Source organism: Diceros bicornis, chromosome 4 (assembly GCF_020826845.1).
Source record: "Diceros bicornis minor isolate mBicDic1 chromosome 4, mDicBic1.mat.cur, whole genome shotgun sequence".
In the NCBI taxonomy this organism is placed as follows: Eukaryota; Metazoa; Chordata; class Mammalia; order Perissodactyla; family Rhinocerotidae; genus Diceros; species Diceros bicornis.
Window position 1 is genome coordinate 22,731,554 of NC_080743.1, and position 68,234 is coordinate 22,799,787.

A 68,234-nucleotide genomic window follows, 5' to 3' on the forward strand; every position below is an offset into this window, starting at 1 on the left:
ACAGGGCACATCCAGGTGCTTTGCCAATCAAATGGACAGAAGGTCAGATTGAAGTCTTCTGAAAGTTACGAAACCAAACTACGGCACATGCTTGACAAAAAGGCCACTCACCTAGCCCATGTGGACAAATGAGTCTGAGGCCCCCATTGCAGCCACATAGAACATGACTACCATGGGTTTAGCCTGAAAATTTCTAAGTAGTCCCTCACTGAGATTTTAATTTCCCCTTTGGGTGAACTCAATGGAATGTACCACAGAATATAGTTGGCAACTGCATAGGGATGTGTGATGTTACGTCAGAGAAAAGAGGTAAATGTTATCATGGAGACAAGACACAAAGTAGAGAACAGCAAAGGAAAACATTCTTATGTACTCTGGGTTATAGGGCAGCTTGTTGCAAAATTGATAGGGATTGTCATATATGATGAAATAAACCAAAATTTTGCTTTCTGTTATCATTACTGCACAATAACCTTAGTTTTTGCAGTTTCTGATAGGTAAATTAAGTGAGTGAGTAAATCTGGTGAATATATCCTAGACGGTAATCTAAGACTTTCAAATGAAGGTCTACATCCTACCTAGGTTTTCTCGTCTGGAACCACAGCATTATTCTGCTTCCTCTGTGAATGTCGTCTCTGCCTTTACTTAACTGAGCCTGAACTCTTACTGGAAGACTCCCTTTCCTCTAGAAGAGGCTGCTCCTTCTGCCAGTACCCAAGTGCCAGGGGTTGGTGGGGAGAAGTATTCTGCAAGCTCCCATTTGCAACTTCCAGCAAGACCATTACTCCTAGTCTCATGTTCGTTTTTTTTTTAAAGCCTCCATCCTGTGCCATTGATCTGTGCCATCCTTCATCCCTTCTCTTCACTGTTGTCTGCCAATCTCACCCAACACAGGCTCCTGAATCATAATACCCCTGCTCTCTTACCTTCTAAAATCATGCTGCTTGGTATCAGAATCTATATGAATGAAGCAATTAATATCTTAGCCTCAAAACTCCTTGATCTTCATCCCATCTCCACTAAACTTTAGCAAACTGTTGGATTGGATCAAGAAAGGCCTTTTTATAAGTAAAGTGAGAGAATATTGGCAATTCCACAAAGTTTGACCTAATACTTCCAAGGCCACAATCTAGACATAGTAATGACCTAGAACTGCTCCACTTATGAAATCTTAAAATCTAGTATCTTATTCTGACCACAACCTCTTCTGAGTTCTTCACTTACTACACCCACTGAACTGGCTTTGTAATTTCATGATGACCTCGGATCATTTGATTGCCTTTTTTTACTCAGTCCATTATTTCCTTCTCCATACAGCCCCTACATGTCTTGGTGTGTCACTTCAAGTCCTCCTTTGACAACCCCTTCAACTGCCTCATCTACTAATCTTCTTATCACACCTGCTCTGAAAATCCCTAGCTTGCATTAAGTATACTGTTTGTGTGCTTGAGGTATTCGTTTATTCATTCAATATTTTTTAGGTACCCACATTGTATCCCAAGCACGGTGTCAGATGCCAAAGATACAATGGGTAAACAAGGCAGGTATGATTTCTGCTCTTAAGGAGTTTATAGCCAGCCAACATATAAATAAGCAAGCAGGCAATTAACAATGCACAGTATGTAGGCGCTATTTTAGGGGAAGTATCTATTTTAAGAATCCATGGTTTGATATCTAATCCACATGTGGTGACTGCCAGAGGAAGTGATGCTTGCACTTTCATGATATCTGGCTATAAGTATAAAATAAAGAGGGAAAACCAAGGGCCGGCCCCGTGGCTTAGCGGTTAAGTGCGCGCGCTCCGCTGCTGGCGGCCCGGGTTCGGATCCCGGGCACGCACCGACGCACCGCTTCTCTGGCCGTGCTGAGGCCATGTCCCATATACAGCAACTAGAAGGATGTGCAGCTATGACATACAACTATCTAATGGGGCTTTGGGGGGGAAAAAAAAAGGGAAAACCAAGAGAAAATAAGGAAGCAAAATGACTCTAATCAAATCTGCATTTCTCTAAACATTCCTACATCTTGCATGTTGGACAAAATCTACCGCCAGATGCACTCTGGAGTGACTCTAGGGATCTAATTCTTTGCACTCACTTGATGATAATCTGGTGATATCAACACCAGCAAAAGAATAAGAGAGTGGGGCCGGCCCGATGGAGAAAGCAGTTAAGTGCATGTGCTCCCCTGTGGCAGCCCGGGGTTCGCCGGTTCGGATCCCGGGCGCGCACAGACGCACCGCTTGGCAAGCCATGCTGAGGCAGCGTCCCATATAAAGTGGAGGTAGATGGGCCAGTCTTCCTTAGCAAAAAAGGAGGATTGGCAGATGTTAGCTCAGGGCTGATCTTTCTCCCCGCCCCCCCCTCAAAAAAAAAAAAAAAAGAATGAGAGAGAGAATATAAGAACTATGTTTTTTATATTATCCTTCAAAAAACGACCTGACATATGGCCTCAATGGATTCTACTCACCCTTAAATAATTCTACACGGTTTCAGACTTTTGAAGAAATACCAAAATCATTCCAAAGAACATGCTTTCCAAGCATGTTTGTGAGAGTGATTCATTAAAACTAAGAGAAGACAAATCAACAAAACAGTGTTCAAGGAGGCTTACAGTAAAATTCCACAGAGACAGTCAAAGATGACAATCTAGGTAAGAACTAAATAATTAGGACAGGAAATTTATTGAACTAGAAAGCCTAAGCAATGCATAGTTAATGTAATTGAGAAAAATCTATTTCACCCAGTTCCTAGCACCCAATTCAAAAAGAGAAACACGTTAAATGGTTCTTCTTCACCTATTTTAACTGTCACTAGAGATAAATCTTTTTTCTAAATTTCAAAAATAATTCCAAATCCATTAGGAAAAAACCAAAACAAAACAAAAAAAAACATGTGATGAGCTGCAGAATGGACAGCATAGTTCAGACTGCGGAGAGCATACCAAGCTCATGCAAGATTCAGGCAGGCACAGGACTGCAGCTAATCCTACTCATAGGGCGTGGCTGTGGGACCCAGGGCAGCACTTTAAGGGTCTAGGCAACCAGTCTATTTAGAGCAAGGCCTTAGTATCTGGGAGTTGGAAAATAGAATACTACCATTACCACCATAACCCCATCTACTAGGCAGTGAGGGAGAGCTGTAAGGGGAGGGAGAAGTGAGCAGAATTTCACAGCATTGGCCAAGAAGAGAATCATGTTATTAGGGTTACATTATTACCATCATTATTTGTTATATTATCAAATAATGATAATAGCTACCATACACTGGATTTTTACTAAGTGCCAGGCACTAAGTGCTTGGCATACTCACATTTAGGTCCTCTCCTAATAGTTGAGGGGCCTGGAGCAAAAGTACCAATGGAGATCCATATACCATATGTCTAAACATGCAAACATTATGAATCAGGCTAACAAACTGTTAAAATGTGTTTATCTCCTGTCTTGACAAAATATACCTTCTTAATGACTTGGAAGTTCAGGTTTAAATTTAAAATTCTTGGACCCCTCTCAATGTCATGCTTGAACAAGGCAGCTCAGGAACAGATGGGCCACGGAGCACACTTTTTTCTTCTTACCCTTCCCAACTCCAGTCCTCACCGTGAAGGGCCTCATGTTCACAGGTGTGGCCCCTTCAGCCCACACACCACATCCACAGCTGCCCTTTGTCCATGTCTCCAGCCTGGAAGTGCCCACACCTCTGATGCAATCTGCACTAAGGAGAACTAACCCCAACACCCAAGTCAGTTCTGACCCATGCAGACCATGGAAGGAGGATCAGTTACTTATCCAGGAATTTCAGGTTTCAAGTATGTGAAATGTGTTCTAGAAGAGGGGAGAGGTGAGGGGTCACTCACTGGATGGGTACAACCCCTTGGCCCTGTGGACTCCTCACCCCATAGAAAGAGGATAGGGCCAGCTGCATAATTCGGGGGATCCAGTGCAAAATGAAAATGCAGGACCCCTTGTTAAAGCAGCAGCAAAAACTAATGTTATTAAAGCTACTAAAATATAAAGCTTTTTCCTTTCTTCCATAGTCTATCGCAGCTTGCCATGGTGTTTCTTATTTATTATTTAAAGTTGTTCTAAGCACAGAAAAATTACAATTTTAAAATACTCATATGAATTTTACCATTCATCTTTATATTGTACTATACCAGTTCTAAATGCAAATATAATAATTTAACTTGTGTGTGAAATACACAATTTGTATTTTGTAGCTCGTACATGCGTATGTATTTTGTTTTTGCTAGAACAGTGAAAACACCACACAAAACTGTTTCAAGCATTTTTATTTCACATCTTGCTATATGCCCTCTACCTTAGGCTCACTGCTGAGTAAGGAAGGACTGAAAGGAAAAGGAACTATGGGTTGCCCTATTTCCCCCTTTCCTTCAATGTTGTCATTTTCAACATAAGTAGTTGGCTAACGAAGGGAAATAACATGAATAAGAAAGGATCCAATACAGTTTTTTGGTCGTTTGTGTTTCTTAGAACGTCACCGCCTTCTTTCTGCATTCAAGCAAAGTTCTGGGTCAGAGTGAAAGCACAGCCTCTCAGGACCATCAGGACACCGTTTACTCAGTCGTAGATGTAACATGTTTACCTTGTGCTCACTTTGAATCTCACTGAATTCCAACGCGTTGTGTGTCCACCTGAATTCTGTGCCCATGGGACACCATGCCGTGTAGCAAGGAACAGTGGACACACATGTTGCATGTATCTCCTCTACTTAAATGCATGATCCACTGACCCATCAGACTTCACTTACAAAACCTAACTTCAAAGACATAATTATCAAGAATTTCAAGACGTCTACAGCAGAGCATTAAATCAAGCACAGGACCTCTCTGATTTCTGGGCTATAAGTGACTACGCAGGTCTCACTCCTGTGAAGCCAGCCCTGAGAGAGAGAAAGGCAGCAAAGGGCCAGACCAGGGCCCTCTAAAGGGGAGGGATGTCATATCAAAAGGCTGTATGGCTGAGTAACTAAGGCTCAGACTTACATAATCTGCCTGCAATCTCAGTTAGGAAGTGACTTAAGTATTATTTACACTGGAGTGAGTCAAAATCTGGAGAGCAATCTCTTGAATCAGTTTACTATACTCCCTCTTGAAAGAGAAGCCCAGTTGCATGAACTGGGCCAACACTGTACAAGCCTCAGATTCTTAGGTGTTCTTTTCCCCATAGCCAGGAAGTACTTCCAGGTTGATTCTTTGGCAGGCTGGCTCCAGAATCTATTATACTAATGCTATTCATGAAACATTACCTTGATGAAGAGAGAAGAGGCAAGCAACTGTCCTTACTACTAGTAATTAGAATACATAGAATAATAAGAATAAAAGGAATACTTATTATTTCATGGTAATAATAAGAATAGCTAATATTTACTTAGCACTTACCATGTGACAGGTACTGCTCTAAGAGCTTCTGCTGTATTATCTCACGTTTTCTTCACAGACACTCCGTCAGGTTGGTAATATTAGGCACGGTTTACAAGTAAGAAAGCTGAGGCAGAGTGGTCCAACAAATTAAGTAAGTTCACACAACTGAATAATGACAAAATCAGCATTGTGAACTCAGGCAGTTCTGCTCCTTTGAACCATCTCTCTCTATACACAGATCCACTCCTATATGAGTGAGGTCTAGGGGCAGGCAGGTGGAACTAAGCCAACCAACCAAAACAAGATGGTCAGTAAACATAGAATAATCGTACAGGGAACTTGAATAGCATTTTAGATTATCCGTCATAACTAACTAAAATCTCACATTAGCTAGTTTTTCTTGCATTTTATGTTTTAGAAAAGAATTTTTAAATTCTCCTGTTATAAACCTAATTTTTTTTATCACATAGCCAATGTTCCATATGCAAGAAACGCTTTATATTTAACTCAATGTCCCATGTACCTGCCATATCTACACTTATGGTACATCCAGGAACCAGGAAAGAAGAAACCCTGCTGACTCACAGAAGAGCTGTAACAGGGACTGTTCTCAATATAGCTATTAAGTTGAGAAGTGAGTGTCAATAAAATTTGCTAACTTAACCTACGGAGTTAACTGCCTAGCTTGCTTTTTCGTTTTTTCTGTTTTAATGCTGAATAGCCCATGGATCAAATTTGCTAATACATAGTCTCTCCTTATTCAGGGTTGTGCTTTCCATGATACAGTTACCTGTGGTCAACTACGTCCAAAAATATTAAATGGAAAATTCCAGAAATAAACAGTTCATAAGATTTAAATTGCTTGTTGTTTTGAGTAGCATGATGAAATCTCATGCCTTCTCACTCTGTCCTGCCCAGGTCGTGAATCATCCCTTTGCCCAGCATATCCATGCTGTATACCCCACTTGCCTGTTAATCACTTAGTAGCCATCTAGTTTCATTGTCACGGTATCGCAGTGCTTGTGTTTAAGTAACCCTTGTTCTACTTATTACTGGCCTCAAAGCACAAGAGTAGTGATGCTGGCAACTCGGAAATACAAAGAGACGCCGGAAAGAGCTACCTTTAACTGAAAAAGTGAAAGTTCTCAACTTAATAAGGAAAGAAAAAATTGTATGCTGAGGTTGCTAAGATCTATGGTAACTTTTATCACAGTATATTGTTATAGTTGTTCTATTTTATTATTAGTTATTATTGTTAATCTATTACTATGCCTAATTTATAAATTAAACTTTATCATAAGTATGTATGTATAGGAAAAAATATAGTATATATAGAGTTCGGTACTATCCATGTTTTCATTCATCGACTGGGGATCTTGAAATGTATCCCTTGTGGATAACAGCGGTTAGGTTATAAAATAACCTAGATGTCTAGTTAGTTCGTTTTGCTGCTCTGTTTTACTACCGTATAGGATTAGATCTATGTGGAAACTCATGTATCAAACATGCATACATGGGGGCCAACCTGGTGGCGTAGTGGTTAAGTTCCTGTGCTCTGCTTTGGGGGCCCAGGGTTCGCGGGTTCGGATCCTGGATGCAGACCTATGCACTGCTCATTAAGCCATGCTGTGGCGGCGACCCACATACAAAATAGAGGAGGACTGGCACAGATGTTAGCTCAGGGCCAATCCTTCTCACCAAAATAAAAAAAACCCTGAAATTTAGGAAAAAAAACCAAAAAATTCATACCTGATAGTGAATCAGCAGTCCTGAGTAACAAGCAGTGACAAAGGTCACCAAGAATGGCAAACGGAAGATCCTAAGCACTAGGATTGACTGGTTCATTCAATTTCCTCATCTGGGAATGACAGTATCTTCTAGCTCTAATTTTCTGTATACTGTGAGCAATTCCATTGATTGGTAACAACAATAAAATCCATGTTACTAAATTAAATATATAGACAACACTAATTTTACTTTGCATACTAACAAAGATATCTTTAAATGTTAATACTGATAAAATGCAAGGAGATGTATACTCTCATACACTATCTCATGGACTATAAATGGCCACTGTCTTTCAAGAAAGCAACTGGCAATGTCAAGTCCATAAACATCTTCACCCCTTGACACATTAGTTTATATCCAGATATCCATCACGAGGAAGTAACTAAAACTGCCAACAAGGAGGTTCACAGCAGCATTATACCCAAATTGGAAACAATCTCAATGTTTAACAATAATAGTAAATTACCATGTATCCATGTGACAAAATTCTATTCAATCATTTAAAATGGGATTTATGAAATATTTTATTGACATAAAAATGTTTTAAAAATATACATATACTCCCTAGTTATAGAACGTTGGGCAAGTTATTTATCTCTCTGTTCTGCAGCTTCTTTATCTGAAATGTGGGACTAACAGTCCTGCATCATAGGACAGATGTGAATATTAATTGAATGAATATAAGCAGAGTGGTTAGAACAGTGTCTGGCAGAAAGGAATCACTAAGTCAATATTAATTATCTCATCACTTTCATCATCTTCATCCTCATTCCAAAACACTCTTTTCATAGAATGTTTATAATATGTCCAGTTTTTAAATTGAATACATATGTTTACAAATTGAATACATATATACTCTTAACGGTTTAAGAAAAAAAATGTATGTATCTATCTATCTATATGTATTATGTATATATAAAACAATAGGTAACTAAAATTTCCTTCTTTGGAGATATAATGTACAGCATGGTAACTATAGTTAATAATACTATATTGCATATTTGAAAGTTGCTAAGATAGTAAATCTTAAAATTTCTCATCACAAGAAAAAAAGACTTGTAACTATGTATGGTGATATAAGTTAACTAGACTTATTGTGATGATCATTCTCAATGTATACAAATACAGAATCATTATATTGCAAACCTGAAACTAATATAATATGTCAATTATACTTCAATAAAATTTAAATTAAATAAAAAAATTTTAAAGCCCATCCTAAAAAAAAACTTCCTCCTTTAAACCTTGTAATATTTTCAAATTTTTTTATGATAAACATGTAGTATTTATAATCAGAAAAAAGATTTTTACATGTAAAAAGAAAAGCTACACAGTACAAAAGCCAAAACATGTTGAGAAACAGAAAACAGAAAGGTGATGAAAGAAATTCAAAATGGCAACAAAGAACGGGCACTGGGAAGGTAAAAAAGAACCAGAAATGAGGAAAATGGAGAATATACGGCTCTGCAGCATAAGAACAACATGTCAGCAGTGCCTTCAGGGGCCACTGTCCCATGCTAGAGACACGTGGGACACCACACACCTCTACAGACATGAGCAAATTTCCAAGAACATTGTATTGGTCCCCAGAGGAGATTCCAAAAGTTGATGTACAGAATGGTGATCCAGAGTTTGCAGCTAAACTAATTCTAACATGAAATAGAAGATGCCACAGAGCAGCAAGCCCAAGAAACACTCAGAGAAGATGCCAAGTAAATGAGCTTTCTCTACTTTCTTTCTGCAAAGCTGATTACCATATGAATTTACTTGGAATTTATTACTAAAAAATTTGAAAATCTAGCATTTCCCCTTTGTGAAAACATTTATGTGCCTCAATAAAAATTCGTCCCTTTGGATAAAGACTTGGATTATACGATCCTGGTGCCTACTGGAGGGCATTCATAAAGACTCATGCTACCTGCACTCACTCTTAGGTCCCATTACATTACCCAAGTTATTGTCAGTACTCCTAGTCAATATATTGGCTAGGATGGGCATGAAAATACTTAAAACTAAGTTTTCAAACTAAATGAGTTAGGTTTCAGTTACCTGGAAAGTTCAGTGACATCATTTATTCCTGATTGATGCCAGACAATCAAGACTACCATACACCCATGCAAATAATAAAGAGGAATATCAGATTGGCTGAGACTGGTTCTCCCAGAACAGCCCATATAGCAGCCTAATGCATCTACCAACCAAGGTGTTTTCACCTGAGACCATCTCAGACTTCAGGAAATCATCCCCTAGATAGTTTCAGAATCTGATCCAGATGGAAAAAGCTGCCCACAAACTGATTCTGTATTGGTTCTTGGATAATCTGCAGTAGCACTGGTTCCAAGTTCTCTCAGGGACTTACTTCCTGAAGGAGAAACAATTCAGTTGCCTCCGGTAAATCTTTGGACCAAATGGAGAGTGCCTTTGGCTACTCTAGTTTCATTATCATTCAAATGGATAGTTGCTGCTTTGGAAACAGTACAACCATGTGTTCAGAAAATGAAAGAGAAATGCTTCAACGTAGACACGACAAGCCATATTCCTTAAAATTACTGTACCACTAGAATAGTCCAGGTCAATGAGATTGCAGGTCATATAATAATAACAAGCACAGAAAGTGTATTGATACCACCACAGGACCACTCTAGGAGTTATCATGGTCAATGCCCAACTGTTTAATCAAGAGCAACTGGGAAAAAGATAATGAGAGTGAGGCCTGAGGAAACAGGTCACTGGTATAGAAATGGGGATTTCTAAGAGCCAGTAATTCGTCTTTGGGCTGTGAGATTATAAAATGATATGACAGTAAAGGAAGTTGAGATGTCTATTTCTTTACATATGTGACAAACTATCCTAGAGAAAATAGTGAATAATATTTCTCTGTAAAATTTCCTCCAAAAGAAAATTCCAAAACTTTTGAAAACATTGTATTTTATGTTTTAAACACTTAGGATGATCTTGCAAACATTTCCTTGAAACTCCTTCTGCTAAAAGTTAAAACCAGTGCTAATTTTCCCAGCCTCAGAAGAAATAGAGAACAGTCATTCCTGGTTAATGTGTCCTGTGCTTCTGAGACTTGAGTGTGCATACAAATCACTTGAGAATTAGTTAAAATGCAGATTCTGGTTCAGTAGGTGCAGGGGCCCAAGATTCTTCACTTTTTTCTTTTTTTTTTCCTTTTTTTTTTTCTTTTTTTTTGTGAGGAAGATCAGCCCTGAGCTAGCATCTGCCAATCCTCCTCTTTTTGCTGAGGAAGACTGGCCATGGGCTAACATTCATGCCCATCTTCCTCCACTTCATATGGGACGCCGCCACAGCATGGCTTGACAAGTGGTGCGTTGGTGCGCTCCCGGGGTTCCCAACCGGCGAACCCCATGCCGCCGCAGCAGAGAGTGCGCACTTAAGTGCTTGTGCCACCGGTCCAGCCCCCACTTTTTTTTTTCCTGATCAGAAATGTTTAAATTTTCATTGAGGTAACGTTGGTTTATAACATTATATAAATTTCAGGTGTACATCGTTATATGTCGATTTCTGTGTAGACTATATCGTATTCACACCTAAAGACTCATCACCATCCATTACCATACACATGTGCCCTATCACCCCTTTCGCCCTCGTCTCTCCGCCCTTCCTTCCTGGTAACACCAATCTAATCTCTGTATCTATGCGTGTGTTTGTTGTTGTTGCTATTTTGTCTTCTACTTATGAGTGAAATCAAGATTGTTCACCTCTAACAACCTCCAGATGATGCCAGAAGACCTCACCTTTAGTGTCAAGGATTGAGACAGCCCCTACTTCCCATATCTTTGCTATGTGACCCTGCCCTCCTTGCTATCGTTGATTCACCCAGGGTGGACACCTGACTCAGGCAGATCAGCGTCATCTCCTGGATACAACTGATTCATTAAGGGAGGGCAACTGACTCAGAACAAACTTATCAGAGTTCTTCTCCAGGACTTTTTGAACCAGAACCAGGGAAGATGATCAATGTCTCTCCGGCAGCAAAGCTATGTGTTGTGAGGCTCAGGACTTGTCTCTGTCCATTTTTCCTACTGAAAGGGGGAAGCTGGTATGATATGATGAGGCTAACAGGCCAAGAGACAGGCAAAAACCTGGCTACGTTCACATCCCTAGTTTTCCCAGTTCCCACCGAACCTCTGTTGTAAGGGACTACCTCCCCTTTGCAGTGCTGTGTGAGATATGCCCAATATGCTTCCAATATATAAGCATAAATATATATATATTTAAATAACTTACATGTGTTGGTTTTCTGTCAAGTGCAACCAAAAACAGCTGCCTAAAATACTCATACAATTAATATTTCCAAAAATGACTTCATCTTACATCTTTTTTTTGAGCTGAATAAACCATTCATTGTCACCTTTATACACAGTACCTATTTCCTAAATTTTATTTTCTTACCTATTGGTCTGAATCTAGCACCATCTAGCACCTGGAACATAATATTTGTTGCCTTTGATGCATTTATGCACTGAGCACAATTTGTGTGATATGACAGGCAGCGTGCAGGAGGCTGGGACTACATGGTCGCTGCTCTTCCAGTGCCTTACGGTTCAATCAGGGAGACAGACAAAGTAATTTAATGTGATGTGATAAGATGTCACACAATTACAGGAGCACAAAGGAGAAAGCATCATGGAGGAGGCAGCACCTCATCTAAGTCTTGAGGGAAATTCCAGTCAGAAAGAGCCAAATAGGCAAAGGCATAGAAATGAGAGATGAATGTTCCATTTGGAAAAGTGTAAACGTTTCTGTATGTCCAGAGAAGGAAGAGGAAAGGGCAGAAGGCTGAGGAGTAGGGAGGTTACAAGGAAGTACTAAGCTACAAATCAAGACAGGCCTTGAATAAAATGCCAGAGTCTTGGACTTTATCCTGGGAGGAAGCAGGATAGAGACAAGGAGTTCTGTTAGGTCAGAGATTACAATCTTTGAGTCAGTGCATTGTGCTAGTGTTCAAGGTTCAAGGTTATATTTATGTTCAAGTGCTAATATTGTTCAAGGTTATGAGGAGACAAAATAAAATCTCTAGGGTCAACTGATTTTGACTTGTTCATTACTTGTTACAAATATCCCACCTTTCTTACATTTTCTTTTATACATAGATAATTTTGGAATTTTATAACTTTATAATTTTAAATGTGTCTCTATGGACAGCATACCATTGCATCTTTTCAAAATCTAAGCTGAGCGTCCCTGTCTTACTAAAAGTGAGTTTAACACATTCACATAGGTTTATTTGTTAGAAACTATTTCTGCCATTTTATTTCATATTTTCTGTTTCACATATCTCCTTTTTGTTTCTTCTGTTCCCCTCATTTCCTAACTTCCGTAGATAGACTGGATTTTACTCCGCCCATTTGAAAATCACACATTATGATTTAAGTCTTCTGGTGGTTATCTCAACTTAAGACCCACTCGTATTTTTTATTCATGTATTTATTTCCTATAGTAATAGAAGTCAAAAGTTTATCAATATTATAGTCCCCTTATCCCCTTCACTTCCAACAGAAATGCCTTAGCAGGCTATTGTCTCTCTCTGGACTCCAACACCCATCTCCTTCATGTTGGTATTTTCTAAAGTTTAAATTACGAATTGATAGATTTTTGTTGTTGTTGTTGTTCATTGCTTGTTTAGATAAGAAATTTTACTAAATTATTTATTAACATTTAGTTCTCATATCTTACTGATTCTTCTTTATTTACTTTGTTTCTTGCTGGAGAATTTCCTCCAAGAGTTTTTTTAGAGTATGTATTAGGTGATCTGAGGTTTAGCATTCCTACTATTATTTTTACTGACTCTAATATGTAAGCGATAATTTAATGTATTAGGTTCAATTTTTTTTCTTTCAATCCTTTGAAAATAGTATTCCATTGCTTCTTGCACCTAGGGTTGCCGTTGAGAAGTCTGGGCTAGATGTGTAGTTGGTCATCATCAGCACAAATGAAGAGGACAAATGAAGCCAATTGTGGGGGTGATATCACCACTGGAACATGGAGAGGGAGAAGAGAAGAGAGCCAAGAATGAACTCCTGAGAAAATCCAACATTTAAGGGGGGATAAAGAAAGAGGCATTGTGGAGCCAGCCCTGATGGCCTAGTGGTTAAAGTTTGGCATTCACTGCTTTGGTGGCCTGGGTTTGCATCCTGGTCATGGACCCACACTGTCTGTCTGTCAGCGGCCATGCTGTGGCAGCAACTCACATAGAAGAACTAGACAACCTACAACTAACAGAAACAACTATGTACTGGTGCTTTGAGGAGGGAAGAAAGGAGGCAGTTTCAAAAAAGAAGGAATGATGAACCACAAGTATTACAGAGAGGTCAAGTAAGATTAAGTACTCCAAGTTGTTCCCTACATGAAACAATACATCCAAATTACTGAGTTTTCTTTTTTAAGATGAGAAAGGTTTCTATCACTTTCCAATGCTGGTGTGAGGGAGTAGAGAGGAGGAGGAAGCCAGCAGAGAGGGAGAAACAGAAAAGAGAAGGGACAAATGATGCATCATTAAGGTATCGAAGGAGACTGGAGGATAAAGAGCACTAGTGCGAGGAGATTAACCTTTAAAAGGTTAAAAAAGGTCATTAGCAGTGTTCTCTGAGGCTTGAGGAAAGGGACAGTCCAGATAATGACATATTTGTAGATGTGAAGGCTGGCCTTGGACAGATTTCATGTCCAGTAGCTTCTGTTTTCTTTGTGAAGTAGGAGTCAAGGACTTTTGCTGACAAATAAGGAGTTAGGTGAGTTAACAGAGGACCAGTGTTATTAGATGCCCCTTTAGATTAGACCAAAGGACAAAAACATCTTCCCAGAGCAAACTATAGGTTCTTACACATGCCGTTGAAGCATTATATTTCTTTTCCACAACTCTTGAAGGAAATTGCAGCAACATTTCTTCCCATAAGACTATTTTGGTTTGTGTTTCTGGTGAGAGAAGCTTTAAACAGGAAAACTTAGTTTTTGTTTTTGGCTCTGTTTCTTGTCATATGGACAAGGTCAGCCTTCATAGGAGAGAATGGAAGTGACTCTGAGAGAAGTAGAAACAAAGGAAGGCGGGAGAATGTTTAAGTCCCTGGTTTTGGCTGCTCCTGGAAACTAGTTACCTCTTCACTTTCCCACATTCCTTGTTAGTCCTTTTTTGGATTCCCTGAGTCAATAACTTCCACTTAATTCCCTAAGCCAATTTGAGATAAATTTCCATTTGTTGGAACTGAAAGTTCACACTAGTGAATGATTAATGCAAATGAACAGGAAAGATAGAAGCGTTAGAGGAGTTCAGAGGAGAGAGACTTCTTCAGACTAGAAGGTCAAGGGAGATTTTATGGCCTTACCTGAGGTGGGACAAAGACCAGATCAAGTTTGCAGAGCTAGGTAAGCAACCATCATCACAAATTGGAAAGGCAACTGAATACTAAAAGCAAATAAATTCAAAATGAATTTGAACTCTACAAATAAAAGTGAATGTGGAAGACAGAATAATGGCCACTCAGAGATGTCCATGTCCTAATCCCCACAACTCTGAATGTGTTACACTACATGGCAAAAGGGACTTGGCAGTTATGATTAAACTAAGGATCTTAAGATGGTGGGGTTATCCTGGATTTCCAAGTGGGTCCAGTGTAATCACAGGGGTCTTTATAAGGGAAATAGGTGGGCTGGACAGCTAGAGAAAGAGAAGTGATGATGGAAACAGATGTCAGAAACAGAAAGAGAGAAGAGACAGAGAGAGACAGAGAAACAGAGACGGAGAGAGAGAGATATGAAGATGCCATACTTTCGGCTTTGAAGATGGAGGAGAGGCCAGGAACCAAGGGGTATATGTGGCCTCTAGAAGCTGGAAAAGGTAAGGAAACAGATTCTCCCCTACAGCCTCCGAAGAAAGCCTCGCTACCAACACCTTAGTCCAGTGAGACCCATTTTGGACTTCTGACCTCCAGAATCATAAGATAATGAATTTGTGTGGTTTTAAGTTACTAAGCTTGTGGTAATTTGTTACAACAGAGAGATGAAGCTAATACGGGGGACAGAAATGTTTTACTTTTAAGATACGTCTCCTTCCTCATCATATTTAATCATGATTTTTGGATGTTCAGACTTTGAGACCTGGGCCACGATGCTACACATATCCAGTGGCAAGGATTTCCACCTACAGCTTTGAACACAGAGCCTGATTTACCAAAAGACATTAATAAATATATTTTGGATAAGTAAATGTTGCCATATTCTAGTCTGATTACTCCTAGATCTCTGTTTCTAGGAACCCTCCCCAAGTAGCAAGATATACACACACATTTATTTATCTGTGTGTGTCTGTGTGTGTGTATGTGTGTGTGGTTCTTTACAGGTCTTTTCTATCTAGATGTGCCTTTGACACCTCAAACTCAATTTGTCCAAAACTGAATTACTGAATTTGTTTCTGCCTCCCACTCCCTAACCCATTCTCGTATTTTCTTACTTGAGTGAGTGGGAGTAGGGAGTCCCAACTCTCCACCCAGATAGCCAAGCCAGAACACTGGGAGTCATCTGATTTTCTCTGTCTCTTCACCCTCAGTCACCAAGTTCTAGAGAATGTTTTCTGTAATTATCTCACAAATTCATATCCCTCCTCTCCATCCCCAAGATGCCACCTTAGTTTGGCCATGATACTCTATTGTCTGCATTAGAGCAACACCTCATCACTAGTTGCCCTCCAGGCAGCACCAGCAGCAGGACCCCCAGCTCCTGCGTGGTCCACCCTCTGTCTGCTGTCAGAGTTCTATCCATCTGTACACTCTAACCAGGTCACAGCTTTCCTTAAAAGCTTTTCAAGGTTCTTCCTCAACTCCATAGTTGACTTCATAAATTCTAATCCTGGTTGCATAGCATTTCAGATCTTTCCTATAAGCTCCTGAGGACTACAACTGGGTCATGGTCACTACTGCAATCCTGACACCTGGCATAGTGTCAGGCATATAGAAATTACTAAAGAATTTTTTAAAAATAAACTTCTCTGTCTTTTCAGCCTCCTCCTCAGGCCATTCCTCACCTTATCATTCACAATCTGACAACACCAATCTTATCATTGTTCCCCAAGCGGTCGATGCTATTTCACCTGCATGGCTGCAATACTGTTCCCTCTGTCAGGAATGCCTGCCCCTCATTGTTAGAAGGAAAACATAGTCATTTGTTAAAATCCTGTTGAAGTGTTGCATACTCTTGAAGTTTTCTCTAACCACCGACCCCATCAGCCACAAACTGTCTACTCTGCACTTGTTCTGAGCCTCACTTTCCTCATCTGTAAAATGAAAACATTTCTTAAGCACTTACTATATGTCAGGTGTCTCCTGGGCACTGGAGATCAGCAGTGAATAAAAAAGACAAAATCTCTACCTTATATTCCACCACTACCACTGCCGATGCTGGCTAGATTGAAAAAGAATTCACTGTGTTCCAGGCACTATTTTAAGCACTTTAGAATATGAACTCATTTAATCCTCACAATAACCCTGTGTGGTAAGGACCATTATTCCTCCTATTTAACAGATCAGGAAACTGAGGCACAAAGATTTAGCAACTTGTTTAAGATCACACAACTGGTAAAAGTGATCATTCCGGGATTAAAATTCAGGCAGTCTGATTCTAGAACCTGCACTCTCAACCACAATGTCATATATATTTCTGTTACACATTGCACTGCACTAAATTGCAATCATTGATCTCCATATCTGTCTCCCATGCTTATCTGTGACTTCATTAAATCAAAGGACTATATTTAATTTGCTTTTGTATCCCTAAGCCCTTGCACAGTGCCTGGTTTATAGTCAGTAGGGACTCAACAAGTACTTGAACTATTGGCAACCCCAGCTTCAGTCAAGCTACGTTAATAAGGGCAAGAACACTGCAGTAAGTGCTAAACGTATTAACTTAAACATGTGCGGTAAGAGAAAAATGTTAAACCTTCATCCTTTTAAGTTCCTGATATTTTTTACTACAGAAAAATATACAGAACATAAAAGTACTATTTTAACCACTTTTAGATGGACATTTCAGTCGCATTATTAAGTACATTCACATTGTTGTGCAACTAACACCACCATTCATATCCAGCACTTTTTCATCTTCCCAAACTGAAACTCCATACCCATTAAACAACAATTCCTCATTCCCCCTCCTGCAGAGCTTCTGGCAACCACCATTTGACTTCCTGTCTCTATGAATTTGACTACTCTATGTACCTCATGTAAGTGGACTCATACAATATTTGTCCTTTTGTGACTGGCTTATTTCGCTGAGCATAATTGTTTCAAAGTTCATCTATGTTGTTGCATGTGTCAGAATTTCTTTCCTTTTTAAAGCTGAGTAACATCATTCCATTGTACGTATATACTGCATTTTGTTTCTCTGTTCATTCATTAGCGGACACTGGGGTTGCTTCCATTTTTGGCTGCTGTGAATAATGCTGCTATGAACATGAGTGTACATATACTGTTCAAGTCTCTGCTTTCAATTCTTTTAAGTATACACCCAGAAGTGAAATTGCTGGATCACATGATAATTCTATGCTTAATTTTTTGAGGAGCCACCCTCCTGTTTGCAACAGCAGCTACATCATTTTATTCCCACCAGCAACGCACGAGGTTCCAATTTCTCCGCATCCTCACCAATAGTTATTTTCTATTTTTTTTTTGATAATAGCTATCCCAGTGGGTGTGAACTGATAGCTCATTGCGAAGTTCTTGAGTTTTTTGTCCAGTGTGTATCTTTCCAGTCACTCTAAATCCTCTCTAAATCTCATACTACTCACAAGTCCCCAACTGAAACAAAATGTCCTTGAAATCATATGAATGAGGAACACTTCCTACTGGATAATAGTCTCTTCATTTATGCATAGTGATAGGGAGGTGCTGAAATAGCCGACATTTTGTGGTTAATATATACAAAAATTCACAGTTTTTCTTACTGTGTTAAACCTAAATTAGTCTCTGTCCTCTCTTTAATCGTATAGTTCATTTCGACCCTGTTCTGTCACTACCTTCAGTCTGTTTATCCAGCTCTCTGGGCAACCCTATCCAAGAGTCACCAGTGTGTTAATGAAGAAGCATGTTACTTGTCAACTGCCTTTTTCAAACTCTAGGGGCAAATTTTAAAACATTTTGTATTATGCTATTGTCATTATAACCTTATGAAGTTACAGATATATTTCCTCTAATCACTGTCCCCCCAAAATTTACTCTTAAAAAGGAATGGAACAGATTTTTATTGACTCCTATTTGAGAGGCACTTTGCCTAAAAGAAAATTAAAATTGATCTGCTTTTTGACAGCCTCCTAAGTAAAAATATCTCACGTATGCAGGAAACAGTTAAATTTTTGCCCTCTACCTAGAGGGAAAAGCCAATGCACAAAACCATATATTTCACTAAAAAAGAACCTCAATAATAACTTTGAACTTGATTAATTTGAAGCACATTTATGGAGAAAGAAGAAAAACCAACCAATAATTAGTCGGGCAAATAGTTCACTGAAAGAGGAACCTCCCCTCCCAGCCATCCTTACCCCAGGTGGCAAGGATCATCCAGGAACAAGAGAAGCATCTGAGCAGGTTTTACAAGAATTTTTAGAAAGCCATAATAAGAAATTAATGGCACAAACTGACTCTCTACCAAGAACCAAGGCCACGTCTACCAAGGAAATGCAAAGGTATAAATGTCTAGCAAAGAACTAGGTTAAGCATGAAGGATTATGTGGGTGCCAGCGCTGCCACCATAGGCCTATTTTACCTTATCAGAGAAGTGATTAATAATAATGCATTTGCATCCAAGTCAGACTCACAAAGTCAAAATGTGTCAACTGTGGTCAACATGATGAACACCAGTGCTTCTCAAAATTTACTGTGCATATTGATCACCTGGGAATCTTGTTAAAATGTGGAATCTGATTCAGTAGGTCGGGGATAGTGACTGAGATTCTGCATTTCTATCAAGCTCCCAGGTGGTGCCCATGCAGGTGGTCCATAGTCCACACTTTTAACAGCATGATGTAAACAATCAGAAGGTCTGACAAATTAGATGGAAATTGAAATCTCTGGGGCTTTTGGCAAAACATTTGCTTTTCTGATAAAAGAGCAGAGATTGTTGGGGCCACCACATTCCTCTGTTTACAGCATGGATACGGGGCCAGTAGCTGCAGCAGCTGCTTATGATCATGAGTTAAAAAATCACCAATCCAAGGTTGGTGGAAAAGAAATAAAGAGCCCGTGTCCTTGATGCCATCGTTAAGCCACTGCACTAGCCCTGGACTGCCTTGTTAGGAAACAAATCCATATTTGGTTAAGCCACCAATAATTAGGTTTTATAACTGAATACACTTGTAATCAACACATACAGGCTAGAGGTACCAACATGTGAAGTATGGACAAAAAAGCTAGCAGGTAAGGGAGTAGGAACAGGAGCTAAGGACCTGGGTAATCCACTGAGATAAGCTTCCTTCAATAAGCAAGGATCTACTATAGACTAGTGATCCCCAGCTTTTTCGGAAATAATCCAGTAAGGATTACTATTATTTTTAATGTCAAAAGAATGTGAGTGATCTGCTTTCCCAATTCACATACTTAATAATAACTGATATTTATTGAGCACTTACCATGTGTCAATGTTCTAGTATCCCATATGTATATGTATTTAATTCATTTAAGTCTTATAACTATTCTTTGAGGCAAGTTTATTATCATCCTCACTCTACTAATGATAAAATTGAAGCACAGAGAGGTTAAGTAGCTTAACCACGTTCACCCACTTACTTAATGATGAAGCTGGGGTTTGAACTCAGGCAGCACAACTCCAAACCCTTATATTCTCAACCACTTTGTCTTATTGCTGCCCCACAAGATAAGAGCTCTAGTATCTGTGGCTTGGAAAAGGAATGCGTGTATGCATATGGATTTGAATGCCCCCCTCAATAAACTTGAGTCTCCCTGAGAGTCTTAATCCACAGGTTGGAAATCACTCTCCTTTATCGAGTGTTGCCATTAACATGTCCAAGTTCTCATCTCCATATTAGAAACATTTGAAAAATTGAAACCTCAATTTTAGAGTCACGTATTTAATATAACTATGAATATAGCTATGTTATAATATAGCTATGAATATAGGTATCACTGTTTGGTAGTGAATATTCTAACTGGAAAATAATTCTGGATCATTTTAAAGACAATAGTGACTCAGTCCACTCTATCAATCAATCAAAGAAAGAAGCACTGCTATTCTGCCCATCAGAGGAAGCACATTGGGATCTAGGTCTTTGTGATAGAATTTTAATTAGGAGAAGTAGAGATATAGGCCATTTTCTGTTTTGGCCTCTATTTCAAACATGATTCTGGTATGTGCTCTTCCTTCATAAATAATAAAATAAGATAAATTAGTAAATTAAAGTACAATATAGCTAAATTAAGTTAAAATAAGACAAAATAAAAACATTATAATCTTATCCATTCTTTAAGACATAGCTTAAATATCATTCCTAACTCCATTATCTGACTCAGAATTCCTTGCTCTGTCCTCTTTGCTGTCATATACTTTTATTACAGCATTCATCAAATTGTATTACAGATTTTCATACGTCAGCCTCCTTCACTAAATTGGGTATTTTTTAAGGGCAAGATCTTTTTTATCTTCTGAGTTTATCACAAAGCAAATACTCCAACATTCAAGGTACTACTGTAAAGACTATATGATGTGTTATATAATATGCTTTGCCCAGACAAGATTTCTTATTCTCCCCAATTACAGAAATCTAGATCTTGTAGACTAGGTAAAGTAAATTGTAAAATATGTGAGAATTTGATTTTTGCACTGGAATTTTCATCATTTATTTTTAGTATTCTTGCACAGATGGAGGAGTTAACCAACTATGAGTTGGCCTCCTTATCAGGGGAAATGATGTGTCCTCGGGGAGTACAGTTTAGGGGTTATGCATATGGCTTGGGAGTCAGACCAGGGTTTCAGTTTGGTTTCGATACCTACTGGCTGTATGACTTTGAGCAAGTTATTAAGGCTCAGTTTTCTCACTTGTGAAATCATAAATGGTGTCTACTCATAGGGTTGTCTTGTGGATTAGATGAGTTAATAGATTTAAAGAATGTCACATGCTTGGCATACAGTAAGTGCTTAATAAATATTATTATCTGAGAAGTTAAGATATGACACCCTATCTTAGGCTGGGTTCACCACAAGCTGACCCTGAGACAAGGATTTGTGTACAAGCAATTTACTAACGAAGTTCTCAAGGAAAAGACGTAATGGAGGAGGGGAGGCAGGACAGGGAAAGAGAGGAAGTCCATTGGGGTGTTGATTACAGGCAAAACTCCGTGGAGGTGGCATCAGGCTGATCCCACAGGGATCTCTAGTGGGTAAGTTACACCTTGGAACTTGTCCCAACTCAAAGCAAAGGCACTGAGATTTCACATCCTTGCACCTGTCAGTTATTGGGTAAGGGCCACCTGGGAGGATGTAAGCTACCTCTAGCTCTCTGCATAAGTGGGCAAAGCAGTTCCTGTAGCCTGTGGGCCATCCTCCAGAGAAGAGTTGCTAGTGTGGGCCATTGGAAGCTAAAGCACCCTGACACAGGGAGAAGGAGCATACAGGAACAATAAAAGGGGATATGAGGGGATTGGGGCAGAGGACCAAGAATGTCCACTACCATATCCCAAGGTATAACCAACCAGGCAAAATATAGCTACCCGTAGCAAGATGTAGAGACAGACACAGGTTCAAATCCTATGTCCTCCCTTCTCCAGGCAATGTGAACTTGGACAATTTACTTAACATCTCCAGTCTCTGTTTCACCATTTGCAGAAGGGGATGATGATACCTATCTCAAAGAGCGATTATGAAAACTAAATGAGTTAAAGTAAAGTAACAATCAGAGAATCTCACATGGGTGCTCAGTAAATATTAGTTCTCCCTAATCCTTATAGGATTCCCTATATTCATAAAGAATGGGTTATAGAGATCACCACAAATAGATGAATCTGTAAGTACTTGCTCCTGGCCCAAAATTCTTTGGCAAACTTTCTGTTTAAAGCAAAAGAACTCTAGGTAGGAAAAGGGCCAATAAGAAGAAACTTCTAATGGTGGGATGTCCCAAGAATGTACAAGAACATGTGATTTCACATTGTTCCCTATTTAGTATATTGGGCTTTAAAGTGACAAAAACAAAAAGAGCAAAAAAAGACATTTTCCTTTCTAGTGTGGAACTGATTTGGAAAGACACATAGGAGTCAGATAGATCATCAAAATACTGGATATATCTATGGTGAAGTTCGAATAATAAATATGACTGGACCTGAAGCCACAATTGGGATTTCTAATGCTGCTCTCCAAGTCTAGAACTCAGCAAGATACTCCCTCCACCATCCCCAAAACATACTCTGCAAAGCAGATACTTTTCTGCCTAGGTACAGAAGGAATCGCAACCTCAACATAAATTGGACACTAGTAGTAGGGAAAGAGAGACTGCTTTCCAGATCTGCCTCTAGAAGGCAGGACAGGACCCTGACCCCTGCATGCTTAGCACAAGGAATGTGGAACAGAACACACACACTGTCGACACGGAGATCCAAAACAGAAGGGGGAAGAAACTTAAGAAACCTATCTATACTCCAGGTTCTGTGTTCATAGTGAATAACTCACACTAATAGAATTTAGTGTTGCCTTCAGAAACTTATATAAGGGTGAGTAACTCAGCCTTGCAATTCAAAAAGAAGCTCTTTTCATTTTTTAAAATGAAAAATTTACAGATATCATTCCTTCCAGGAAATCAAAAGTGAAATCATAGACCATATGCTTGCCTCAATAAAATAATCCAGATCATTTCTCATAAGGAAAGAGACTGTCTATTACTCTCTTAGCATGAGACCGACCCATGTTTTAAAAGTTCCATGTCAAGAAACCTCTCTATTACCATGGTAATCAGAAGTCTGACTCTCCCTGTAGAATTCAGTGTTGTTCAGCTAAATTCCCAGAGAAGAGGAGAATCTGGGATGCAATGTTAAAAAGAAAAAACTTAAAATTAATATCCCATTTTCTTACCTTGCCCTATTCATTCTCCCTGTGAGGAAAATAAGGAACTTCTCCTCTCACTGATAAATTTACCTTGGGAAAGGACAAACCGGTTTCTTTTATGGTTCTTGGAAAACAGTGTTACTCATTCAAATGGGAATCCACCGTGGCTTATGACAGCAATAAAATATCTGTGTGACAGAAAAAAGAAGGATAGGGAATTGTCGACAGAGTAAAGGTAGGTTCTCCTAAGATCCTAAATGCCGACCCAAATTGTGAAAACTACGTGATAGAACCTGTTACCCACTGGAATCAATTACTAATCAAATTTTACCAACTGTTTTCCTTTTGGGGTTATGATCTGAAAACTAAACTTAACAAAAACTGTAGTTTGAAGTTGAATAAAGGTTTTTGTACATAACAAAGGTTTCATACAGAAACAATGCATAGTAATTATATTTGCAAAAATCGTATTTTCCAATCTCGTAATATTGCATATATCACCTTAGAGACCTTATAAAAAGTGAGATAAAAATTAACACGATCAAATCTGAAATTACTGTATGATGTTTAAGGACACTGAGAGGATTTAAGCAAAACAGCCTCAGCATTAAATTTTCCATATATCCCCAGTCTGCTGTACAACTAAAGAGGAAATCAAAATCAAAATTATCATTACAAGTATGAGGTAATAAATGTCAAATACATCAGTGGAACGAAATAGACTGTCTAGACCGGAACACAATTTAGTAAAACTTGTGGGACATGGCCAAAATAGTACTCAATGCACTTGCTTTAGCGTTTATTCCTAAGCGACAATAGAATAAATAAAAATAAATTAGCTAGCAATCAACTGGAGAAGCTAGAAAAGGAATTACCTTATAAATCTAAAAGTAATAAAAGCAATGACTAATGATAAAAAGTAACGAAATAATGAGCACACCAGTAATAATAACCAAAAGCAGCAAAAATAATTTTTAAATATATACTTTCTGGAGCTGGTGAAGGTATGGGGAGAACACTTTCTCTTACATTATGTAATCCCCAAACTGGAAACCTAAATACCTATAAATGTTCATCAATAAGTGAATTCTTAAATTATAATCTATATTACAAAATTGTATGTAATTTTTAAAACAAATTAGATAATTATATGAACCACCATATACCAGGTTTCCTAACCTCATGCTGCACGTGCCAACTTCAGGATTGTTGCCATGTTCATGTGCTCATTCTACTATTTTCTTAATATATATATTAATATACATACAAATATTTATTAATATATGTGTGTATATATATACCTTTTTTTTTTGCTGAGGAAGATTGGCCCTGAGCTAACATCTGTGCTCATCTTCCTCCATTTTATATGTGGGACGCCTGCCACAGCATGGTTTGATGAGCTGGTGCATAGCTCCATGCTGGGCATCTGAAGCCACGAACTCCGGGGCGCCAAAGCGGAGCACACGAACTTAACCACGATGCCACCAGGCTGGCCCCTTGATATATTTTTAAATTGACTCAGCGAAAAAGGAAAAAGACAACCTTGGTATCATTGTAACAGTAATATCTATGAAATCATAAGTTTGGTATGTTGGGTACCAACCAAATTTTTTCAAAACTCCTCCTTGTCCCTGAAATAAATAGACAAGGAAACCCAACCCACGTGAGTGCCCCAAATAAGCTTTTTTTCTGAGCGGGATGCGATTTAGATCCACTTACCACAGTCCTTTCTGATTTGCAACCAGACAGCCTCTGTCCAGAATGTCTACCTGAGGTGGAGTTGATTGAGACAGTGGTCCTTGTAAGAAGCAGACTAGTTATGGACAGGGATGGCTCTGAGATGCCACAGCAGCTCCCCACTTCTTTCTTTATGAAGAGGATTAGAAATTCAGCAAGGGAGATAGATGGAAAATAAGACAAGGGCATATATTTGTCTCCATTCCAAGAGGTCCTTTTTCAGGCCCCACGAAGCATCAGTCTTTTCTGTGCCACCAGGAACAAACAGAGGGGACTGTTATAAATATTTGTCTATTTTCACAGGGCTGCATGTGCCCAGTGCTTGAAGGGAGCTTTTCCTAACTCCTCTGGCAAAGAGGAAGGATATCTCTTCTAACCTTACAACTACGAGTTTCCTGATTTTACTGAGGGAGTAATAGCATCTCCTCAAAATAACCTAGATATCCCTCAAACGCTAGAGGGGATTTGAGTCCCCAGGTTTCTCCAGCATTTCAAAGGCCTTGGACAAGCTTCTGTTTAGGCGTTGTGATGTGTCGTTAAAATAATAATCATTCACTAATTCAGTCAATCCCTCGGTCAAAACCAATTTCCTGAGCACCAACTCTAAGGGACGGGAGCATTCTTGGTTTGCTTGAAGACCCCAAGCTGGAGTTCAGGGAGAGGAAGGGGGCAGTACGAACGGAGGTCAGCGAGGCAACCAGGGCGAGACTGCCTAGGATGTATTTGTTAATACCCAGGCCTCACACATTCCAGGCAATCACGGTTCTGCTGGGTTGCCAGTGTAACAGCTCCATCCCGTATCTTGAAAAACATATTAAGTCCATGAATGTACAATTATCCCACAATGTTCTTGAGGGATGGAAGGAGGGTATGGGATGTAGCCTAAGAGGGCAGAGTCTGGGCACATATGATAAAGCCTCTATCTTGGGGATGTTGCTTGTTCAGAATGCAACATAGGTATCCTCCTACCTGAACTCTTAATTTAAAGACAATTTGTGCTATTGTATTTTCAGTTCTCTTTTGGGTTTTTGGAGTCCTGGCTGCTTTTGCTTTAGGACTAGAATTCTCGATTCATCATCACAACTCCTAACCTAACCCCCTTTCTCCTTTCTTTTAAATCTTATTACATTACTTGCCTTATAAAGCAATATTGCTTTACCGTGGAGTGATTAAATCCGTGGCGTCTCAGGTAAGAATGTTGGGTTCAGATCCTTACTCTGCCATTTACTGGCTATGTGATCTTGACAAGTTACTGAAACTGTGTGCCTCAGTTTCCCCATGCATAAAATGAAGGTGATAGTCAATCTTACCTTCACAGTTGTAATTAGGATTAAGTGAGAGAATCTCTGCCCTTGTAAGCATTGAATAAATGAAACTATTAATATCATTCACTCAGCCTCAATAGTAATTAGCACACTACCAGATTTTTTTTATATATTTGTATAAAAACAAGCAGCATATATGTATAAAAACATTCTTTATTGGGCAGGATTTTTTTTAATTTCCTCTAATAACTTTATCAAATCTTCTTTAATTTATCAAAGTATTTAAAATTTTTAATTTATGTTTCAAAGCCATCTTACCTCATTTGGTGTTATTTATATTTAATAATCTTACATCCTCTTCCATTATTTATACCCTTGGCAAAGAATCTAAATAACAGTTAAATTGCTTTGTAAAACTGAAGAACAACATTAACATTACTGTTTCTATTCATTTCATTATGAAATTTATTAATTTTCACATTACGCTCTGCAGAAAATAAAAGAATATGTCTATATTTAGGAAATTAGCTGAAATTAGAAGGTATAGAAAAAACTTCCCAAGTAATAATGTGCAATGTATTTTATAAAAAGATCTAATCTCTTCTATGTTTCAGATCACTTTTACAGCAACATACAATAAAACAATTGTGTAAACTGAAGTCAAATATTTTCCCATATATGTAACATTGACCTTTATACACTCAACGTCCCACAGCAGTCAACAATGATAATGTTTAGGAGTATATATATATATATGGAGAGAAAGGTGGTGAAAGAAAGCCTCTTGAAGAAACCGACATTGGGGCCAGGACAACTCAGAGGAACGATGGGGTTATTCAGAAGTTTTCTCTTCCTCTTAGGCCTATCCCTGCTGCAGGAGTCCAATGCTTCCCTGGTTCAGCTGAATAACAATGGCTATGAAGGAGTTATCATTGCTATAGACCCTGCTGTGCCAGAAGATGAAAAAATAATTGAACAGATAAAGGTAAGGAAGAAATGGGATTTCTCTGTATAAATTGTGGAGTAGAAAAAAAACTTACTAGTTAATAATTATTATGGAAACTTCTGAATGCTCCAGGAAGTTTAAAAGCAGCATGATGCAGTGAAGACAATGCGGGAATGGCAGTGGGGATTGAAGGTTCTAAATGGGGTTCTACCCTGTGTCGCCATAAGGTCAAAGAGAAGGCACAGGTTTCCCTGATCCTAAGTCTCTTCATCAGTAAATGAGCAGTTGGACTCATCCATTCTTTAAGCAGTTATTTATTGAATGTTTATAGCATGTCAGGGGGAGACAACAGTGAATAAAAAAGCCCCTGCCCTCATGCAGTGTACATTCTTTTCAGATGGTATAGATAATAAAAACATGTAAATCTATATCAGATCAGATGGTAGTAGTTGCTACGGAGTAAAATAAATCAGCAAAGGGGGATAGGTAATGTTGGTGGGCCTGGAGTAGGGGGAGAATGTGGGTTACTGTTTAATGTCAGGTAGTCAGGAAGGGCCTCGCTGTTGATGTGACATCTGAGCAGAGACCTGAGATGAGTGAGGGAAGAGTCCAATGAAAACCTGGGGGAGGGAACGGCAGGCACAACGGGATGGAGGTCAGGGCATGCTGGACGTGACCAAGGAAATAAGTGTGAATGAGCAGAAGGAAGGCTGGGGAGAGCTGAAGTTGGAGAGGTAGCAGGGCCCAGACCACCAGAAAGACTTTTTGAGCTTTTACTCTGAGTGCGATGGGAATCCATGAAAGGACTCTGAACATAGGAGGGGTGTGCTCTCTTGTGCATATTCTGGGATCACTCTGACTGCAGTGTTGAGGAAACTCTGTAGAGGGTTTCCACTTGTCACTCATCCTGTATAAGCTCTGTTGCAGCAGAGAGAGGCAGAGAGACACTGGGTAGGAAGCTGTTGCAGGTGAGAAGTGACCGTGACTAGGAACAGGGCTGCTGTGGTAGAGATCATTCAAGTGGGTGATTCTGAACATATTCGGAGGGTATCATAGACTAACTTGATGATAGTTTAGATGTGTGTCGGGTGTAGGTGTGAGGAGGGAAAGATAGAAGTCACAGAAGATTCCAAGTGTTTTAGAAGGATGGAATTATCGTCAATTAAGAGGAAGACTGTAAGTGGAGAAAATTTGGCAGTTGGGAGATCAGGAGTTAGTTTTGGACATTTTGAATTTGAGGTGCTTATTAGCTATCCATGTAGATGGACAGAGGAATCTGAATTCAGGGGAATAATCTGGGGGAGATAAAAATTTGGGATTCATCAGTGTGTAGAAGAGATTTAAAGCCATGAGAATAAATGAGTTCACTAGCAAGTGCAGGTGGAGAAGAGAGAGTCTCCAGGACTGAACCAAGGACTCTGACTTCTAAAGTTTCTTCCAACTATAACATTCCACGTAATAAAGAGATTGGTGTCACAGCCATGTAAATTAGTTCCCCCATCCCTGACATTTACTGATTCCTTACAATTCCTCCAATTATAATTCCTCCACTACTGTGTCCTTACACTCACTGTTTTAGCCTTCTGCATGGGTGTTGTTATCCACCAGAAGCTGATGGGCATGACCTGAGTGGTGAGCAGGCGATTCTGTGGCTGCCATTTATCATTCATTCTGTATAAACTCTTGTAGCTAGTGGTGTTCACTTATTGATACTTTTTGAATTCCAGGGGAAGGTAAAGAATCCTTTACTCAAGGACACAGGCTTGAAGAGCAGTTAATATAGCTGATTCTGACTGATGGCTTCTTAGTGTCCAGGGACAGCTTATTAGTTTCAAAATTTTCTGAACCTCTGAAATCAGTATTTGGAAGAATTATCTGTAGAGGCAGAAATATTGTTAATATGGTCCTCTGCTGAACACTATAAGTAAAAATTCAACTGTTAAGACATGCCTAGGGCCGGTCCCATGGCTTAGCGGTTAAGTGCGCGCTCTCCGCTGCTGGCGGCCCAGGTTCGGATCCCAGGCACGCACAGACACACCGCTTCTCCAGCCATGCTGAGGCCGCGACCCACATACAGCAACTAGAAGGATGTGAAACTATGATGTACAACTATCTACTGGGGCTTTGCGGGAAAAAAAATAATAAATAAAATTAAAAAAAAAAAAAAGACATGCCTAGATTACACAATGATTCTTGACAGTCTCCCAGCCCTCTACAAAGTCATTGCATTTATATTATTAAGCCATCATGTGAAACATTGTCATCCATATTATACAGAAGAGAAAAATGGATTTTAGAGAAGTTAAGTGATTTTTCCAACGTCACATTTAGTAGCACAATCAAAGCTGAGAGCCAGCGCCAGGGTTTTGAAGATTGACAGACCTGGGTTTGCGTTCCGCCTTGTATAAATGATTGAAATCACTCGTTTTTCTAACTATTACGGTCTACTATCTGACCGTAATAAGTTTATGCTGAATTAACGATTAATTTATGACCTGAGACGTCACTTGTCAACTTTCCTTACTCCTTTTATTTATGTGTTTTTTTGGTTTCAAAGTACTTATTTTTGGAAACATTGATGTCTTAATCTTCTTTGATCCAACTAGGATATTATAGGAATTCTGAGAAGGAATTTAGAAGGAATGTTACAGGAATTCTGCTTAGAAAACCTCTGAGAAGCATTATTAGCCACCCTAGTATATCCCAGGGGATCACAGTCATGTGATATAGGGTCTGTGAAATCCCTCCATGACCTGAGAACATTCCACTACCCAAGGGAGTTGCAGAGAGCTACAGAAACAACAAAGAAAATGGAATCCCTTGGAGTTGTACAAAGCACAGCCCACACAACGGCATGCAGCAACACTACTTTTCCAATCAGTACCACAATTCAAACACCATATACACTTTTATATCACAGCCACAGAGAGAGCCATCACTTCAAGCAGAGGGTAACTGGTTGAGATCTTAATATCCCAAAACAAAAAAAAACAGGAGAGGCATCCTTAGGAAACAGAGAATTCTTTCCCTAAGAGACATTCTTTCATCTGCTTTAGGCCAGTGATGAAGTAACCTCCTATCTACGTGAGGAGATCTCTGAAGCCCTTTTTCTGATTCCTAGCCAGTCTGCTGGGCCTTCAGTTCTCTGTACTCTGGCTTCTGATTGATCCCATGGCTCTGAACCCAGTTTACTGATCTCCTCAGCACATTAGAGTCAGTACACTGGACTGTCTTCAAGAAAATATGGTAGAGCCTCGGAATTCCTGAAGTACAGTTCTGTTGTGGGCTTATGGTAGGTCAGGAAGCACCATGGAGGACAGGAGCCTGCCAAGAAGAAAACGTCACTGTTGACTGGGATGCTGGCAGAAAGATGAAGAGGTTGACACCATCATCCAGCACCCAGGATCCCTCAATTATTCAGTGGGTTTGATCATGTAGAATAAGACACTTTCACCCATCTATTTCCCCCAGTAGATAGTAAGCTCTAGGCAGGGACTATTTCTCTTATTAATCATTGCATCTCAGGGTTCAGGATACTGAAAAATATAAGGTGATATTATTTTCAGCTTGTTGGCAGAGCAATAAGCAGCAATAAGCTCTGCCTATGATCAAAAAGCTCTGCCTCTCCTATGAATTTTTCCGTCACCCTACCCCACAGGATCCCAACCCAGCTGCCTCTCCTCAGGGGGTGGGATTATAATGAAAATCCTCTCCTATGCCCCATCCCTACAGACTGTTCTCAGCTTGCATCAGCTATGGCTGTTCTCTACTAGGACTTATAAACGTAATGATATCAACCAGTTTTATGACTGCCTATGTGTAGAGTACTTGAAAACTCATTTCATGCTTATGCCGACCTTAAGGATAGGTTGTAATAGTCCATTTAAGAGATGAGGGAACTGAGTTTCAGGGCGTTAAATAAATTGGCCAAGCTCTCTTACCCAGAAAGTGCTGATGCCAGTATTGGAACAAAGTAGATGACACTAAAGTCTATGCCTTTATCATTTTATACAGTTTCTCTTAACGCCAAACACAAGCATTTGCCTTTTGATGAAGGATCGTTGAAGACTCAACCTTTAATGTGGAGGATGAAGCTATAATTTTGGACCGACAGGTGGCTGAGTTGGAATTGTGAGGCAGAGCCCCTGCTCTTTAGTCAGTCGCCTTTTCTATCTACTCTTAAGTTGGGAAATGCCTGTGATGAACCCCTGTCATTTAGTCCACTGTCACGTGGCCATCCTCACATATATTTTTCCTTTAATAATAGGACATGGTGACTACAGCATCTACTTACCTCTTTGAAGCCACAGAAAAAAGATTCTTTTTCAAAAATGTATCAATATTAATTCCTGAGAATTGGAAGGAAAACTCTGAATACAAGAGGCCAAAACATGAAAGCTATGAACACGTAAGAGTTAAAAACCTTCTCTTCAAAATTATGTTTCCTGCTGCCTCTCGGTTTGGCAGCAGACTGATCATTTCAGAATTTTTCTGACTAAATGGCATCATTTCTGTTTCTGACATCTTAAAAATCTTTTTAAACATTCTCAGGCTGATGTTTTAGTTGCACCACCTACCCTCCCAGGTAGAGATGACCCATACACCAAGCAGTTCACAGCCTGTGAAGAAAAAGGAGAATATATTCATTTCACCCCCGACTTTGTACTTGGAAAAAAACAAAATGAATATGGACCATCAGGTAGGAATTTTGGCTAAAACACATATTTTGCAATGCTTCGAACAAGCACCTTTGTATCCAGGTTAATGTACAAGCCTTGGAGCCAGAGTCTCTAGGTTCAAATCCTGACTCCCCTACTTATCAGCTGTGTGTGACCTTGGACAAGTGACCTAGCCTCTCTGTCCTTATTTCCTGTAAAATGGTGAATAGAGGAGTTCCTGCCTTATAGGATTGCTGTGAACATTAAATTAGGTAATCCACATAACTGCAGTCCGTACATGTCTACAGAAACGTCAATAAAGGGCAGCAATATTAAATGATTTCTTTCGGCGTACTTTTTAGATTTTAATTTTCCAGTTCTCCACAGCTGGATATTAATCAATCATATGCTGCCCCAATGGAAGGCAGATGCCTGGAAAGCTGGAAAGCCAAGATGCCAGCTCCTGGCCAAGAGAAAACACTCATTGGCTGTTAGTTGCTGATATTATTATTTAATCTATTATTCAATAAATTATTATTATTCGGTTGAACCAGATGAACATGTCCTTAAGTGATCATTTTCATGTATAAAATGACAGTTTCATCTAGTCCCATCTATAAGTTAAGATCACTGGTTCAAACGAACTAAAGTATATTATTTTTCATATAAAATGCAAATCATTGTTAAAGGAGGGCCCAATTCACGTGTCAGTAGTCAATGAAAACTTCCTGAATCTGCATACTCCAGATTCTCCCTCTTCCACTGCCCTTTCAATGGGCATACATTAACTCTCTTGTCTCTGTCAAACACTCAGCTAGCCCTGGTCCTCATCATTACCTGGACCTGTTCTCCCCCAAATCTTGAAAGCTCCATCATCTCATCCTATCCCAAACTCACCTCTCCCCAATACTTTAGCCTGACTATGTTTGTTCTCCTTGGCATCTCTAATCCCTTGCACCCTTCTAGCTATACTTTCTTTCCTACCTGGCATGTCCAGAAAGTCAGTCTGCTCAATTACAAGTATCAATAGCTCAACTCCCTCACCACTCTTATCCTTATGTTTCCTTCAACTTGCCAAGTCCTCTGTACTGAGTTTCCAGACACTTTCCTTTCTCTCCTGTTAATACGTTCCAAGAAAACATATGTGAAAGAAACTACAAAACTAATTGGTATCAATACAAAAACACGTTTTCCAAGCTCAGGGAAGCATTCAAAGCTATTCAACAATATTTCTGCTTGACTTTTCTCAGCCTCCTTTCTCATTCTCCATAGTAGCTGTTCTAAAACTTCTACCATTTTTCTCAAGATCTCTAGTCACTTTTTCAATCCCATCAATCAACAGATGCCTTGATTGAGAAAATAAAGGCCCTGACCTTCTTCTTCTCTACTTCCAAACTCACATCCACCTTCATGTCTTCCCACCTCCACCTGTCTTAGAAGAGGAGGATTTGCTCCAGTTTTTAAAGCCAACGTCCCCACTTGAGCTCTTGTTCTTTTCCCATACCCCCGACCTCAACCCAGTCCCATAACTGCCAGTTTCCCCCTTCCCTCTTAAACAGGTGTTTCTGCCATAACGTGACCCACATGTTTGTGAAAAAACTCACATTCTGCAAAACAATACCCTAAAAACAACAAGGCTTTTTGGAAAAATAGTATTAAGAAGAGACTCCCCAAGTCTATGCAATTTGTAATAAAAATGATAACAACAACAATAACAGGTACCTGGGAAGATCATTTGGACCACCTGGACAGCAGCCCAGTGTGGCTGGATGCTGCCATCATAGCAGATATTAAAAGTACACACACACACATACACACACAGAGGAAATGCTTTTAGAAATGAGAATAGGACTGGTGGGAACTGAGACAGTGATATAGATGGAAATGGAATTCTAAGTCAGAGGACCTGCTTTTTTAAAAAATAAAAATTGTAGAGATATAAGGTCTATATCGTAATGATTTGATGTACACATACCTAGTGAAATGATTACTAAAGTCAAGCTAATTACCATACCACCTCTTCATATAGCTACCTTTGTGTGTATGTGTGTGTGTGTGTGTGTGTATGTGTGTGTGTGGTATGCTGTGGCGGTGGCCCACACACAAAATAGAGGAAGCTTGGCAACAGATGTTAGCTCAGGGCGAATCTTCCTCAGCAAAAAATAAATAAATAAAAAGGGAGCCACAGATGCAGGCAGTTTTAAATTTTCTTAAAATTCTCGAAATTATATTGCAGTAGCTAATATGAGGGGTTTTCCTTCTTACAGAAGGTGATAATTCCACGCTCACTAATCTAGCTCCATTTACCTAAGAAACCTTAAACCAGTGTTCTGAAAGTTTAACGTGCAGAGGAATGACTTAGGGATCTTGTTAATATGCAGATTCTGATTCAGTAGGTCTAGAATAGGTCCCAGATTCTGCATATCTCGTTAGCTCCCAGGTGATGCAGATGCCTCTGGTCCGAGGAACATATTTTGAGTAACAGGGATTTCAATAAGCAACACAACTTTTGCATAATGCTGACATTTTCCCCCTATTTTCAGATCTCGTGAGTTAATCTGAGTTAGAGAAACACACATTGCAGCAGAATAGACTACATTTCCAACTTCTCCTTCTCCATTACTATTTCCTCTGAAATTTTTACTAATATTGCTAAAACAAAAATTCCACTTGTTTCTTCCTTGTCCTTTTCAAGCTTGGATTTACCTTTTGTCTTCCATTCACTCTAAAATTCTTAGGAAAACAATTTTTTATTCTGACTCCATCTCTCTAAGTTTATCCTAGTCAAAGACTATATCTTACTCATCTTTATATTTCCTAGTACCCACTATAGTGCTGAATATATATGATTAATAGTAATTCTTTTCTTATAATTAATGCTTATATGTGCTAAGTATTATAAATTAATCACTTCATTTAGTCACCCCAACAAGATTATATATGGTCTATCACAGTGTTTTCCTATTTTTTTTTTATTATCAACCTCCTAAGGAGCATTTATAGACATTTTTTAACTAATCACACCCGCATGAAATTTCAATACCGCAGATATATTGTATATCGGTTTATGTTGTTGGTAGGAGTGAATGTTGGAGAGGAAAAACCACTGTAATATCTAAGACTTTTTGCCCCCCAGGAACCAAAACCCCAAAGTCCAGTGTATTCAGCCCATAGCATATATATTTAATAAATGTTTTGTTGATTTAACATGTGGAATAAAAAGATAATATACTATAAAATATAACATAATATAATGCAATGTAATGTAATATACTTTTTTATAAACAAAAATATAAATGTTGGCAGTTATCTAACAACTAAAAATAAATATTTTTTGGTTGAAAAAAGTTTCCTAAAATATTTGAGGGACAAATTTTGTCACTTGAATTACGATCATGTATTTGGAATATTTTCCCACAGGTAGATTGTTTGTCCACGAGTGGGCCCATCTCCGCTGGGGAGTGTTTGACGAGTACAATGAAGATGAGCCTTACTACAGTGCTAAGTCAAAAAAAATTGAAGCAACAAGGCATGACCATTTAAACTTTCTTAAATTACTTCAGGCTGTAACTTCTTATTTTTCTTAGTTTGATTTCTTTCAAAAGCCAGTCATTCATTTTTGTCCCAATGCACATAACAGACACTATATCACTAAACAGTGCTTTTCTCGTTTTTTTAAAAAATGTACCTTAAAGTAGGTGGCTGTCCATTTAAAATACACATAACTTTAAGAGCATTTGGTGGCCAATTTGACATATTTTTTTTTGTGAGGAAGATCAGCCCTGAGCTAACATCCACGCCAATCCTCCTCTTTTTGCTGAGGAAGACTGGCCCTGAGCTAACATCCATGCCGATCTTCCTCCACTTTATATGGGATGCCACCACAGCATGGCCTGACGAGCAGTGCGTCGGTGGGCGCCTGGGATCCGAACCCGGGCCACCAGCAGTGAAGTGTGCACGCTTAACTGCTACACCACAGGGCCGGCCCCCAATTTGACATATTTTTATACCCCTCTACCATAGATGCCAGAACTCATTCACACTGAAGTTCTTCTCTGTAGAAAAGGATTTACTAGATGAGAGGAGATCAAAGTGATTTATACTACACCAGAATGAAAAGAAACAATGGTTAGAAGTAGTGGCAAGTGTGGGCTGAGTAAGAACTCAGCCAGCTTCAAAGAGCCAAACAGGAATTTCTTGAGTTTATAAAGTTCATTTTAAAATACCAATCTAACGTCACAATTAATAATAGACAATCCTCTTGGTTCTGAGATCGAGAGAGCAGAATGTTTGGGGGGAATTGATCTAAAATTGGGTGCCACCAGCTTAATCAATCTTAGATGCCCTGCTGGGGCTGAGGACTTATCAAAAATGTACAAACTGAAAAATAAACGATTTCAGTCAAGGCCCTTCCTCGGCCACATTGAACCAAGTTTGAGGATACATATTTTAAAGAGTGTTACGTTGATTACATCTGTACATCATATTCCTCTAAATGTCTAGTCTCTGCTGCAGAATATTCTTCATGATTGTTACAGATAATATCATTATGTTCATTGAGTTGCATATGTATATGTAGGAGATTCCCTAAATGACTGAATGAAATCTAGTCATCGCTTCTTGAATTTGAACTGGAAACACATTGTAAAGATGGGATATATTCACATCCAGCATATTTGTTCTAATCACTGCCACCTGTGGCCAATTCCATGCAAAAAAACATATGTCTAAAATGCCCCCACCATTTGTTGCTCTACTCTCCTAGGTAGTACCTCAGTCTTTCCTTCAAACCAAGTTTCACTTTGGATAAAAATGCTCCTTGAATAATCAAAACACGTGTAGCTATGCCACATCTCATTCTTTTGGGGATATCCTTTTGAACAAAAATCTACAGAGAACCTTAAGCTAAGTTGGTACCAAGAGCAACTGGTTTCACAGTTGCCTTGTGCAGCTGTCTGTAGAGCATTTACCATCACAAGGCCACCAGGAGAGATGTTTGGAAAAGGGGAGCCTCTAACCGTTAGTGTAAGCAGGACAGCAGGAGCTTTAATCCCAGCAGAGAACTCAGCCATTGCGTATACTGGAGACCCCACTTAAAATTTCCCTCGCAATTTCTCAAAAAACAGATAACTGCTCTCGTAGGAACCCTTAAATTTTGCTGTCAAAATAGGATGTGTGGTACATAAATAAGAATAAAAATCTTGATATGAAGGTCATTATTAAAAACCTTAATACAAAGACACTTAAGATTTTTTAAAAATTTCAACTGTTAGGTTGCCTCAAAGACTAACTGTCACATATTTGCAGGTGTTCCACAGGTATTACTGGTATAAATAGGGTTCATAAGTGTCAAGGAAACAGCTGTGTAACCAGAGCATGCAGAACTGATTCTAAGACAAAACTGTATGAAAAAGAGTGTCAATTCTTCCCTGATAAAGATCAAACTGAAAAAGCATCCATAATGTTTATGCAAGGGATTGATTCTGTAAGTATATCAATCATTACTTCAGACTGTATATTTATAATCAAAGGACACATTATCATGTTTATAAAATACCTGTGCAGGTGACCTGAGAGATTAGATGTATTAATATAGAGTTCTTTGAACATTGAATGGCACATGGTATGCATTCAACTAGTGTTACCTGTTATTACTATTATTGAAAATCCACATTACTATTATATGACTCCTCAGTGAGTCAATTTCATTCCATAAACAACATATTTTGGGAATAGATTTTTAATTTTTTTCAGATTTGTAGTTGAGTTTTTAAAGTCATTATGTATAAAAAAATTTTTTCATTTTATTAACCTTTTAGGTTGTTGAATTCTGTAATGAAAAAAACCATAACCGAGAAGCCCCAAGCCTACAAAACAAAATGTGCAATTCCAGAAGCATATGGGAGGTCATTAGCAACTCTGAGGATTTTAAAAGCACAACATCTATGGTGGCACCACCGCCTCCACCTGTCTTCTCATTGCTGAAGATCAGTCAAAGAATTGCATGTTTAGTTCTTGATACGTCTGGAAGCATGGGGGTAAGTTTGTGAGCCCATTTCTCTTGGATGTAGGGACAGGGAGGTGATTGAGCTTAAGAACACTGAACGCTACCTGCACCTGGGTTATTCTAAATTGTATGATGGCGGAAGTACCATCACTTCATGTGATCACGACTTGAAGAGGGGCAGTGAATATTGTAATCAAAGAACGATAGCAATAGAGTTAAAAAGACCTAACCCAAGAGTCTCTGTTTTTCCAGGAAATGGAAGCTTTATTAAGGAGGACTTTTAGGTCCTTCAGTAAAGCTTTAGTTAGAAGATCAGAGCTAGAGATTGAAATATAAAAATGTTTTCTAGGTACTGGCCTGGTGGCTTAGCGCTTAAGTTCATGTGCTCTGCTTTGGCCCCCCGGGGTTCGTAGGCTCCGATTCCAGGCCTGGACCGACGCACCACCCATCAAGCCATGCTGTGGCAGCATCTCATATCAAGCAGAGGAAGATGGGCTTGGATGTCAGCCCAGGGCCAATCTTCCTCAGCAAAAAGAGGAGGATTGGCAATGGATGTTAGCTCAGGGCTAATCTTCCTCAAAAAAAAAAAAGTTTTCTAACCTTGCCCTCGTTGTCTACTGGAAATAATTGAGAGACACGAAGAAAGCATGGATTAGGGGCTTCTGAACTCCACTTCTAGTTAAGGGACAAGATCAACCAGGAGAATTCTTAATATGGTTTTATCTTATTTTCAACATCTATATAAATGACCTCTTTATGCTCAAAGACACAGACAAAAAGCATCTCCATGATGAAGATATGGCCAGATTCAGCCATTCTTTCCTTCTACTATCATTCACTGAATGGTAGGCATTGTGCTAGGTTCTAGGAATAGAAGCCCATATCCTTGAAGGGGTCATAGTTCAATAGAAAAAATTTTCTCTCCCTTCCTCATCACCTGGCTAACTCACATATATTCTTCAAAATTTGGTAGAGGCACCCATTTCCTCCAGGAGGAGATGGGCTAGGCCTCTAGGTTGACTTAAAGGCTCTTCTACTGGTCTCTGACAATGTTCTGTGCAAACTTCTATCACTATAAATTATATTGAAATTACACACTTCTCTCCCACTGGACTGGAGCTCCACTAGGACTTGGAAGCATGTTCTCTAGGAACCATGTCTCTAGGACTTGGAAACAGTGTCTTATTCATCTTCGCATCCCTTTTGCCTAGAACACGGTTTATCACATATAGGCACTCAATAAATAACTGTTGAAATGAAAGGACTACAAAAAAGCAGATATAATGTGGATAAGGTACTCAAAGAATGCCACATTTGAGGCAGAACAGAGCATGCTGAAGTTAGGAACCATGTCTCCAACAAATGGGAGGTTAAGCTGCTACTGAAAAGGGCAGAAGATGGTAGAGCTGATGAAATAATCCACAGTAGCACAGAGTTTCAGAAACAGCATCTGAGTGCCAGACACCAGCACATAGAAGTGTTCTAGGAAGTGTCACTGAAGAGAGACAACATTCCTGATTGGGAGAAGATGAGCAGCCTCCCCTAGACAAGGTGCAGGTAGAGCCAAGTATAAAGGTAAAATAAAGTAGTAAAGAGAGCCCTCAAAGATGGGGATGTGGGAGGAGCTTCTCACTGTGATTTGGTTCTAGGGAGTTCAGAGGGAAATTTGGGCATGTGTTGGGGGATCAGCTAGTGTTGAGGGACTGGAAAAGACAAATGTATGAAGATGCTCAGATCGTGAGCATTCACCTAGGAAACAGAGATGTGAGTCTTAATGAGTTATCAAAGAACTAATTCCAATTAATCCATTGGTGGGGAAGTGGTGGGGAGAGGTAGGAGCAGAAAAGGAAATGGGGGAGGAAGGGACTTGGCCTCTCAGAATTTAGCTGCAGTTTGAGTAAGCTTTGTCTTTTGGGTAGTCTAGTCCCCAGTGGATGAGCAGATTTCAGTATCTAGTTGGAGTCCCTGGTAATCTGGTTAGGTATGGTAGGATCTGGGGCATGGTTTCATCTCAACACAACCAACAGATGATCCCAAGAGTAATCACGCAGACCCTCACATGTGAGTCATCACCCTCCAATTCCAACCCACCACCTACCCTACCCTCCTCCTCTAATTTGGGTGGTTAGCCATCAACAATCAGCAATAGTTAATAGCCTGTATTCTGGGGCTGGCCCAGTGATGTATTGGTTAATTTCCTGCACTCCACTTCAGCGGCCTGAGGTTCACAGGTTTGGATCCCAGGTGCAGACCTACGCACTGCTTATCAAGCCATGCTGTGGCAGGCATCCCACATATAAAGTGGAGGAAGATGGGCACGGATGTTAGCCCAGGGCCAATCTTCCTCAGCAAAAAGAGGAGGATTGGCAACAGATGTTAGCTCAGGGCTAATCTTCCTCACCAAAAAAAAAGAACCTGTATTCTTGACAATACCTTATGTGTTCCATAATACACATAACTCTATTTTTCAATTTTTATCAATTAAAAAAAGTAATTGCTTTCTTTAATAACGCCAATTACTATTGATAGAAAATTCTTAGCAAATTCTATTCATTCATTTTATGTGATCTGCCATTATTTTCCAGTTGAAAACCACTTGGGTTTTTTTCTTGTCCTTTTTTACTCAGGGTTATAATCGCCTAAATCGAATGAATCAAGCAGCAAAACATTTCCTGCTTCAGACCATTGAAAACGGATCCTGGGTGGGGATGGTGCACTTTCATAGTAAAGCCGAGGTTAAAAGTAATTTAATCCAAATACTAAGCAGCAACGAAAGAAACAAGCTCCTGGAGAGTTTACCTACAGCAGCTTCTGGAGGAACTTCCATCTGCAGCGGAATTAGATCAGCATTTCAGGTGAAAATCAGAATGCAAATATAATTGTTATTTTTTATTATTAGGACATTTGTATGTTAAATGCTGCTGCACATACTTGCTCCCTATTTTTCACGTAACTAATCCTAAGAAGCACGGGACTAAGCCCACAGAAAAAAATTCACTCAATAATTTTTTAATGGATCAGTAAATCAACAAATAAACTAAGTGAATAAATGATTATTAAAATGCCACTAGAGTACAAGCCCAATGAGGTGAGGGACTTTGTCTGTCTTGATACCATACAATACTCAGTGCTCAAAAAGTGATAAATAAATAAGTGTGCTTGGACAGCAAAAGTCATGAGATTTTAATGCAATGAAGCAAGCTATCCAGTATGACTCCGCTTTGGGCCAATCCTGATTTCAGTTTCTGTGTCATTCAGTTAGAGAAAACTGATGTCTGTCTACTAAAGCAGATGTGGTAGGGTTGGGGTAGTCAGAGTTGGGGTAAGAAGACTAGTCAGAACATGAGTCTGACATCAGAGCACTGGCTCTGCTACTTATTAGCTATGGGATCTTAGACAAAGTTTCAGTTTCTTTGGACTCTCAGGGCCTTATTTCTAAAATATAGAAAACAAGAATGCCCACCTTCTAGGACTATTATGAGGATTAAATGAAATGATATATTTACATACTCAGAACCATATCTATTATATTATATAGTAAATATATAATTCACCATAACTATTATTATGAATCTTCTTTTTATCCAAATGATCATCTTGAGATCATAATTAATGTCATTTATGTCATTTTCCTGCTAAGGAATCCTCACTGTCCCCTCAGGGTCTATAAAATCGAATCTGAATTCTTCAGTCTGATGTTGTTCGAGTCTCTCACCCCTCAATAAAATTGACCTCACCTCTCTTGCCAGCTTTTTTCTCAGTTCTCCCATCCTGACACTCTATGCACCAACCAACTTACTGCACACATTGCTCTCCAAGACCACAGTGTACTAGCAGCCTCCGTACTTTGTCCACGCGTTACTCTGCCTACAATGTTTCCTTCTTTCCATCTTTGCATGTTAAAGTTCTACGAAGTCTCAAAACTCCTTGCTCCTTGGTGTAGCTTTTCCTGCTACTCTTACCCCTCTTGAATCCCCCTCTTTTATGAATAGCATGGGATTTCACTGTAGCTTTCTAATCTGAAGTCCTGGGTTCAAACTCCAATGATCACTTATGAGCTTTGTGACCCTAAGGATGATTCTTCACCTCTCTAGTCTTTAATTACCTCATCAGTAAAATGGGCCAATGAAAGCTAGCACATAGGACTGATCATGATTTAATTTATTCAACATATGTTTATTGTAGGGAGTAGGGGGAAAACATATAATGTAATTTAATTTATTCAACATATATTTATGTGCTAAGCAAAGCTTCTCTGCCCTTGTGCTGTATACTATTTCAGTGGGGAACAGATCACGCATCCATCCATCCATCCATCCATCAATCAATAAATTTAAAACAACAATAATTGAAGATTGTGGAGATAGTGTTGTGAAGGAACCAAACAGAAGGATGTCATAGAGTAACTGGGAAAAGAGGGGCACTGCCTATTTTAGGTAGAGAGGCCACTGGGACTCTCTCTGAAGGGTGACATTTAAGCTAAGATTTGAAGGATGACAAGGGGCCAGTGGTTCAGGCAGAAAGGAAAGTGCAAAGTCCCTTGGGAAAGAGGTGGAAAAGAACTGGATTATTCTAAGAAATGCTAGGGGCTAGTGACACTGGAGTTTGGCAAATGAGCGGGTATCAAATGTGGTTGGCAGGTAAACATGGCTAGTTTTTTCAAAGTTTCAAAAAATATGATAAGAGGTTTGTATTTTATTTTAAGCACAACAGAAAGCTACTGAAGAGTTTTAAGCATCAGAGACTGATAATCAATTTACGATTTAGGAGGATGACTCTGGTTGCCGCATATAAAATATATTGTAGGAAGTAGAGTGGCAGCAGGTTGTGATCCAGGGATGGGTTGGGAGTTTGGACTTGGCTTAAATTACACAGTGTGTAAAACACACTTAACACCGAGCAAGTATTCAGTAAATGGTAGCAGTGTAATATTGCTTTGTTTCTCTTGAACTATAGAATAGGTAACCTGCGTCTTTGTCACTCATCTCTATGTCTCCCCAGTTTCTCACCCAATTCTCAGTAGATATTTTTAAATTTAATTCGATTCTTTCCATGAATGCAGCAACCATGTAGTTCCTGCTGAATCTCCAGCAGCCAGGTAAGTGACTAACACATTGTAAGTAGTCAGTGAAGAAACTAATACAAGGAAGGGAGAGGTGAAGCAGACAGAACACTACTTCATCTTTAAATCCTCATTTTGCATTCAGATGTGTAGAGGGAATGTGACGGGGATGCTGTATAAATGACGTAAATGTATAAAAGCATTTCATATTTTTCAATATGATTTTAATGCATGTCAGAGCATATTTCACATACATTACAATATGCATAATAGTCGTTCTTTGCCTCAAAACATTGAAAAATTGAAATGAGGCTAGTCATTTTCTTCCCTGACACCTGCTTTATTAGGAATTTCTTCATTCCAAATCCTCTTCTGCAAATCTACACACACCTCCACTCCAAGTCCATGAAAGCCACTGATAATCTGTCATTTGTTTCCTCTTGGCTTGGACTCAGTTTCTCAAAATGGTGTACCAAGAAGCCACTACCAATTAAATCTGTCAGGGAAGATGAAATAGAGTAGCTATCGTGGGGCAAATTCTCTTTATCCTCTCTTACTGGTGCCTAGATCCAGAACTCTGAGTTTCCAACAGTCTGGTTTTATAGGAAATGGATTCAAACCACAAATAAAACTCAATCTCACTAAATATAATTCATGTATTCTCTGAACACTACCAATATTCTTCAGTTTGTGCTTGTTACCAATAGAGGTTTAATAAGTTATATAACAAGATTCCTAACCTTGTCCTGCTTAAAACTTTCTATATCTTTTATTTATAAATATACTGAGGGTTTCCTGATTTGGAATCAGTTAAGTTATTTTTAATACTGAGCTGGATTCTTAATGCATCTAGCTATATATGCCACAAACTATACACAAAAGGCTTGTCAGAAAGCAGTCTGGTCAAAGAGCAGAAATATTTAATGCCACATTCTACAATTATATTTTCTGTGTCTTGTTGACATGAGCTCCCCAGAATGAGATGTCACTGTCATTTAACTCAGCTGGGGTTTTCCACAGCCCTGCTCTTATATAACTTCATTTGAGCAAACATGCCTTACAGCAGATGACAGAAAATAAAAAGTCACACTTACATTCCCCCAGGGCTGGCTTATTTCAGATTCTATTATTTTAAAACAGAAGCTATCTCTTCCTTTCTGCACACTTTTGTTTGTTTTCTCAGTGCATTTTTTCTAATCTCCCATAAGTCTTTGATCTAGGAACACTTATAGTTACACTCTGATTATATTTGCAGGTAATTAGAGAAATATCCTCCGAAATAGATGGATCTGAAATTGTGCTGCTGACCGATGGGGAGGATAACACTGCAGGGAGCTGTGTTGAGGAAGTGAAACAAAGTGGGGCCATCATTCATTTCATTGCTCTGGGACCATCTGCTGATGCAGCAGTCACAGAGATGAGCACCATAACAGGTAAAATATGACCTATATATTCTAGTCCTTTGATAGCAAGGCGTAGGTGTAGGGCTGACAATCAGCAACTTCTCTCAAGCTCTTGCTCTGCAGGTGCTGTGCCAAGAGCTTGGGACCAGAGTTCAACCAGACCTGATCTCTGTTCTCAAGGTGCTCACAGTCCAGCTGGCTGCAGAGACAAATAAAACTACTAATCAGATAGCATAATCAGATAACATTCCGGGCCGCCCCGTAGTTTATCGGTTAAGTGCGCGCACTCCGCTGCTGGCGGCCCGGGTTTGGATGCCGGGCGCGCACCGACGCACCGCTTCTCCGGCCATGCTGAGGCCGCGTCCCACATACGGCAACTGGAAGGATGTGCCACTATGACATACAACTGTCTACTGGGGCTTTGGGGGAAAAAAGGAGGAAGATTGGCAATAGATGTTAGCGCAGAGCCGGTCTTCCTCAGCAAAAAGAGGAGGATTAGCATGGATGTTAGCTCAGGGCTGACCTTCCTCACAAAAAAAAAAAAAAAAAAAAGATAACATTCCTCCACAACTAAAGGAATATATAGGAAGAAAGTATCAGGTGAGCAGAGGAAGCTATTAATTCTCCCAGGGTTGTACTTTCAGGGAAAGTACAACCTTTCAGGGAAAGAAAGCTTGAGAGACAAGGCGACTTCTGAGCTGGGCCTTGAACAAGTGTTGAGTTTCTCTGGAAGGAGAAGGGGTGAGAGAAGATGATCAGGTCATGAGCCAAAAGATCATGTTGGGATGACAATGCAAGACACATGAAGAGATAGTGGGAAATCCGGGAGATCAGAGCACAGGCTACTAGGTGGGGGAGATAAGATTAACTGAAGCTCAGGCTAAATAAATCTAAATAACAACAAAGTTTCTAGATTAACTACATGTGATTGAAAAAGGACTAAATGTTTTCAGTGCCTTCTTTTTTTTTTTTTTTTTAAGATTTTATTTATTTATTTTTTCCCCCCAAAGCCCCAGTAGATAGTTGTATGTCATAGCTGCACATCCTTCTAGTTGCTGTATGCGGGACTTGGCCTCAGGATGGACGGAGAAGTGGTGCCTCGGTGCGCGCCCGGGATCCGAACCCGGGCCACCAGCATCGGAGCGCGTGCACTTAACCACCAAGCCACGGGGCCGGCCCTTCAGTGCCTTCTTAAACATGGTAGAAAATACATAATTTATAACATTATAAATATCACTTATTGTATTGAGTTGACTTCTAACGTTACCAAATACATACTTGCTTTTTAATGCTTAGTTGTACAAACTACTTCAGTTTCAAAGTACTTTCATGCCCAGTGTAAAATTCATTTCTATCCCAACTATCTCCCTCCAGAGTAGTGCTTTTTTGAACTTGTCTCTCTCACTTACTGTTTTTCTATCTCCTCATTGCCAGCTATGGTCAGGATAACTCAATATAGCAGCTCCTTAACCTTTCCGTTTTTCTGATTCTGATCTACTCTGGCTGGAAAATCTAAAAGCCAACATTGTTAGAACTATATCTTAAGTAAAAGTGATTAATTCCCCTAAAGGGCTGTGTGAAGTCTGTGAGCTTTAATCACGGAATTGTAACATCTTCTTTCGTATTCTATGATTATTTGATGCATTTCAACCAGCTATGATTTCTATAAGTGAGGTATAAAGGTCGCTTACACTTTCTGGTTATGAGACTTTGAAGTTAACATTTCAGAGTTAATCTTTACACCTATCTGATTTTGATCTGTTTTAATAATCCATGCTGAAACTGATTTTGTTGATCCTGTTACCTTACCAATCACTAAAATGTGATAAGAACTTATTTTCTAAAAAGCAACAGTCAATGTATTTACATTTTAGGAGGAAGCCATTTTTTTGCTTCAGATGAAGCCCAGAACAATGGCCTCATTGACGCTTTCGCAGCCCTTGTGTCAGGAAACGCAGATCTCTCCCAGCAGTCTCTTCAGGTCAGAGTTCACACTCCTTAAGTATTTGTGTTTGCATTTAGCCATAACCAAGAAAAATAATTTGGTTGTTATAAGTTTTGAGTTCTATATTTTTCTCAAAGTAAATGTTTATTTAAAGTCAAAATGCAGTCTGAAATACGAATTATTCTTTAGACATGACCAAAGTAAGTCGTGAAATAGCAAACATCTTTTTCTTTTTCTTTTCCCATAAATGTCAACACAGCCTATTTACTTCAAAGTACTTTTACAAAATTCTGTTTCTATCCATACCCATTCCCACCAAGGCTAGATCACGTCACTTTATGCCAAAACTTTCTTCCTCCATCTTCCAGTTCATCAAGTCACTGCCTACATTACAACTTGCCAGGATCACCTAAACAAACCTTTTTGCATCTACTCCCCAATAATAAAGAGCACAGAAGTTATAGAATGCAGGGTTAGGATAATACACGCAGATTGGTTATGAGACCTGGTCTGTAGCTTTACCCTACAAGCAGATTAAATATTGGTCTGAGATCTAGCTTGGCAGTGTATGGAGAATAAACCAAAGGAGAATAAAGCCCGTTTCTGAGGGTTTCAATTGGATTGACTGAGAGAATGGTGATGGTGCTATCTAAAATAGACAAGCAAAGTGGAGAACTGATTTTGAGGATATTATTTTGTGTTCTCTTTTCACTTTAGTAATTGTTAGTGGATAATGAGACATTAAAATGGAATATTCCAAAGGAATTTAAAATATAAGAGCAGAACATGGGAGATCAGCTAGAAAGGAGACATTTGCATGCAGGAGGTGCTCAAAGTTTTGAGAATGAACTTTTTAAATGATATGGAAGGAGCAGGAAGAAAGTTTTCTTCCCCTCACTTGAAATGCCTTGTAGGTTCTTAAATAGAGAAGTAACAAAAAGAAAGCAAATTTTTGAAAGATTAATCTGGATTCGTGTACATGATGGGTTGCTAGGTCTTGGGAGAGAATAGTGACCAGTTAGAGGTCTGTTACAATAATCTGAGTAGATGGGAACTTGGATTTGGATGGTGGCAGCTGGAATACAGAGGAAAGGCTGAATCCCACCCTTTACTCAATTATTTTCCCCTAGTACTACTATGTAGCCAAAGCCTGCTAACTTTGTTAGACTTTCCTGATGAGGAGTCTGAAAATGTCACTCATATTCAGGTTTAAGTCAATAATGATAATTTGTCCACTCAAAGACATGTTCACTTAACCTAGGACAGAGATTTTTGTCATTGCAGTGATGTTGCAATGGCAGAATCACTCTCTTCTATCAGCACTGGTGTGAAGGCAGTTTTGTTTTAGGACTAGGTTGGAGTAGAAGTGGGATTTCCCATCACTCCTGAAATGACACCTCTGTAGGAAGCACCTTCCAGGTCACTGGATAAAGTTGGCTCTCCTTGACTGAGAGTGACTAGCCACAAAGACTTGAAAAACTTTCTTTGAAGCTCCTCTCAGAGAAAGGTCCTATGTTTTACTTCCTCTCTTCTCAGGATTCCAACCTTCATGGACATCAGTTTGCCCTCTTTCCACTCTTGTTGGACATGTTTACTGTCCGCTGCTACTCACTCTATGATGTGTGAGGAATTATTTCAAGATTTCTCATCAGGAAAATATTCATGAGTGCTTGTCTCATTATTCGCTAGTCCTGGTTTTCTCTCTTGAGGCCCTCCCCCCATTACTGTGTTTCTACTCAAATACTCTAGCCACTACCAATAAGTATTTTCTTTTACGTCATCAGGAAAATGGATAAACTGAGGGTAACACACACACACACACACACACACACACACACACACACACCTTACAGCTAGTTCTTCTCTGAGGTTGTAGCTCCCTTTAATGGTAAAGCCTGGGGTGGGTGTTCACAAGACAACTGGGAAAAAATAGTGTGGCCATATCTCCCACTGTAAAACTCATTCTCCTGCTTTAATGCTTTTATTGTACCCTATCCTTTCCTCAGACCCTATATTTCTACACCTTCTGACTGACAACTCTCACATCCCAATCAGCTTTCAGAGAGATCACAAGCCTAAGGTGGTATTCCCTACACAAGCTTGTTCTCAGGCCAGAAATTAAGAACAATATTTAAAAAGTAAAAAGAATAAAAGTATTCTCTTCTCTAGTCACTAATTTTTAAAATATATTTAAACAGCTTGAAAGTACAGGGTTAACACTCAACAATAACCTCTGGATGAATGGCACTGTAATAATTGATAGCACCGTGGGAAAGGACACATTCTTTCTCGTCACGTGGAACAAACAGTCTCCCATTATTTCTCTCTGGGACCCCAGTGGAACACCTGTGGAAAGTTTCACAGTGGATACAGGTTCCAAAATGGCCTATCTCAGTATTCCAGGAACTGCAAAGGTAAGCAATCAGCTTTTAGATCTCCTCACAAATGGGTTTTATAGCTGAAAATACATTGTTTAATGTCATAAATATGGGTTCCAATATTTGTATCATCTTCAAAATTAAGATAAAATAGAATGAACTTTCTATGCCTGTATGGTCCTGAGAATTATGATGGCAGGGAAAAGGAGGCTAGGACTTATGCATTAGGAGGCAAGAAGAGAAGGGAAAAAATTAGATAGGCTAAGAATAACTTTGAGGAGGCAGTGCAGGGAGAGTCTGTGCAACTTGGTATGTAGATAGATAGTTATAGACTCATTCCTTATTAGCACTACCAGATCACAGAATCTGTGGGCTTGGAGGTCAAAGAAAAGCTCTAGACCAAGGCAAACTTTCCAAACTTATTTTTCCCAGCTGAGATTTCACAAGTTTGGACACTATGCACATCAATAGTCAGGATGCCCTGACCAAACTGCCTCAGCTCTCGTCCTTTTACCATCAAGAACCTCAAAACCTTGTTTATTCTGCAACATCCTTATTATAGCATTGGATAATGGAAACACAACAAACAGCTGGGTCTTGGATACCTACTATATTTCTAATATTTACTGTATTGAATTTTTAGGTGGGTGTTTGGACTTACAGTCTTCAAGCCAAAGAAAACTCAGAAATATTAACTTTAACAGTAAATTCTCGGGCAGCAAATTCTTCTGTGCCTCCAATCACAGTGAATGCTAAAGTGAATAAAGACACAAACAGCTTCCCCAGCCCAATGATTGTTTATGCAGAAATTCTACAAGGGTTTGTACCCGTTCTTGGAGCCAATGTGACTGCTTCCATTGAATCAACTGGTGGAAAAACAGAAGTTTTGCAACTTTTGGATAACGGTGCAGGTAATTCACAGGATTTTATGAATAAGCCTATATTTTCATAACTCAGGCTATGTTACGGGTCCCTGTGGCAGAGTGGGGCAGTAGGACAGTCACCAGAAGAATTGATGCAGATTCTGGATGAACAGCAGGACCAGCAGCAAATTGTATGCAAGTAAAACCTACCAAGTGCTTAGTAAGTGTCTTGCACATGGTAAGCATTCAATACATGTTATTTACTGTCATTATTCTTTGTCAACTAGACAACCAATGTCTGTCACCAGACAGGAAGGCCTCATTCAGGAGGTTGAGGACAGCATCAAGAATTCTGAACAAGTCTTTCCTAGGGGGACATCGTCAAGCAAGTTGGCCAGAAAGGGTGAAGGACAAGCAGCCATTTGGGGTTAAGTGGTAGAACTCGGGGCCCTGGCAGGGAAGAGGGGACAGGCAAGAGTACTTCCCAACAGCTGGAACAAAGTGCACATACAGTCCTGGGAACTGAGGCCCAAGGGCAGGCAGAACTGCCACGAGAGAGGAGGTGACATCGCTGGTGCATTAGATACCAGGTCTGACTGGCAGGAAACTAGATACAGTGTTGGCCATACTCTGTCTCCTGGTCTGTATGGGTGAGTGGTGCTTTTTCCAGACCCTGGATTCTTCCAGAACTGAGCCTTCTTTTGATAACCGAGTGACCAGATTTTCTATTAGTATCTTTTGCAATATAATTAATTCAGTCAATTTATAATCCTATCCTCAGTAGATCTGGCCCTGTGAAAAATTTAGAAGGTAAAATTGTTCTTTGGCCTACCGCAGTGCCTTCATTTGGTATGCCAATATTTTTGTCACCTATCCCCTTCATCTTCCCCATTCTGAACCCCTTCCATACTACATTAAAACTTACCTACAGCTTGCTTCTTTCCTCAAGGTCTTAGCAGATGACTACTTAGCTAATTTGGAATGCCTTTACCTAAGAAGGTATTGGTGATTAACAAGGACTTGGAGCAGGGGTTCTCAAACTTTAGCATGCAAAGGAATTGTCTGGAGGGCTTGTTATAAAACAGAATGCTGGGCTCTCCCCTAGGAGGTCTGAGAAATTTGCACTCCTAGTATGATTCAGAGAGATGCAGATGCTGCTGGTCCAAAGACTTCGTTTTAAGAACCTCTGTCTTAGAGGGTCAAACCCCCTGAGAAATGTGTTTGCAATTTAATGAATAACTTCAGTACCACTGATATCAAGAAATATAATTATAATATGGTATTCATGAGTTCCCCAATGTTTATTCTAATAGTAGATGTAGTTTCCCACTGTCACACCAGTGAGTTAATGAATCATAGAGCAAGAGATGAGGATTAAAAAAAAAGACTGGTTGAAGATAAGTCAAAGTAAGTAATCTTTAGGTGACTATAGTGAAAATTAAATCTTATGCAAAGATACTTTTTTTTTAGTGGGAATCTTTTGACTTGAACAGAAAGATGACAAATTATGTGTTTAGATAAAGTAAGAGCTGCAAGCACACAATTTGACTAAGAAATGGTAAGAAAAGTACTATAATAATCTGTATATAAGGTGAAGGTGTTCATTATACATACATAGATATCCGTGTGTGTGTGTGTGTGTAATATTATACATATATATTACAAAATAATATATATTATACCTATACGTAATATATTCTATATGTATATAAAATAACTCAAGGATATCAATTCAACAAGATACTGGTTGGCAGAGCATGATGCAAATATTCCCCAAGGGGTCAATCCCAAAATATGGAGCCCAATTGAGGGGTTATGCTTACAAAGGCCATATGTTGGCTTTGAAAACGCATAAATTTCTCTTATGCTTTACAATAATCATTTATTCCCTCATTTCTACAACAAGGTGCTGATTCTTTCAAGAATGATGGGGTCTACTCCAGATATTTTACAGCTTATTCAGATAATGGCAGATACAGCTTAAAAGTACGGGCTCACGGAGGAACAAATGCTGCCACCCGGAGCTTAAGGCGTCCACCCAACAGAGCCGCATATATACCAGGCTGGGTAGTGAACGGTGAGTAACTCATGGTGTCTGAAATCTAGTGCTGGCTTGACCACTTGGGAGTTGATATGATTAAGGCTTCAAACATTTTACAACTCAAAGGATAGCTTTTCCCATTTCTGTATTGAAGTTCTCAGCCATACTGGGGTTTGCCTCCAAATTAACCTGAGCGTTGGTACAGTGTCTGGCATGTAGTAAGCACTCAATAAATGTCAGCCATTACTATGTTAGTTTGGAACACCTCACCTATATCGAATAATATACCAAATCTTTAGCTCAGGATGAAGGAAACAGGCTAATATGTTATGTACCTAAGTACAAGCCAATGGCAGAATTTATCCTTCAGATTACATATGCTGTAAAAGATAGGCAAATGAGTAAACATTTATTTTGAATGTTTTTATTACGTGAAAAAAACAATGTGTAGAGTAAGGTGATGATAAGGATTAAGAATGCATTCTTTGTTAACTTTCCCTTGTCTTGCCCCTTGTCTCGTGACTTTCAGGGGCCTTCTGTTGGCAACTGGAATGTAACCCAAAGTATTGCTCCTTAGCACTTGCAGCAGGGAGAGAGGGAGGGACCTGGCACAAGTGGTTGGAAGGGAACCAGTAGTAATTTTGCCAGGTTTGTTCCCAGCCTGAAGATAATTTGGGAAATAAAGCAATTCCTTTTTTTTCAAAAAGGCATATATTGAATTCTATAACATTATTCCCATTCAGTGCAGCCTTATTTCCAAAGCAATTCATTATCTGACTCTATCCTACAATATCCTGGTCAGGACACAAAGGAAAGAATTCTCCCACTAATTGAATGCTTATGACTTTGTCACCAAACTTAGTACAATGTGACTGTGTATATGGGAAAAAAAAGGAGGGAAAGATGTGGGATGGGGAATTCAATTCATTGAGTTCTGAAAATACTGGCAGAGATATCCCCATTAAATACCGGGAAATTTCTAATGCAGGGGAAATTGAAGGGAATCCACCAAGACCTGAAATTGATGAGGATACTCAGACAACCTTGGAGAATTTCAGCAGAATAGCCTCTGGAGGTGCATTTGTGGTTTCAAATGTTTCAACTCTTCCCTTGCCTGACCTGTACCCACCAAGTCAAATCACAGACCTTGAGGCCACATCTGATGGGGATGAGATCAGTCTAACATGGACAGCACCAGGAGATGATTATGATGTTGGAAAAGGTAAGGAAGAGGTGGCAAGCGGTGTTGATTAAGTGAAAAGTGCTCACTGCAAAAGCAAGAGTGTAAGATGGGTGGGGGAACAGTTTTTAATTGACAGCTCAGGAAAGGATTAATTTTATAATCTGACAGTTCTGAATCAAACATGACACATTTTAACTAGCTCCACTTTTCATAAAGAGAAGCAGCATTTGGCAGAGTTTAAAAAGCAAAATTCAGTTTTTATTGAAAAATTAGTGAGGCTTTGGATATGACTAGAGGCTTTGCATATTGAAACAACATTTTGGGGAGAATGAATAAAAAGGACTTTAACGGGGCCGGCCCAGTGGCGTAGCAGTTAAGTTCATGCGCCCTGCTTCGGAGGCCCGGGATTCGCAGGTTCGGATCCTGGGTGCGGACCTACAAACCGCTCATCAAGCCATGCTGAAGTGGCGTCCCACAAAGTGCAACTAGAAGGATGTACAACTATGACATACAACTATCTATTGGGTCTTTCCAGAGAAAAAAGGAAAAAAGGAGAAAGATTGGCAACAGATGTTAGCTCAGGACCAATCTTCCTCAAAAAAAAATTAAAATAAAATAAAATAAATTAAAAAATATATATTTAAAAAAAAGAATTTATTATGGTATGCTCTAGTTTCTAAACTACATATAACTTTTTTTCTTAGTTCAACAATATATCATAAGAACAAGTGGAAGTATCCTGGATCTAAGAGATAATTTTGATGATGCTCTGCAAGTAAACACTACTGATCTGTTACCAAAGGAGGCCAATTCCCAGGAAACCTTTGCATTTAAACCAGGAAATACCTCAGAAGAAAATGCAACCCACATATTCATTGCCATTCAAAGTGTGGATAAAAGCAATTTGACATCAAAAGTATCCAACATTGCACAAGTAGCTTTGTTTACTCCTCAAGCAGATCCTAGTCCTGATGAAACTACTCCTAGTCCTGATGAAACTACTCCTAGTCCTGATGAAACTAGTCCTAGTCCTGATGAAACTAGTCCTAGTCCTGATGAAACTACTCCTAGTCCTGATGAAACTAGTCCTAGTCCTGATGAAACTAATCCTAGTCCTACTGAAGCTAATCCAAGTCCCACGCCTGAAGAAAATCATACTAGTTCTGCAGTTCACATTTCTTCATTTGTATTGCTAGTGGTTGGGTCTGCGGCAATTGTTAGTATTATTTCAAGTACCGCCATCTTATCTTGAACAAGAAAAGCAATTTAAGCAGACCTAGAATGAGGTTTTTAAGAATAACAACAAAAGTGAAAGATACTTCTGAATTTTTAAATTCATCCTGTGTGATCATGAACTCATAAAAATAATTTAGAAATGCTAGAAATGATACTTTGATTAAATATAAACATCCAGGGTGTTTGAAAAATTGTAAGTCGATATTAAAATTTAATAATTTTATTTACACATTATTTTGTTTGTAATAAAAAGTGATAAATAAAGATCCGTTTTAATATTGACACCTATTTGTACTATTTGATACACTAGCTTTCTAGAATGATAATTCAAATTTCATCAAGAAGTTAAAATTGTCTATTTGAGTAATAAAAATATAAGCGTAACAAAGCAAATAATATCTCAGAAAAAATGAATTTGGTCTTGGTACTTTTAAGCATAGATTGATGTTGCTGTATTCACCAAAAGTTGCCAACTATATACTACTATATACAACATGAATAAGGTCATATTTATTGCAATTCATGGATAGAGAAGATACTAGCAAAAAAATTAGCTACCACCTGTCAAACCACAGCTTTTCCTTATTTCAGTTCAATATAATCATATACATATCTATGTCTTTTCACTTAAAAAGCCAATCTACCTGTGTACTTTCTCTTTCACTAAAGGAAAGAAATACTGAAGCTACTATCTATTGCTCTTGTTTTCAGATAAACAAAGAAAACTAAAATTTTAAAAACATAATATTTTAATTATCACTCAGAGTCACAGCCTAAAAGTCACAATCATAACAATGAAGGAGATCCATTAAAGAGAGAATGTAGATTGGGAAGAGCAGGTTCACGTGGTAGGCCACAGCTAGGTCTGCCAGAGACCCCAATGATGCAAACAGAATGGAACACAGAGCATGTAACCATGGCCTACCAGGTGCTGCAAGTATCTCCATTCATGGGAGTAGGTAGAATTTTGAGTCCAAGTTTACAAGCATATGGTTACCTTGTTCCTCCAACTGATGGTTTTCTTCCTTGGCACAGAGGGTTTTATAGAACAATTCAGTTCCCTGAGAAACAGGAGAGGCACTGACGATCAGCATCCATCGTGGCATCCTCATGTATTGTAGCCTTGCCAGGAATCATTTGCTGGTTTGGAAGTAAACCAAAATGAAAGCCATGTAAGCTGAGTCCAGGGGTCACTTTTAACTATCTTTAAATATAGACCAGACGTTTTGACCTGGTATAATTAATTTCATATGTTTAGCAGGGTTGACAGAAAGGACCTTGTGGTTTAAATGGGAAATGGTAAAGAAGCAAAGGAAGAGGAAATAAGTGGGAGATCCCTGACTACCGGGAAGTTTTGATTTACTCTCATAGCATTCATTGGAAGACGGGCTGAGCAGTAGGGCATCTGGGGATTATGCTGTTGAGGCAGAATGTCTATTAGCACTATTAGTTCCTCTAGTGGGCAGGGACCTGCTCAGCCAGTGCTAACGGCTATGATGTACAGGTGAATACGGAGAAAATGTACTAAAGGAGTAAGTGTAGGACACCTGGCCTTTTACCAAAAGGGGAATAAAAGCCTGAAATTCTGTGTTGGCAACCGAAATAATACACAACAGCCAGACTTTCCCTGTGTTCTTCCCTGCTACTCACCCCACAGCTCTGGAGGCATAGTCCACCAGCCTAGTTATTACCCTCCATGATGCTCAGGTACAGTAAAGTGTAAATCTCAATACAATCTCTAGTGCAACACAGTAAAGTGTAAATCTCAGGAAGCCACATTAGACAAGAGATGGTACTCCTCTTGTACCAACATTGCTGAAACACTGGATGGGCAGTTTGACGCTGCTGAGATTGAAGAAATGGGCAGGAGAGAGAAGGTGGGGAAGACAGATTTGCCAGCGGGACCACCTTCATGCATTAAGGATATCATGCATGTTTGAAACAATAAGTATAGAGTTTCTAATTGATAGAGTGGAACAATGGAAAGTAGTTGGGCATAATGCACTTGGGATCTCCCATGCCAAGAGACTGTGCAGAGAAAAGAGCCTTACAGAACTAAGAACCTAATAGAGGATCAGCTTTCGGGCACCTACCACTCTGAGAGAGGTATGAAACCACGCCACAGCAGGACAGGCTCATGAGGAGACATTGACCTCACCTATTCCACCTCCCCAAGACCCAAGTAGAATACCCCTGGGAACAGGGAGAAAAATTAATTGAGACTGAGTCCATACACCCACCCCCACATTTCGAGCCACAGAAGACATAGGCTGGCCTGAATTAGAGGAAGGGAAAGAAGAGAGCTTCAGATCAAGTAAAAGATACAAGTTTTAAAATGAACAGGATAGGGTCCTAACCATCAAACTAAGATAATTTGAATACCCAGGAGTGACAATAGTAATGGAATTGGATGAGATATCATTAAGAAAAATTGCTACCCAGTAAGATAGGGGAACTCAACAGAACACAGCTCATTATAGCTACTGGAAAACATTTTTTTTTCATGTTTATATCCCAATGAGTTGAGACTGCTCAATCAACTGGTCTCACAGCAATCATACTCAACAATATCACTGCACGAATTTATGGTGACAAACCCACTGATATACAGACCCACTCCCTATGCGCCTAACTCCTATTTGTCTTTCCACTCCCTTCACTCCTGTAGAGAACACTTATGTTCATCTCCCTATCATCCATTCTCTCCTCTTGAGGCAAAAGTCCAGTCATTTTCCATGTTGGACTTCTTGACAAGTCCTTGTCTTCATCTCCAGTCCTGCTCCTCCTACCATCACCATCTACTTCTGTTGCCCAGTATGGCTTCTTCTTTGGATTGGCACCATTTCCCTCTATTTCTATCTTCTATTTCTATATACCACTAAATCTTATCTAGGACCACCCCATACACAACTCTACAGGGATCCATTCAAATCATATCTTATATGAATAGCATCCTTGGAGTTTCCCAAAGCACAGTCTCTGTATCCTCATATGGTGGCACTACCCACTACATAGGACAGATATATCAAAAAATGTGTATTCTTTGTAAATAATTTTATATTGTTTTATGAAACACGAAGTTGTCTAAAAGCTTTAGCACCTATAATAGCCTTTTATACACCCATTCAAGTAATATTTGTTGCAAATTAATTATTTGATTTATAATCCCAGTGCACTGTTTTCTTTAATAACCTATGTGATGATCAGCACTTTAGTTCCTGATATGTTTGATCCCATGAGGAATGTAAGCAAAGTGCTACAAGTTGTGTGTCCTTTTATCTCTTGCCATGTGGTTGTCAGGAAATAAGGGAGTGGCTTTTACATGAAATTGTTTTAGAGACATATGGGAAAGACTGAAAAGTAGGCGTTGGTGGTATGAAAGCAAAGCCATCAATTACTCCATAATTAGAAGTTCTGGTTGGACTTGGAAATAGCAACTATCAAAATCTTGTGCTTCTCTCCAAACGTGCATCCATGTACAGTTTCTCAAATATATCTGGACCCTTGATCAAACTTCCTTCCTAGAAGCAAAACAGGGCTCCCTAGAGTTAGAAAAGAAACAATCAGCCCAAAATAGAGTCATTTGTGCTAAGCCCCATGTGAGCAAACCAAGACTTCATACCTAACCTAATTGCAGTTTCAGCTTGTCCCAGGAATGTGAACTTTAATCTCTCAATTTAGAATTGCCTGGTCAGCACTATCTACCGATAAACCCCCACCTTCCCCTAGAGGAAGGTGACCTTGCCTGAAACAATCCACTCTTTGCTAGCAACTTTCTTTCCCTGCCCACTTCTGCCTATAAAAGCCTTCCATTTTGTACAGCTCCTGGAAGCTCCTTTCTATCTGCTCAGATGGATGCTGCCAGACTCATGAACCATAAATAAAGCCAATTAGATCTTCAAATTTAGTCAGTTGAATTTCGCTTTTTAACAGATTTGGTGGCAGTGACAGGATCCGAAGGACACTGCTGACATCTTCGGAGAGGAGAAACACAGGCGTTGGTAACCACGAACCCTCTTGGCATATGTCGAGCATTTAAAAGCTGTTAGAGTGATTGAGACCTAACCCAAAGACTTCTGTGTTAGGATAAGACTGTCAATGAACAGGTTAGATTGACACTAGGTCACTGTCAGCCTCAAGAAAATGAAGTACGCTGTAAAACATCACACAGTTTCCACCCCAGCGGCACATCCTTTTTAGGTATTAGATTGCCTCTGAGAGACCCAAAGGCTTAGCTTAAAATGAATGAATGAATGAATGAACGAATAAATACATAAAATCGGATTCTTAAATTCCAAAGAGTTCAGCATGCCAGCTTCTGGCACACCTGCTTATTTTAATACAGAAGCTTCCAAAAGACTTCACAATTGCAAAATAGCTTCATTAAAAAACATGTTACAAAACGCTAATGAAAATTTAAAGACACAAGATTGTAAACAAAAGTCTGCCAAACCATTAGCCTTACGGCTACAAGAGCTCCAAGTCAGAGACATAAAATAACACCTGGCCTCCTGCCTTGCACCCTCCTGGGGGTCCATCATCAAAACACTGACCCAGTGGCCGATGTCTCAGTTGTAATCAACTAGGACACTGGAAAAGAGATTGTCCTCAAAGGGCCTATGTAAAATTTTCAACATCAACTGAATACCCTTGTATCTGCCTCCCAAAGGAGAGCCCCAATATAGGCCCCTCCCAGAGTTGACAGAACTCCAAGGGATTCTCCAGTAAACTGCTACCAGTAATTCCCTTAAAACAGCAAACAGAAAACCAAAATTAAAATTAATGAAAAAACTGGCCAAATTCTGGTAGATACTGAAGCTACACTCTCTACTTTAAATGTCACTCAGAGTCTGCAGGTGGGATCCTGGGAAAAACTGACAGAAGCCGGCTAAAGGTGAAAATTCTTACCAAAGTCAGCTCTCCCAGATATCTGTCTGTCGTACCCAGTAGAGAGAGAAAAATAAAATTTCACGTTGTCCCTTCCTTTTCAAATCCAGGCCGTTGGATATTGATCTTTAGGAGTGCCTCTAGATCTTGTGAAGATAACATCTTTTGCACCCTCTTTGAAGATGCCTCTTGCGTCCATGGGGTTGTTTAATATTCCCCAAATATTTGCTGTTTGTCCCAGCCAAAACCTGACAAGATACTTGAAAGTTAATAACTCTATGATCAGAAATTTGGCCAAATTAGAAGCCAATAGTCAGAACCTGAGAGGAATGTTTTTTTAGACCTTCTCCCCTAAGCTAAATGTACCCAGAAGGAAAGAAAATCGTTCCAACGTAGGTAGACGGATATCCTTTGATATCATCTAGGCCACAACCCAATCCTTTAAGGAATTAGAAGCAACTATCCTTACCCTACAAATCTTTGCAAGACCAAAAATACAACTCTAGAAACAATTCAAAGTCAAATTTTTAAATGCTCCCATGATAGACCCAATTTTTTAATCTTGTAGCCAAGGTTCCGTATGCAGGAAACATTTAATATTTAATTCAATGCCCTGTGCACCTTCCTTATCTAATCTTACAGTACATCCAGGAACCAGGAAAGAAGGAAACTCTGCTAAACACAGAAGAACTGTAACAAGGAACTGTTTGCAACATAGCTATTAACTTTAGAATTGAGTGTCAATCAAATTTGCTAACTTAACCTACAGAGATAACTAACTGCCTATCTTGCTTGTTTCTTTTGTTTTTCTGTTTTCATGCTGGATAATGTGTGGATTAAATTTGCTAATAGAGTAGTCCCCCCTTATCCTCAGTTTCACTTTCTGCGATTTCAGTTACCCGAAGTCAAGCACGGTCCAAAAATATTAAATGGAAAATTCCATAAATAAACAATTCATAAGAGTTAAATAGCATGCCATTCTGAGTACCAGGATGAAATCTCACACCATCCCTGCTTTACCCCACCCCGATGTGAATTATCCTTATGTCCAGCATATCCGTGCTGTAGACACCACCTGCCCTTTAGTCACTCAATAGCCATCTTGGTTGTCAGATCCACTGTGGTAGTATCCCAGTGCTGGTGCTCAACGAACCATTATTTTACTTAATAATGGCCCCAAAGTGCAAGAGTAGTGAAGCTGGCAGTTTGGATATGACACAGAGAAGCCGTAAAGTGCTTCCTTTAAGTGAAAATGTGAAAGTTCTCGACTTAATAAGGAAAGAAAAAAAATCATATGCTGAGGTTGCTAAGATCTACAGTAACTTTTCTTACAATATATTGTTATAACTGTTCTGTTTTATTATTAGTTTGTTTTGTTAATCTCTCATTGTGCCTAATTTATAAATTAAACTTTATCATAGGTATGTATGTATAAGAAAAAACATAGTATATACAGGATTCAGTACTGTCCATGGTTTCAGGCATCCACTGGGGGTCTTGGAAAGTATTTCTCATAGAAGAGAGAACACTACTGTATAACACAACCTAGTCATCTAATTAGTTTGTTTTGTTGCTCTGTTTTACTACTGGATAGAGTTGGATCTATGTGGAAACTCACGTATCAAATATGCATACTTGTTGGTGAATAAGTGGTCTTGAATAACAAATAGTGACAAAGGTCACCAAGAAAAACAAAGAGAAGATCCTAAGTACTAGGATTGATTGGTTCATTCAATTTCCTCATCTGAGAATGAAAGTACCTTCTAGCCCTGATTTTCTGTATGCTATGAGTAATTCCATTCATTAGTAAAAACAACATCAATAAAATCCATGTTACTAAATTAAAAATATATATGGAATATTATTTTTATTTTGCCAACTACTTTATCTTTAAATATTAATACTGATAAAGTGCAATGAGATGCATACTCTCATACACTATCTCATGGACTATAAATGGGCACTGTCTTTCTAGAAAGCAATTGGCAATGTCAAGTCCATAAAAATCTTTACCCCTTGACACATCAGTTTATGTCCAGATATCCATCATAAGTAAATAACTAAAATTGCCAACAGAGAGGTTCATAGCAGTATTATTTGAAAGATACCCAAATTGGAAACAATCTCAATGCCTAACAATAACAGTAAATTATGATGTATTCACGTGATGAAATTCTATTCAATCATTTAAAATGGAATTTATGAAATATTTTATTGACATAAGGAAATGCTTTAAAAAAAATACACCTAGGGCCGGCCCGGTGGCGCAAGCGGTTAAGTGCGCGCGCTCCGCTGCGGCGGCCCGGGGTTCGCTGGTTCGGATCCCGGGCGCGCACCGACGCACTGCTTGGTAAGCCATGCTGTGGCGGCGTCCCATATAAAGTGGAGGAAGATGGGCACCGATGGTAGCCCAGGGCCGTCTTCCTCAGCGAAAGAAGAGGAGGATTGGCGGATGTTAGCTCAGGGCTGATCTCCTCACAAAAAAAAAAAAAAAAAAAAAAAAAAAAAAAATACACCTACTCACTAGTTATGGAACATTGGGAGAGTTACTGACCTGTCTGTTCTGCAGCTTCTTTATCTGTAATGTGGGAATAACAGTCCTGCATCATAGAATGGATGTGACGATTGAATGAATATAAGCACAGTGGTTAGAATAGTGTCTGGCAGAGAGGAATCACTAAGTCAATATTAATTGTCTTATCACCTCCATCATCTTCATCCTCATTCCAAAACAGTCCTTTCATAGAATGCTTATAATACGTCTAGTTTTTAAATGTTTACAAAGTTGAATACACATATGGTCTTAATGGCTTAAGAAAAAAGGAACATATACATACATAAGTAATTAAAATTTCTTTTTTTGAGGGATGTAATGTACAGCATGGTAACTATGGTTAATAATACCATGCTGTATAGTTAAGTTGCCAAGAGAGTAAATCTTAGAAGTTCTCATCACAAGAAAAAAACTTGTAACTATGTATGGTAAAGGAAGTTAACTAGACTTATTGTGATGATCATTGCACAATATATACAAATGTTGATCATTATGTTGTAAACCTGAAACTAATATAATGATATATGTCAATTATACCTGAATGAAAAATAAAATAAAAAATAAATAGCCCGCCCTAAAAAAATTCCTTCTTTAAACATTATAATATTTTCAAATTTTTTTACTATAAACATGTATTATTTATAATCAGGACAAAGATTTTTACATATGAAAAGAAAACAATCTACATAGTACAAAAGCCAAAACACGTTGAGAAACAGAAAACAGAAGGATGATGCCAGAAATTCAAAATGGCAGAAAAGAATGGGCACTGAGAAGGTAGAAAAGAACCATAAATGAGGAAATTGGAGAATATACAGCTCTGCAGCATAAGGACAACATGTCAGCAGTGCCTTCAGGGGCCACTGTCCCATGCTAGAGGCACACACACACCTTTACAGACATGAGCAAATTTCCAAGAATATTGTATTGGTCCCCAGAGGGGATTCCAAAAGTTGATGTACAGAATGGTGATCCAGAGTTTGCAGCTAAACTCATTCTAACATTCTAACATGAAATAGAAGATGCCACAGAGCAGCAAGCCCAAGAAACACTCAGAGAAAATGCCAAGTAAATGTGCTTTTGCCACTCCTCTTCCTCAGCTGATTCATTCAGGGAGGGCACCTGACTCAGAACAAACTTAACAGAGCTCTTCTCCAGGACTTTTTGAACCAGAACCAGGGAAGACGATCAATGTCTCTCCGGCAGCAAAGCTATGTGTTGTGAGGCTCAGGACTTGTCTCTGTCCATTTTTCCTACTGAAAGGGGGAAGCTAGTATGATATGACGAGGCTAACAGGCCAAGAGACAGCAAAAACCTGGCTACATTCACATCCCTAGTTTTCCCAGTTCCCACCGACCCTGAGTTCTAGGGGGCTACCTCCCCTTTGCAGTGCTGAGATATGCCCAATATCCTTCCAATATATAAATATAAATATATTTAACTAACTTAGAGTCATTTTTCTGTCACATGCACCCAAAGACAACTGCCTAAAATACTCATACAATGCAATTAATATTTCTGGAAATGACTTCATCTTACATCTTTTTTTTTATTTTTGATTTGAAAAAAACATTCATTGTACCCTTTATACACAGTACCTTTTTCCTAAATTTTATTTTCTTACCTATTGGTCTGAATCTAGCACCATCTAGCACCTGGAACATAATATTTGTTGCCTTGGATGCATTTATGCACTGAGCACAATTTGTGTGATATGACAGGCAGCGTGCAGGAGGCTGGGACTACATGGTCGCTGTTCTTCCAGTGCCTTACGGTTCAATCAGGGAGACAGACAAAGTAATTTAATGTGATGTGATAAGATGTCACATAATTACAGGAGCACAAAGGAGAAAGCATCATGGAGGAGGCGGCAGCTCATCTAAGTCTTGAGGGAAATTCCAGTCAGAAAGAGCCAAATAGGCAAAGGCATAGAAATGAGAGATGAATGTTCCATTTGGAAAAGTGTAAACGTTTCTGTATGTCCAGAGAAGGAAGAGGAAAGGGCAGAAGGCTGAGGAGTAGGGAGGTTACGAGGAAGTACTAAGCTACAAATCAAGGAAGGCCTTGAATAAAATGCCAGAGTCTTGGACTTTATCCTGTAGGCAATGGGGGAATGACAGTAAAAAAAGCTGCAGCATGACAAGATCATGTTTTGTTAGAAAGATCAGGCTGCAGAATATACTGGGAGGAAGCAGGATAGAGACAAGGAGTTCTGTTAGGTCAGAGATTACAATCTTTGAGCTAGTGAGTTATTGTTTAAGGTTATAATGAGGTAAAATAAAATCTCTCAGGGTCAACTGATTTTGTCTTTTTCACTACCTGTTACAAGTATCCCATCTTTCTTACATTTTCTTTTACACATAGATAATTTTGGAGTTGTTATAAGATTATCACTTTAAACGTGTCTCTATGGACAGCATATCATTGCATCTTTTCAAAATCTAAGCTGAGCATCCCTGTCTTACTAAAAGTGAGTTTAACACATTCATATAGGTTTATTTGTTAGAAACTATTTCTGCCGTCTTCTTTCATATTTTCTGTTTCACATATCTCCTTTTTGTTTCTTCTGCTCCCCTCGTTTCCTAACTTCCGTAGATAGACTGGATTTTACTCCACCCATTTGAAAATCACACATTACAATTTTAGTCTTCTGGTGGTTATCTCAACTTACTAAGACCCATTCTTATATATTAATCATGTATTTATTTTCCATAGTAATAGAAGGCAAAAGCTTATCAATATTATAGTCCCCCTATCCCCTTCACTTCCAACAGAAATGCCGTAGCAGGCTCTTGTCTCTCTCTGGACTCCAACACCCACCTCATGTTCGTATTTTCTAGAGTTTAAATTACGAATTGATAGATTTTTGTTGTTGTTGTTCATTGCTTGTTTAGATAAGAAATTTTACTAAATTACTTATTAACATTTTGTTCTCATATCTTATTGATTCTTCTTTATTTGTTTTGCTTCTTGCTGGAGAATTTCCTCCAAGAGTTTTTTTAGAGTATGTATTAGGTGATCTGAGGCTCAGCATTCCTACCATTATTTTTACTGACTCTAATATGTAAGTGATAATTTAATGTATTAGGTTTAATTTTTTTTCTTTCAATCCTTTGAAAATAGTATTCCATTGCTTCTTGCACGTAGGCTCGCCTTTAGAAGTCAGGGCTAGATGTGTAGTTGGTCATCATCAGCACAAATGAAGAGGACCAGTGAAGCCAATTGTGGGGGTGATATCACCAACTGGAACATGGAGAGGGAGAAGAGAAGAGAGCCAAGAACAAACTCCTGAGAAAATCCAACATTTAAGGGGGGATAAAGACAGAGGCATTGTGGAGCCAGCCCTGATGGCCTAGTGGTTAAAGTTCGGTGTTCACTGCTTTGGTGGCCTGGGTTCGCATCCTGGTCGTGGACCCACATCATCTGTCTGTCAGTGGCCATGCTGTGGCAGCAACTCACATAGAAGAACTAGACAACCTACAACTAACAGAAACAACTATGTACTGGTGCTTTGGGGAGGAAAAAAAAAGGAAGATGGGCAACAGATGTTAGCTCAGGGTGAATCTTAAAAAAAAAAAAAAACAGGCATTGTGAACTAGATTGAGGAGGAACAGCTGGAGTTTTACAAATGTAATCGGGAATGTGTCGTGTAAACCAAGGAAGGAGGCAGTTTCAAAAAAGAAGGAATGATGAACCACAAGTATTACAGAGAGGTCAAGTAAGATTAAGTACTCCAAATTGTTCCCTACATGAAACAATACATCCAAATTACTGAGTTTTCTTTTTTAAGATGAGAAAGTTTTCTATCACTTTCCAATGCTGGTGTGAGGAAGTAGAGAGGAGGAGGAAGCCAGCAGAGAGGGAGAAACAGAAAAGAGAAGGGGTAAATGATGCATCATTAAGGTATCAAAGGAGACTGGAGGATAAAGAGCACTAGTGCGAGGAGATTAACCTTTAAAAAGGTCATTATCAGTGTTCTCTGAGGCTTGAGGAAAGGGCCAGTCGAGATAATGACATATTTGTAGCTGCAGCAGCTGCTTATGATCATGAGTGAAAAGCCACCAATCCCAGGTTGGTGGAAAAGAAATAAATAAAGAGCCTGTGTCCTTGATGCCATCATTTAGTCACTGCACCACCCCTGGACTGCCTTGTTAGGAAACAAATCCATATTTGGTTAAGCCACTAATAACTAGGTTTTATACCTGAAAACTCTTGTGATGAATACATATAGGCTAGAGGTACAAACGTCTGAAGTATGGAGAAAAAAGCTAGCAGAAAAGGGAGTAGGAAGAGGAGCTAAGGACCTGGGTAATCAACTGAGATAAGCCTCTTTTAATAAGCAAGGATCTATTGTAGATGTGTGATCCCTAGCTTTTTCAGAAATAATCCAGTAAGGATTATTATTATTTTTAATGTCAAAGGAACATGAGTGGTCTGCTTTCCCAATTCACATACATAATAATAACTGATATTTATTGAGCAATTACCACGTGTCAGACAGCGTTCTAGTGCCCCATATGTATATGTATTTAATTTATTTAAGTCTTATAACTATTCTTTGAGGCAAGTTTATTATCGTCCTCACTCTACTAATGATAAAATTGAAGCACAGAGAGGTTAAGTAGCTTAACCATGTTCACCCACTTACTTAATGATGAAGCTGGGGTTTGAACTCAGGCAGCACAACTCCAAACCCTTATATTCTCAACCACTTTGTCTTATTGCTGCCCCACAAGATAAGAGCTCTAGTATCTGTGGCTTGGAAAAGGAATGCGTGCATGCATATGGATTTGAATGCCCACCTCAATAAACTTGAGTCTCCCTGAGAGTCTTAATCCACAGGTTGGAAACTCCTTTATCCAGTGCTGCCATTAACATCTCCAAGTTCTATCTCCATATTAGAAACATTTGAAAAATTGAAATCTCAATTTTAGAGTCATGTGTTTAATTTAATTATGAATATAAACAATCACTCCTTGGAAGCAAACATTCTAATTGTAAAATAATTCTGGGTCATTTTAAAGGTAACAGTGACTCAGCCCCCTCTACGAATTAGAGAAAGAAGCACTGCTATTCTGACCACCAGAGGAAGCATACTAAGATCTAGATCTTTGTGTTAGAATAACTAAAATATTAGAACTAAAAACTAGTAGCAGCAAAGACATAGGCCATTTTCTACTTCTGAGATTTTGACGTCCATTTCAAACACAATTCTGGCAGGTGTCCTTCCTTCATAAAATAATAGAAGAAAGGAAAAGAAAAGTAGAACTAAATTAAATTAAAATAATAAGATAAAACATTATAATCCTATCTATTCTATAAGACTCAGCTGAAATGTCATTCCTAACTCCATCTCCAGTCCTTCCTCAGAATTCCTTGCTCCTTCCTCCTTGCTATCATACATTTTTATTACAGCATTTATCAGATTGTACTATAGATCTTCTTAGGTCAATCTCGTTCACTAAACTGTGGACTCCTTAAGGGCAAGAACTTTTTTATCTTTTGAGCTTATCACAAAGCATATACTCCATAAATATTCAAGAGACTAGTCTAAAGACTATATGATGTGTTATATAATTTGCTTTGCCCAAACAAGATTTGTTATTCTCCTCAATTACGGAAATCTAGATCTTGTGGACTAGGTAAAGAAAATTGTAAAATATGTGAGAATTTGATTTTTGCACTGGAATTTTCATCATTTATTTTTAGTATTCTTCCACAGATGGAGTGGTTGACCCACTATGAGTTGGTCTCCTTATCAGGGGAAATGATGTGTCCCCGAGGATACAACTTAGGGGTTATACATATGGCTTGGGAGTCAGACCAGGGTTTCAGCTTGGTTTGACACCTACTGGCTGTATGACTTTGAGCAAGTTATTAAGGCTCAGTTTTCTCAATTGTAAAATCATAAATGGTGTCTACTCATAGGGTTGTCTTGTGGATTAGATGAGTTAATAGATTTAAAGAATGCCACATAGTGCTTGGCATATAGTAAGTGTTTAATAAATATTATTACTTGAGAAGTTAAGATATGACACCCTATCTTAGGCTGGGTTCCAGAAGCTGACCCTGAGACAAAGATTTGTGTACGAGCAATTTACTAAGGAAGTTCTCAAGGAAAAGAGGTAACGGAGGAGGGGAGGCAGAACAGGGAAAGAGAGGAAGTCCATTGGGGTGTTGATTACAGGCAAAACTCCGTGGAGGTGGCATCAGGCTGATCCCACAGGGATCTCTAGTGTGTAAGGTATACCTCGGAATTTGTCCTAACCCATAGCAAAGGCACTGAGATTTCACATCCTTGCACCTGTCAGTCATTGGCTAAGGACCACCTGGGAGGATGTAAGCTACCTCTAGCTCTCTGCATAAGTGGGCAAAGCAGTTCCTGTAGCCCGTGGGCCATCCTCCAGAGAAGAGTTGCTAGTGTGGGCCATTGGAAGCTAAAGCACCCTGACACAGGGAGAAGGAGCATACAGGAACAGTAAAAGGGATATGAGGGGATTGGGGCAGAGGACCAAGAATGCCCACTACCATACCCTAAGGCATAACCAACCAGGCAAAATATAGCTACCCGTAGCAAGATGTAGAGACAGACACAGGTTCAAATCCTATGTCCTCCCTTCTCCAGGCAATGTGAACTTGGACAATTTACTTAACATCTCCAGTCTCTGTTTCACCATTTGCAGAAGGGGGATGATGTTACCTATCTCAAAGAGTGATTATGAAAACTAAATGAGTTATAGTAAAGTAACAATCAGAGTATCTCACATGGGTGCTCAGTAAATATTAGTTCTCCCTAATCCTTATAGGATTCCCTATATTCATAAAAAATGGGTTATAGAGATCACC

General features: G+C 39.1%; 1 protein-coding gene across 1 annotated transcript; it reads left to right on the forward strand.

The window, feature by feature from the left end:
- The first annotated feature begins 27,051 nt into the window (after nucleotides 1–27,051).
- Nucleotides 27,052–54,217, forward strand: LOC131402243 (calcium-activated chloride channel regulator 4-like). Its single transcript, XM_058537116.1, has 15 exons — nucleotides 27,052–27,210; nucleotides 31,439–31,579; nucleotides 31,723–31,870; nucleotides 35,250–35,358; nucleotides 37,137–37,314; nucleotides 37,649–37,867; nucleotides 40,464–40,691; nucleotides 44,154–44,331; nucleotides 46,176–46,282; nucleotides 48,445–48,660; nucleotides 49,268–49,535; nucleotides 51,394–51,564; nucleotides 52,517–52,750; nucleotides 53,416–53,697; nucleotides 53,836–54,217. The coding sequence occupies exons 1-15, from the start codon at nucleotides 27,052–27,054 to the stop codon at nucleotides 53,961–53,963; spliced, it is 2,766 nt and encodes a 921-aa protein (XP_058393099.1). The 3' UTR covers nucleotides 53,964–54,217.
- Nucleotides 54,218–68,234: the final 14,017 nt, after the last annotated feature.

Bases quoted from the DNA above. Each gene is read 5' to 3' on its own strand.
- LOC131402243 (XM_058537116.1), top strand. From the start codon at position 27,052: ATGGGGTTATTCAGAAGTTTTCTCTTCCTCTTAGGCCTATCCCTGCTG. The intron at 31,580-31,722 runs GTAAGAGTTAAA...AAACATTCTCAG, and splicing joins AACATGAAAGCTATGAACAC to GCTGATGTTTTAGTTGCACC. The intron at 46,283-48,444 runs GTCAGAGTTCAC...ATATTTAAACAG, and splicing joins TCTCCCAGCAGTCTCTTCAG to CTTGAAAGTACAGGGTTAAC.